Genomic DNA, 72089 nt, shown 5'->3' on the forward strand with positions numbered 1-72089 from the left:
TTTATAATGGAGTGCATTAGGTTGTGGTTTGAAGGGTGGGGGGGGGTTGCCTCTGGCTAACCAGCATTAGTGTGCTCAGTAAAGGCCAGATGTTGACTCCCCGATACAGATCAAGCTTTCTGGCATGACATTGCGGCCTGAAGCTGTTTCTGGGTCCATATCTGTATTTGATAGCAAAATAAACATGGTACAAAGAAAGCAGAGCAAGTTGGCACGTCATAGATCATTAGATTCTGACCTGAGACAGCAAACAAAAGAGCACAGACTGAAGTTTGGCCTTGGGTATCATGTTTTATTTTCATATTTTTTGGAGATTTTGGCCAGTCATATATGCACTTAGGTGGGAATAAAGCCCATTAAGCCCAGTTGGGCTTACTTCTGGGTAGACATGTATAGGATTGCATTGTGCATATGTACCTTTAGCACACATTAAAATGCTCCTTTAATTCTTTTCCTCAATTACAAAACAGTAACAGCGCTACTTCATCACAGGGATGTTGAAAACACACACAAATCGTTTCACTACTTTGGAAGGCTTTAAAATTTACGCTCTGCGGGATTTTAATTTGCCTGGTGACATTCAATATTTTGAACTTGCTTGATACCAGCTTTTATTGTTTTATAATGATACTTTATGCAATTCTTTGTTGCTTTTATATTGGACTTCGATTCTTTTTTTAAAAAAAAGAAATCAACATGGAAATTATTAAAATAAACAAACACCCAGGGAGGAATATGGAAAAGCAGAGCGAAACTCAAGATCTTAATGGCCAGGCTGCTGCATATCTCAGATACTTCTCAGATACAGGTAGGTAGCTGTGTTGGTTTGCCGTAGTCGAAACAAAATTTTAAAAAATCCTTCCAGTAGCACTTTAGAGACCAACTAAGTTTGTTATTGGTATGGGGGGCCACCAGGTGGCGCATTGGAAGATGGCCGACAATAACATCTCTCCTACCCATACGAGGTAATTAAGAGGCTGCTATGGGAAGTATGCAGCCTTCCCACCCCCCCAAAGAGATGGGGGTCTGCCTTGTCAGCGGTGTCCATAACACACCCCCGGATTCAAAAGACGGGGGTGCCGGTCACTTGGTACAAGCCCTCGATGAGGTCGGCGCTTCCTGACGCCGTCTCCAATCAGCGCGTGCTGGTTCGCTTTAGCTCGGAAATATAATTGGAAACATATAATTGGAAAGAAGCTAAAGCACATACATCAAGCAAAGTTTGGGAGATAAGACTGCTGATTAATGGATCTCTGTGACCGGAACAACGGATGGGACAAATAAATCAAGTGATGAACCACCATTAAGAGATTGGTATGTTTGGAGTGAAACAGAAGGGGGGTGGAGGAAAAAACTTTTCTTTTCTTTGCCTTATGTGAATATTAATAACCCTCCACCCCAAGAAAGAAGATCGTTGCATTTTATTAAGTCACAAGCAGGAATTCAAAAACTGTGTGGAGTGGATTATAATTAAAGAGATGACTGGTAAACAACGGAGAACGGAGGAAAATTTTATGACACAGCTTTAAATGGCGTCTCGTTAAGACAGGCTTGTCGAAGAAAGACGGGGGGAGGAGGATCAGGATCATCGGAATGTGAATGATGTTTGGAATGTGATCTTAACCTGACAGAGCCCTCCTGATATACTTGGCAAGCCTGAGAAAATTAAAGGACAGACCGAAGATAATTTTTATGGAAGTGTCGAATGGCTGTCCCTAAGTGATATGATCTTTGGAGAGTGTAAAACCCACACAGAGGATGTCCGTTTCCAATCTGCTTGTGAAGATTATCAGAGATCGCAAAGAAAGGAATATATGATAACAACAAGAAGATGAGGAAAGTAATAAAGAGACTATCTGGATAGGACTGGATAGAACTGTTTAATTAAAGCAGCAATATAAGTGATGTTTGGACCCGTTTGGAGCTTGATGTATGGGTACCCCCAACAAAATTTAAAAATCTGGCTGTATAATTTGGAACTAATGTGATTTGGAAATAATGTGATTTGATTGGCCTGTTAATATTTTTTTTTTAAAAGTTTGTTATTGGTATGAGCTTTTGTGTGCATGCACACTTCTTCAGATACCACGTGTGAATGCACATGAAAGCTCATACCAATAACAAACTTAGTTGGTCTCTAAGGTACTACTGGAAGGAATTTTTTTATTTTGTTTATACTTCTCGGAGCTACACTGCGTTCAAATCTATATTCCTATGGAATATGAATTCATAGAATTGTTTAGTTGGAAGGGAACATAGGGCCATCTAGTCCAACCCCCTGCTATGCAGGAATCTTGTCCAACGTGGGGCTTGAACCCACAACCCTTTCTTGCTCTACCAAATAAGCTAACATAACTCAAGTCACTTAGGAACAACAGCTTTGGAAAGGGGAAAACCATTGATTCTTGAGAGCATAGGCTTGTTAGCAATGCACATTGCATTCTTCAGGTGCAAAATTTCCCCCCTCTGCAAATGCCCATTAAAATGCATGAAGTAGATGGTATCTTATTTTGAGAGTTCTACAGAAAAGGTTAGGTAGAGCTCACTGGGAATTCAAAGAGTGTGTTATGTGGCCCTAAAAAGGTAGCGCATGCAGTGGCAGTGCAGCATTGCATCTGTTTTGCTAAAGTATTTGTTTATCACTAGACAAGAGGAAGAAAAATGGGAGACCTGTGTACAGACCTATGCACTTATTGGTCTTTAATATGGTACTTAAGATTTCCTGGCCCTGAACTGCTTTAGAGCTTTAAAATGGATAAGTAGGACATCACATTTTGTGCCAAAATGAACCAGCAGCCAATGAAGATGATACAAGTGTGGAACGACATGTTCTGTCACTGGGTTTCAGTTAAAACTGCACAATTTATTGCTGCTAGTTTTATTTCGAATAAGATGAACACACAATGATATGGAGAATACTTACACGGTGAAGGAAAACGCACCACTTGTTCTTCTTTCCTAAATTGGTATGTGATTTGCAAGCATCATTGCGTTCAACAGAACTCGCTCAAAGTCCCAAGTATACTGGGATGTTATAATACCTTCCATTCACACATGCAGTAATTTCTAGAAAATTTGATACTTAAATTTTATCACCAGAAAAGTGTTATTACCCAGTCTGTTGTGTCCTTGCCAGAGATGGTAACAAGCTTGAAATACAAACAATGGTTTGATGCTCCCTCTAGTGGCGCTTTTGTAGCATTGCCGCTTGCAGTTTGTAAGCTGACTAATAAGGTACGCTTCCATTGCTTGTGGCATGGCATCGTTTCCCAGAAAAGGAAAAGTCACCATTCATGGATACATCTAACTCACTTCTGGTGCTGAAAGGTAAGAGGCTTAAGCAAGCTATAGTCCACATTGCAAGGACCGATACAGAACCACCACCGTAAATGCATGTCATTGAACAGAGAGAAGAAAGCAAGGTTTTCACAGAGTGGCAAGTCAATCAAACACACTCCAGGGATGGCAGATGCTTTGTAATGACATATGATATATGACACAAGTCGAATATAGCAGGCTGTGTGTGATCGTTCCAAGGCAAAGAAACAGATACTTCCATCTCCACTAGCACAGAGTTGGAATCAAAGGGTAGAATCCAACATGGTGCTAGTATTAGTGTTCTGTCTGTGCAAGCATTGCAGTACACTGTTCTGAACGCCCAGCCAGCCTCTGTGGGCACGTGGAGGCAGGAGGGGTGCAGGAATCCCTTTGCACGGGTGAAAATCATTGCACAGGGCTTCCGCTGACAGGGCATGCTAGGTGAATCCCACCCAAAGTAACACAAAAATCATGTTGGATTGCTCATACTCACACCATTGGGGTGGTGGTGGAAGGAGGCTAAAGGTCATGAAACACACAAGTCACCCACTGTCAGTTTTAGACAAATCACAGGTCAGCTTTTAAAAGCAGTACCTAAGGTGGGGGGGCATCATACATGGAATGCGCCAGGATTCTTCTCCTCTCCCTGTAATTTGAGCACGAGGTTGTTCTTTCTCAGGTTCAGGATTCCTGCTCTCAGCTGATCCCTCTAGATGCAAGACATCCTCCAATGAAATCTGTGCTCTTCAGAAGATCGATTTGCAATGCACAAGTCTAGGGGGATTGTTAGGGGGTGTCCTGGGAGTACACGGCACATAGTTAAACTATGGAATTCACTCCCAAGGAGGCAGCGATGGCCACAAACCTGGATGGCTTTAAAATAGGATTGGAAAAATTCATGGAGAGGGTGACTGATGGCTACTAGCCATGATGGTTATGCTCTGCCTTCACAGCTGGAGGCAGTGCATGCTTCCAAATAGCAGTTGCTGGAAACCACAGGGCTCTTGCGCTCAAGTTCTGCTTACTGGTGTCTCATAGAGCCAGTGTGGTGTAGTGGTTAAGAGCAGTGGACTTGTAATCTGGTGAAATGGGTTCAATTCCCCGCTCCTCCACATGCAGCTGCTGGGTGACCTTGGGCTAGTCACACTTTCCATGGAGGCGCAAGTTACAGCAACAGCCAAGGTGACATTTTTCCACCTTTGCCGCATCAAGCAGTTGGTCCCTTACCTTTCCCGCCCCGACCTGGACACAGTGACCCATGCGACGGTCATCTCCAGGCTTGACTACTGTAATTCGCTCTACGCGGGGCTGCCCTTGAAGCTCTCCCAGAAACTCCAGCGGATGCAGAATGCTGCAGCGAGGCTCCTCACGGGGCCTCTGACATGGGAGCATATTCACCCAGTGCTTTTCAAGCTGCACTGGCTCCCGGTGGAGTACAGGATCAGATTTAAGGTGCTGCTTTTGACCTTTACAGCCCTTCACGGCCTAGGACCCTCGTACCTACGGGACCGCCTCTCCCGGTATGCCCCACGGAGAGCCTCAAGGTCCATAAATAACAACACCCTAGTGGTCCCAGGCCCTAAGGAAGTTAGGTTGGCTTCAACCAGAGCCAGGGCCTTTTCAACACTGCCTCCGGCCTGGTGGAACGCTCTGCCTCATGAGACCAGGGCCCTGCAGGATCTGATTTCTTTCCGCAGGGCCTGTAAGACAGAGTTGTTCCGCCTGGCCTTTGGCTTGGAACCAATTTGATTCCCTCCCTCCCTCTCTTTCTTTTTCTTTTCCTTCTCCTCCTGCGATGAGGCTACATTTTAATATTTTAATGTTCCATTATTTTAATGTTGTATTTTATTTTTGTTTTTAAGTTGTAATCATTCATCTTGTTTTTATTATTGCTTGTAAGCCGCTCTGAGCCCGGCCTTGGCTGGGGAGGGCGGGGTATAAATAAAAAAATATTATTATTATTATTATTATTATTATTATTATTATTATTATTATTACTTCTCTGAAGTCTCTCAGCCTCACTCACCTCACAGAGTGTTTGTTGTGGGGGAAGGGAAAGGAGATTGTTAGCTGCTTTGAGACTCCTTAGGGTAGTGATAAAGCGGGATATCAAATCAAAACTACTCTTTTCTTCTTCTTCTTCTTCTTCTTTCTTCTTTCTTCTTCCTCTTCTTCTTCACAGGCTTCTGGTTGGCCACTGAGAGAACAGGATGCTGGACTAGATGAGCCACTGGCTTGATCCAGTAGGCTATTCTTTTGTTTTGCGGACTGAACAATACCCCTAACTCCAATCTGTTTTCCTGTACATGTAAAGTCCAAGAACAGGCTTCTTCAACCTCGGCCCTCCAGATGTTTCTGGCATACAACTCCCATGATCCCTAGCTAGCAGGACCAGTGGTCAGGGATTATGGGAATTGTAGACTCAAAACATCTGGAGGGCCGAGGTTGAGGAAGCCTGCCCAAGAATATGTGACCTTTGACAGAAAAGAGTCCCCATCCCTCACCTACATCATGGTTCAAAGCAGGGCTTGTTAACCTTTCCGAGTTTATGGTCACATCTACAAACAAGAGAAATTGCAGTGGTTACACACAGTCTGCAACCATGCACATACAACAACCTTTTCTATTGGTCATGAAAGAATTCTTCTTTCAAGTCTAATTTCAATGTGGTGGAGGGAAATAAGACCCTGGAAAGGCCTCTGAGCACATGTGTGCCCATGGGCAACCTGCTAGTAATCCCCAGTGAAGCCAGTGTTGTGTAGTGGTTAGTGCTGGTCTACAACCTGGAACACCAAATTCCCATGCAGCCACGAAAGCTCACTGGGTGATCTGGAGCCAGTCACTGCCTCTCAGCCTAACCTCACAGGATTAAATGAAGAGGGAAGAACCATGCACACCACCTTAATTTGAGCTCCTTCAGGAAAAGGTGGGATATAAATGCAAGAAATAAACAAACAAACACTTGTGCCACTCTCAAAGGTGTATAGATTATGGACCAACAAGTAGCCTAAGCAAAGGGAGGCAAATAAACAGATCTTACCTTACCCGGAAAGGCTAAAGTTAGAATGCAACAGTGTGTCCCAAGAACTTTAGTTAAAGAAGAGTGTTTCTGAAAATGAGTTATTTGCAAGCCAGCTACCATCAAGGAAGAGAGTGATTTTTCTTCCCTTAATATTTTCTGTTCACACAGAATGAAAAGAAAATGAATAGAGACAGACAGCACTGAGACACAATTGGCAAGTGACAGCTTAAAAATAAAAACATGCAAGGCCATGATTATCCCAGCCATGATTGCTTCTCTGTCTCAGGCCAACAGGCTTCATTTGGCAGCTGCAAAACAAATAAACAAGCACATCCAACCAAGAACTCCTTGATATTCTTCTTGGGCCTTTGTTTGTTTATCGGCTGGAGGAGTATTTGACAACTGCTCAATAGTCATGCAGAAAACAAATGCTTATGGGAAGCTTGTGTAAAATGTATGTGCAGGTGACACTGAAGCTTACATGATGACCTCTGTATCACTTGGACATATAGTCTAGAATAGACTACTGACATTCCTGGTTGCTTACATCAACAAGCTCTACTAGGTGTTCCGTAGTTACATGTATATTTTACTGCTTTTGCTTGTGTAATTAAAGTCTGCAAACATATTAGTTTCTCTTGTTATAATTAAATATAGGATGGATCAATTTGAAGACAGGAACTGGGACTGTCTGGGCACAGGTAGTAGTGGCAGAAGTTAAACAGCATTTTTTAAATTGTGCATCAAATACAAACTAGAACTAATTATGAACAATTACATATAATTATATACCTATAACGAACAACCACAGAACAATAACCAGTCTTCAGCAACCACGTTCCTTTTAGAGGTTTTAGACTACAATTCCCATCAGCTCCAGTGAAGCATGACTACACTGACTGGGGATGATGGGAATTGTAGTTCAAAACACCTGGAGGGCACCAAGTTGCCAAATGATTATCTCTAAATCAAGACATGGAACTTACAGCACACTCCAGTGCTTTAAAATTAATGATTATTATTTTTTTAGTAAGAAAAGTGAAAGAACTGTCAAAGTGGGACAATGGGACAGAAGGACTGTTTTTTAATAAGCTTTCCCCAATCAGATGCACTCCAGGTGTTTCAGAGTACAATTCCAAACAGCTTGGGTTATCTGGGGCTGATGTGGGTTGTATTCAAAAACATATGGAGAGCACCAAGTTGGGAAAGCCTAGTCTAGACTGACCCTTAATATAATAATAGGGTTACATCCTAACATGCCTTGCTTCTTATCCAAAAGGATTCTTGCAGCAGCTCATATACTTGCTTAAACCTATCTATTATTTGCTGTCTTGCCTTGCCCTCAAATCCCATGTTATTTAACTCAGTGTTGCCAGTTTCCACAATGTGATCATAAACTACACCTTAAGCAACATTTTTAGCAGGCACAAGAGTAACACAAAGGCTGCCTTGCAAAAACACACTGAGACATGACTGGGACGGAATAGATCCCACAAGGGTAGTTTTCTAAATATGTAGCGATATGGCAGCTCTGTAGATGACAATCTGTATAGGAGAATCACGCACATAGGGAAATGCAAGACAACTGTAACAGAGTTGGGAATCTGGATATGCACATGAACACACACACACACACAAACCATTTCTGGAAATAGCAAATGCGAGATGTGTGTAGTGGGGACATAAGGCAGGACAGAGGAAGGACAAATATCTTCATTGGTCCCTTCCTGCACATAGACACCGACACACACCTGTGTTTTCATAAACACACAGCAGAATCCTCCTATTTTTAACCACAGCATAGCATGCCTCACAGTCACACACAACTTTCCTCCCTGATGTGGGCATACACTCCTCCCTTGCTTGGGCAGGATGGCATATCACTCCCTCACTATCTGCCCTGAGCACACTCAGTCCAAGAGGACAACTGACAGGCAGGTAGTTTAATTCTTTATTGATAAGCAGGAATTTACAGTAGCTCCTGAGGTGCACTCAACATGTACACCTATGCTTCTGGTGGCTAGGTAGCTGGCACCTTTCCCTGGGCATGGTAAAGCCACAGGCTCTTTGCGAGCCCTTCATGGACTTCTCCTGAAGTCCAACTTCAGGACTTCAAAGTGCTAAATCACTTGTGATGTCAGGTTTACTGACTGGTGGGTGGCCTGCACATCAAATGTAGCCTGCAAGGCTAGATCTGAGAAGGATCTGGCCTGTGAAGTCATAAAGGTTCCCACTCCTAGTCTAAAATGTTGTCTATGGAGCACTGAAGAGTTCTGAACTGTTAAAATGAAGGATTTTTTTAGAATAAAAAACTAAATTTAAGTTTTTAAAGAATCCTATTTGGCTCTGCTTTAACAAAACAAAACCCAGAGCTCTTCAGAACTCTGCACATAGCATTCTAGACAGCCTCACATTGTAAGCCCTATTGAAGACCTATATAGCTTACTGGAGGACTCCAGTAATGACCAGAAAGAAAGGCTAGTTTGATCCCTTCAAGTTAATTTTTTTTAATGTAGAGGCAAGAATACACATCACTTGGCCACCTCTGAATTTCTTTAAAGTTAGAAAGATGGGAAAACCCACTCTTCCTGTAAGGGATTATTATTTAGGAAAGTGAATTCTTTTTACTTTCCCATCACCCCCGGACCTATTTGTCTACCATTTGGGAGACTTAATCCACACTATAGGGATTTTTGTGCCAGCAGATTTCATCCAGTTTGGCCCAAAGGGAAGTTATTGTGTTTAGATTCCCTGTTATAGTGCATGAGGAATCAGAGATTGTTTTATACACAATAGCTCATTAGCTGAATTCAGATTGGAAAAAGAACATAGAGTGGCTCAAAAACAGAATTGTGAATCTTGGGGCCCAAATGTTTTCATTTTTAACCAAAGAGACGGCATCCTTTTACATTCTCTTTAAATGAAAGATGAGGGAAAATAAAATATAGATCAAATGTTACATAATAGCACCTTCAGCTCTACAAAACAACACCCACTATTCACAGTGGCCTAATTTCTAATTAGGTAACCTCATGCCTCAGCACAGCACTAATTTATTCAGCTAAATTGGTAGCCGTAGATTGTGGACCCTTTGGTCAAGGACCCTTGTTGCTTGAGGCTGCAAGCCTAACCATATATATTTAGAAGCAAGTACTGTACCATTGGATTCAATGGAGCTTACTCCCAGCTAAGTGGGGTTAGAACTGCAGTCCTGGTCTTATCTTACAGGAAGGTATTCACATGCTGAATAGTACCAATGGGGAGTGTAAACCTATTTTTTCCTGTCCACAAAATTTTCCCCCCTTTCTTATACCCTTGGTTTCTACATTGGCACTTACAGTCATGGGGAAAAGAAAGGGCATCTTCTTTGAATTTTGTGGTTTTGTGAAGACATCAAAACAATCTCCTTTAGCAGGACTCAAAACTGGATAAATACAACCTCAGGTGGACAACAACACATGACGTTTAGGTCGAGTCACCGCCCAGCTACGCTTCTGCTCCTGGTAAAGTCCCCATTTCCTTTCCTTTCCTTCTTTTTTTTGGGGGGGGGGGTTAGGGAGGTGAGGAGGGACAATTTCCCTCTTCAAAAACCGACCCCTCCAGCATTTGGAAGGGGAAACTATATAGACCTCCCTTTCTTAGCCGCGGAGGAAGTTTCCGTGCCGCTCTATCCCCCGAGTCACCGCCTCTCTCTATAGTTCCTCCTCCCCCCCCCCCGCTCCAGGTCCTCCGGCTTGTGCCTTACCCAGCGTGCACCGCGGCGGAAGAGAGTGACGACAATAACAAACAGCGGCGGCGAGGGCTGCGCGTAAAGCGAGCGGGGGGCCCTGCGAAGGAGCGCCCGGAATCCCCGGCTGTGTGGCTTCCCTTCCCCGCGCGCCACCTCCGCGTCTCTCTCCCTCCCTGTTCCTGTCAGGGAGCCCCGCCGCCGCCGCCTCCCCTCCCGCTCTTGTGCTCCGGGCGGCGGCACCTGAGCTTGCCCTGTGGAGCCGCAGCGAAGGGGAGGAGGAGGAGGAGCTTCCGCGGCCGCCGGTCACCGGCGCGGGATGGTGCGCGGGGCCGCCCAGCTGTTGCTGCCGCTGGCGCCGCTGCTGCTTGGCTCTCCTTCGGGTACGTCGGGAAAAGGGCGCGGTGGAGGAGCGAGGCGGCCGCGGCAGTTGCTGCTGTCGCCGGGGCGACCAAGGCCCGCCTTCCTCCTCCCTTCGGTTGGGGAGGGGCGAGGACCCTCTTTTCGCGACGGGGGGGGCGCGCACCCGCTTGCGAGGGCGGAGCCGCTGCCACCCCCTCAGTCGGGGTGGGGTGGGGGGTTATCTCCGTCCATGGGCCAAAGAACCTCGAGGTTTGGGGGCTGAGAGCTGGGGCTCTCCTCGTCTCCCTCTCCGCCTCCGGCCCGCGTAGTTCGGAAGGGGGACCGGCTCGTCCTGAAGTTAACTCCGAGGGGGGATGACTCAGCCCATCTGCGCTTCTCGCAGCCCCGCCCACAGCACCTTGTTGCGAAAAAGGAGGCAGCGTGCTCCGAGTGGGTGGCTGGGGTGGTTTTGTTTTCTTCTTTCCTCACCCAGGACAGCAGGCTTATTACCTAAAGCCTTCATTCGCACGGATGCTAGCGCAGGATTTCTAGCCTTTTTTATCTTGCTCCATCTCCTCCACACCCAACTTTCCCTCCCCCCCTTCCTTTTGCGCTGAAGGCCCTGTGTGAATGCAAAGTCACATTGGGTCGGAATGGTCTTCTAAGTTAGGTGGGCTTGGCCCAAATTGACTGTTTGTGTGGGTGGGTGTCACTGACTGGGTGATATTCACACAAACCAGGCAATTGCCTTTTTGTAGGCTTCGCTTATGTTGTAGGTTTGAGCATGTTGACAAAATACACATAAGCATGCTGTTACAAGATGAAATTGTTTGGGACAATTAAATGGCTGTTTGGTAGATAAACATAATAGAACATTGTATTTCATTGACACCATAATGTATTTCACTGACACCATAATGTATTTCATTGACACTGGGTCAGGTGAAAGTAGATTGGTTTAAGTGATATGTAGGTTATGCTGAACATGTTATGAAAAGTTGGTGTGTAGTGAATCACTGTAATCCTTTTTTTACAATGAATACTACAAAAAGTATTTTTTCTACTGTGAAGTGAAAGCTATTGGAACATCGGTCAGTGTGAGTAGCATTGCAACTGCTTATATTTTTAACTTCGGACACTGGCTTTGCAAAATTTGCTGCTATTTCTTTGTGTCCTTAAGTTTTGAAGCTTTGAGGTGCATTGTAGGTCTTTGCCAAATGTAGAATGTGAAGAATAATAGCCTTCCCAATCAGTGTTAACAGCAAGCAGAGCAACCCAACACCCCCCTCCTCTTTATGCTGGGTGGGGGTTGCATTAGGTGGAGGTGTTCCTCTGCCCACCTCTTAGACCTTCTGCTGAGCGGGTGGCAAGCTGTCTGCTGTTGCTCAGTGGTGTCAGGCCCAGTTGTTGTGTCCCCACTTTCCACTGTGTCCACTGAGAGTGGCAGGGCTTCCATTGTGGCAGTGGCGCCACTGCTTTGCAAAACCCCATTGGCAGGAGATGGGAGTTTGGATTGTATTCTTTAAATTTAGTTTTATGAACCTGTGAAGACTAGTGTGGTGTTCACATGAGTTCCAGTGATTGGTGTTTCTTTTTGTATAACTGTGTTTAGTTGACAAAATAATTAAGTCATTGGCAGTGTAGACTTATTTTTTTTTATTTAGAGAGTAATCATCTTTCCTCCTGTATATAGTATTAATTTAAGTATTATTTATTTAAGTTTAAACCTACAGTAGGACTGGGCAGTACCTGGTTTTGAGCACCATGATACATCCAGCAGTTAAACATAGCAATATATTGATATATCATGATGTCTGAAATAAGGATGGAACTATGTAAAGGCAAATAGTCCTACAATGTATTTGGGAAATCGAGAATTTAATGTGAACTGTCATAAGGAAAGTTCCCTGTCACAGTATTATCTTAATGTAACATAGAACAGTACATAGCAGTTACATAACCAACTACTGCTGTAGTACTAGCAGTTAGTGAATCTTAGGTGTATTAATAGGGCAAGGGCTGCATTCAAGTGTTTCTTGGATTTATTTATTTTTTAGGGGGAGGAACTTGCTTGTACCTGTGTGCTTATAGTTTATTGATCAGACATTTTAGTCTAGCGCTGAAGTAGAAAGTATTTAATATGTTGGTATTAAAGTATTCCCATGATACAGGAACACACCAGACAATGATATAGTCTGCATGAAATTATGGTTTCACAGCTGTGCCATGCTATAGACTACATTGGCCTCATAGTTTACATTAACTGTACTGATAGAGGGGTATAAGTATCATAGTTGTGAAGTATTTCACCTTAATTTGTGATGTACTTGTTTTTGAACAGCTCCAGTATATCATTATGAGAAGCTAATGCTCCATGTAAGGTGTTTTGTCCTATGTTTGATTCTCATTAGGTTTGATTCTCATTAGGAGTCTTCATGGACACCCTATGTGGGTCTCCTTTATGGGGGTCTTATTGAGCAACCCTGTAGATACTTTCCTGAGAGTAAATCCCAGCACAACACTGACTTCTAAGTAGATGTATAGGATTGCTCTACTGGTTTAATTTCAGTATGGATGGAGAGATGTTTTCATCCAACTTGTATCTGTCTTGATCCATAACTGCTTTGGTGATTTTTAAAATAATGGTTATTATCAATGAAATTTCATGATGCTTACATTTTAAAGTTAAAATACGTTTACTGGTTGCAGTAGGAGAATTTGGGATTACATGTAAATGAACTGTTAAAGTTGGCATGGGGGAGGGAAGAAATTGTATCTATAAATCTTAAGAATCCATGCAAATGTGAATTGTTACTTGACAGAATACCTTATTTGTATAGTGTGAGTTTGCCAACTTTTTTTGACCACCAGGTGCGTTTGAATTTTAAGAGTTCTGGGGACACTAGTCACCAAATAGCTGCTAGTAATACAAAATGGCTGCATGGCATAACACTAAATTAGAGAAACAGTGACCCCCAACAACCTTATGTTTACCATGGGAAGTCAGCTATGTCCTGCTGGTCCTGATTGTTGAGATTGTACAATATCAATTTTACACACACACGGATAGTATTGTTTTCTAATAGAAATGGGAGCATTCCTCAGTACCAAGAAAAATATACAAGGTGGCCACACCATACTGGACATTTTGCCTCATAACTTTCTTTCTAGGAGGGCTAGATACTTACTATACTTACTTTCTTTAGTGAATTAGCATTCGAAACTCTCTTCACAACAGTTTTGCATATAGGCTGTTGTGTGCAAAATGCAGGCAAAGATCACAGATGATAATGTTGTGACTTGCTTAAGGTCAGTGAATAAATTCATAGCCTAGTCACAATTTTAAATTTAGTTTCCCAGCTCCAGTCTTATGCATTCACCCACGTCCACCCTGTCTAACAACACTATTTTTATGGAATCTATGCAGTTTTTTGTGTTCCACACAGCAAAGCAATATTTATAGCACATTTCATATTTTACTGTTGGGGGTAATGAAATTCCTGGCCTCCAGCTCTTAAAAATACATTGGCACCTAGGATTTTTCCAGTTTTCTTTGAGTTTTTCTTGCTTCTGTTAAGACACGCCCTTGGTAAAAATGGTACAGACACTGTCCTGGACCACACAAAGCGAAATGATAGCTTACTTACTGAAACTGCCCAAATGTGGGCTCCGAGAGAGGAGTATGCAGCTGCTTTTCTTCTCCTGATCCTTTTTGCTGCTGTCCTGTGTTGAGCTAAGCCACGGTTTGTTATCAAACCAGGATTTGTGAGTTACACTCTCCTTGCTAACCACAAGCTGTAACCAATATTTTGTTTTTTGTTTTTATTTCACTTACGAATCACTCCCATAAGGAATCCTTGGAGGACCTTATTGCTTATTTTCCTTCCTTGTAAAAAAATGTCTCTTCCAGCCATTTTGTCCTTTTACCTGTTTTCAACCTGTAAGAGTACTCCTTGATCTTGCTTCTTGGCTGCTAAGTTTGCTCAGAAGCACTTGAATAGTGTATAAAAAGCTCTGTGGACGTTCCAGGTACATAAAATTTAGCTGATCACCCCAATCTACATACTTGGGACACTCTGAAATAAAAGTGGCAAGTTTGAAGCTCTTTGAAGAAGCCATGCTGACTTGTCTCCAACAAGGCTTATGCTATTAGGTGTTTTAATGTCCTAGCTTTAATCATGCTTTCTTCTAATTACTTAGAACATCACTTAGGCCTACCGGTCTGTAATTTGCTAGATTCCCTTTAAATACTGGCATTAATTACACTGATAGCCTTCTAACCCTCTGATTCTGGTTTTAATAAGTTGCATTCTTTGTGAAATTTTGGCACTTTTCACATCTTGGCTCTGGCATAGACAAACTTGGCCCTCCAGATGTTTTGGGACTACAACTCCCATCATCCCTGACCTCTGGTCCTGTTAGCTAAGGATGATGGGAATTGTAGTCCAAAAACATCTGGAGGGCCAAGTTTGCCTATGCCTGTCTTGGATGAATGCTATCTTGCTCCAGTGATCTGTTAAACTTCTAATATGACATTTAGCTTTATAATGAGATTGCTTAGCACCTTTATTTGGCATGGCTCTTTCTTCCTCGAAAGGAGTGGTTTGACTGTGGAACTCTCATCTGCATTTTTTACAGTGAAAACTAGTGGAAACAACACACTTTGTTTCGCTGCAGTCTCCAATCTTCTTACAGTAGTTCTTTCACCCATTTGCTATCCATGGTTCTTACTGCCTCTTTACTGGTTCCCTGCACTTAATATCTTAACTTAAGTGCTTGTGGGTTTTTTTAAAAAATACCCTTGTTCATCTTTTTTGCTTGCTTCAACTTGTATTTGCCACAGTAAGCAGTCTGGTTAATTTACCTCTTTTGAACAGTGCTTCCATTTTTCTAAAAAAGACTCTTTGCAGTTTACGGTGTTCTTGACATTTAACCACATAGTCTCTTGGATTTGTTACTTTCCTGTCCTTTCTAGTTTATGTACTTTTTTATTGGATTTTTATTAAAGTGGTTTGAATAACCTCCAAGCTTTCTGGGACGATCTGGGCCTTCGTTATATCTCCAAAGCAAGTTACTTTAAACAAATCATTTCCCATTAGGAGGGCTGCCTCTTCTGAAATGAAGTATAACTGTGCTGGACTTGCTAGGCAGTTTTCTGTTCATGTGCATGTTGAATATGATAGAGTTGTGATTGCTCTTCAGAAGAGGTTTGGCAACACATCCTTGATCTGATTCAGGGCACTGCTCAGGATTCAGGCCGCATCTACACTATACATTTAAAACATACTACTTTAAACAGTCCCAAAGAATCCTGGGAAGAGTAGTTTGTTAAGGGTGCTGAGAGTTGCTAGGAGACCCTATTCGTTTTCCAAAGCTACACTTTCAGTGGTTTAACACTGGATGCTTCTTCCCAGGGTACTCTGGGAACCGATGGAAATGAGTTGGGTGGAATGAGATTGAAGGAGAGAGAAACTTGTTTGATTGGATGCAACTCAAAGTCTCCAAGCAACGTTCATAATAAACCTGTGATCTGATTATGTTTAGATGTGTCCTGATTTTTTTGTTCATCTCAGTATCATCATCAGAACTTTGATATGGACCAGGTTAGGGCAAGAATATATAGTATTTGTACTGCATTTCAAACGAAGCCTCTCAAAGTATATTGCACTTGTTTTTCTTCCCACAGTGGTTCTGGATAGGATGACAACTAAGGTCTATGCTTTGTTCAGTTGTAAATAACAAAGCTTGGTCACTGGTGGCAATTTAGTCTTTCCTCTGGGCAACTAGACAGGGAAGCGTCTGTAAATTGCAGAAGAGTTGCTTTTTCTCCTTCTCCTTCTTAGAGTCATAGAACTGTAGAGTTGGACCCCAAGGGCCATCTAGCCCAACCCCTGCATTGCAGAAATCTTTTGTCCAATGTGGAGCTTAAACCCATAGAGCTGAGATTAAGAGTTGCATGCTCTACTGACTGAGCTATCCCACCATACACCAAATTACTATCATAGATATGTGTGAGCTGGTGGTATTCACGAGTCTGAGTTTTCTGTTTCAGCTTAGATGAAATTGTTGTGTTCATGCTGTACAGAAATATTTAAATGAGGTTTTTCAGTATTAATCAGTCTCAATTTCTTTTCTCTACAATCACTTAGTTTTCCCCACCTAATGTTTATTGTAAACCTTCTATGGCAATTTTGTTTTTTGTTCTGTTTAGTACAAAGTATACAATTGGCATGAAAAAAGTGCTTTAATAGTAGTTTTTGAAGTGCAGCATTGTCATGAACATTTGAATAGTCATTGTTAACTTGCTTCCTTTTGCACAAATATTTACTCTTCATTCTCTCTTACCCCCCATTACTTTTTAGGTCTTTGATTCTCTGTGTTTAATAGAAACTTCATTCTCTTGCCAAAGTCAAATGAGGAAAATAGGTGGTTTTGCAACCCAGCTGTTAAAGACTGTGGAACCTCCATGCAGTGCCTGAAGGTAACTGTTTCATCCCGGAGAGCAAATATTTCAAGTTTAAGCTCATAACAAATTATTTGCTTTATTTTTGTTTTTTTGAGAATTTGGTTCTAAGTGACTGGTGTCATCGTAAACAAATTTAAGTTGCTGGGTTTTGCTCTTTTAATTAATATATTATAACGATTCCTCCTGACCATCCAGGCATTGAAGTAATTCTAGCAGTTATGTAAACAATTCCTCTAAAGTCTTAAAAATATAGTCTATCTGGGTACAGAACCTTTGTTGCCAGTGATGGTTGGGGCTAGAGGCGAAAGTGAGTGAAGCAATAAATGTACAGATTACCTTTATACAGCAGGCTAATAAAGCAGCCTGTTTCCTAGTTCCTTTGCAAAAATTCATGAAAAAGTATGTGTGAAAAATTTGGAATTCTCAGGATGTTACGGAATGTCAGTCTCCTAGGGTACCACACACATGGGGTTGTATCCAGTGTTAGTCCTCCTCTAGAGAAGACTCATTGAAATGGGTGGATGAGACCAGCTTGGATATGTTAATTTCAGTGGGTCTACCCTGAAATAATGTCACCTGCATGTCCCAGGAGGACTTACAATTATTGGGATCTGAGTTAGTTCTTGTGTTTAGGATTTTTTTGGGGGGAGGGCATGCATGCAAGAGATGGTTGCAAGAGGCAGAATAGACTACTAATACAGTGATACCCTGTATCATGTTACCATAATACCTTGGTTACTAATAGCCATGGGGTGGTCACTGACACAGTTGGTTCTGACCTCCCCCAAAATGTCGCAAAGCAAATCAGCCCCTGCTAAAGGCTACCACACATACATATGCTGTCATGGAATGATTCTCTTATGTCCTTGAACTGCTGCAGCATCAGTTCATAGCTATATGTTAGGATTTCCTACTATGAATGTGCCTCAAGTGTTGACACTGAAAACCTTTAAATTGAAAATAATTTTTATGTGTTATTAGTAAGCTGATAGTTGGGTTTCTTTTCAGCTTTTAAATAATAATCACAGAGTTGAAGCTATAAACTTCTGGATCCTAAAGAAGTCACCATGAAGTTATATGTATTTCTGGTCAACACTGGAACCACCCTTACCTTTGACACAGAACTTGCCGTACAGAAGTAAGTAAATCCTTCTGGTCTTCTGTGAGGAATCTGTTGCTGGACTGTTCTTAGCAAAGCCACCTCTTGATTCACAGTATATGTTTTGTTTGGGAGTGAGAGTTAAAGCAAAACTACTATTAGAATGAACCTGTAGTGTTACAGCTTTTCTGAGACATTTAGACAATTTAAGAAATACTTTCTGATTTATGTGGTTTTTGTGCCATTACATGAACCTTGCTGGAGCTCACCCCCTTCGTCCTTGTTTGAGATCCTTCCTCCTTTGCCATTCACTCTAAATTAAGAGAGCTTGTGCTGGATATATGTCATGGTCACTGCAGCAGGGCCAACTTACGTTGCCTGTTCTGTCCTTAAACAGTTGGGATGGTTTCTCATATAAAATGCCATTAGTGATGGATTGACAAGGGGCAGTTACTCCTAGCCTCTATCATTGTCTTAGTGTAGGAAGTAACAGTTTAATAACTGAACTTTGGCATTATCTATATTAAGTCTTTAACATTTAGAGTACTCTGTAAATGTATACTTCTTAAGGATCTGTGGAAGATACTGAAACTTTTTTTTGTCATTTTAATCAGTGTGGCAGACCTTAAACAAGCTATCCAAACTAAATACAAGATCGCTATTCAACATCAAGTATTGGTTGTCAATGGAGGAGAGTGTATGGCAGCTGACAGGAAAGTCTGTAGTTATAGTGCTGGAACGGTAAATATTCATTTCTCTTTCCATTATTTCATTTTTTTAAAAAAAGTCTGGAAGGAGAAGAAAGTAATACTTCTTATCTTAACACAGGATACAAACCCAATTTTTCTCTTCAACAAAGAAATGATCTTGTGTGAACGTCCTCCAGCTATTCCAAAAACAACATTTTCAGCAGAAAATGAGATGGAATTAAAAGTGGAAGAATCTCTTATGATGCCTGCAGTTTTTCACACGGTAGCTTCACGGACACAGCTTGCTGTGGTAAGCAATTTCAGACCCTTTAACAATTGGGCTGTGTTAAAGCATTGAGCACTCAGTAAACTCTCTCAAATTGAAGCTAGCTGGACATGTTGCTGCTTTCATGGTACGAAGTTTTACTTTTGGTACTCTTCTGTTTCATTTTGTGGGGATGGAATAGTATCTTTTGGATTTTGACATGCTGGATTAATCCAGGAGTCTGTAAACAAGTTTTGAAATGTCCTCTGTTTGTAGGAGGTTAGAAGTAATGATGAAGAGGGCTGGTATGGTATGGCAGGGTGAACTGGTGTGGAACAAGGAAGGGATTGTGGCATGAAAAGTGTGATTCCATAGACTGTTTTAGAAATTTTAATCTTGGCAAATGCCCAGAAAACATTGCATTTGCACCTACCTTTAGTTAGTACCATTTTCTCTTGAGTATTTTTCAAAATTACATTTTCTTTGAATGGAAGACCACCAACATGTTTGCAATAAAAGTGGTATTTCTGATGCAAATACACTTTATGCTATTTATGGAAGTGCAAATAGATATGTGTGTTGCATGAAAACTGCATGGGTTTTCATAACTTTCTGTAAAATGCTTTGAGACTTTTTTTAAAGTTGGCATATAAATCTTATGGAATAAATATGATTACAATTAGGTATTTTAGATGGTTTGTTAAGAACAGATTTCATTTTGCCTTGATTGGGTGGATAAATCCTTTGATACTGTGGGATCCAGTACATTCCAAAAGTGCATCAAAAAGTGGTCAGCCAGATGTTTCAAAGAAGCTTAACAAGTAGCATGTGATGGACAAGGGTGATTTGATAGCTCAGTTTCTGCAGAAGATTCCAGGTTAAATGTGTGGCATCTTCTGTTAAAAGATCAGCTAGCAGGAGGTTGGGAAACTCTTTCTGAAATCCTGGGCAGCCTCTCCCAGTCAAAGTAACTACTGGGTTAGATGGACAAATATTCTGGTGGAGCTTCCTATGCTCCTTCATAGCCATATCATGTTTCTCCCTAACAGCTAGTAATCAAAGGTATGCTACCTCTGAACAAAGCAATTTGTCCTGCCTGCATTTATTTAACCCTAGCATTCATGATATTCTGTGACAATGAATTTCATAAACTTCATTTACTATAGGAAAATGTACTTCTTCTTGCTAGTTTGTCCTGAGCCTGCTGCTGGTCACCTTTATTCAGTGACCCTGAGCTCTTTGAAAAGAGAATAATTTATCATATTTAATGAAGTTAGTTGGTTTTATTTCCAAAAAATTTATGCCACCGACATTAGGAAAAATATATAGCAATCAACAGCATGAAGTGAATAAAATTTCATTTGTAAAACATATACAAAATATATTACAGGCCAGTATATCTGACTAATACATCAACTTATGAATACATCAACATCGGTGGATCACCCCTCGGACAGAAGTGAATAGATTTTGACAGGTGCCTAAATACCAATGTAATAGGTGCCTATCTGATGTTCGCTGGAAGTGCATTCCAAGGGACAGGTGCTTACCCAGAACTAACATCATAGCAGGAGTCAAACTTCATTTATTGACCCTCATCCAGCTCACTTCAGCACCACCACACCTGATTCACATGCTATGGAAAAGTAGTACTGGGTGTTGTTGATGTACTGATGAGGACCAATCAGAGAGGATCTTGGAGTTTTACACAGTCTGGAAGTAGGTAGGAAGTGCTTATTGGCACCTAGCCAGGACTTGGGAATATCTAAAAAAGCTGGAGGAGATTTTTCTCCTGCTCTTGCATATTAACAAAACATACAGTGCCTATGTGTTGGCTGGCTTTGGAAACTGCACAGCATATCACCTTGTTAGTTAAAAAAGGCAGACAGGTGATCTGCAGGGGGTGAGGCATTTGAGCCTGTGTTGTTCTGAGCCTTCCAGGACAACTACCCTCACTCAGATTCCTTTTGCAGGGCCTTCTACTGCACATCTTATCTTTGCACAAGTGAATCTTTTTCCTCCTAAGGAATATCTAATAAATGCTTTTAGTGTTTCATATATCTTAACTTGAAAATGTCAGATTTTTTTGCATCATGTTTTGCAACAAGTTGATATGTATGTCTAGAGCGCTAACACGTTAATGTTTATGTTGTTTTTGCACAGGAAATGTATGAGATTGCCAAGAAACTTTGTTCCTTCTGTGAAGGCCTAGTCCATGACGAACATCTTCAGCACCAAGGCTGGGCTGCCATAATGGCAAATTTGGAAGATTGCACATATTCTTACCAAAAGCTGCTTTTCAAGTTTGAAAATGCATATTCAAGTTACCTGCAGTCCATAGAAGATATTAAGCTGAAACTTACACAGTAGGTTTGCCATTAGACTCCTCAATAAAAAGCTACATCTGCATAGCCGCTTTACTGAAAACTAAGGTTTTATGGGGTTTTTTTTTACATTTACAGTAAATTAAATTTAATCCAGTTCCAGTGTCTTTGCACTAATTGAAATAATAAACAGTGCTAATGGTATTATTTATAGAGGTTTAATTTTGGAGTTAAGGCTATAAACCCAAACTTAAATCTCACCGAATTCTTACTTTTGAGTAGATATGTACTGGGATTGCACTGTAAAAAAAAAGTAAGTTTTCCTAAACTTTTTTTCTTCAACACTCCAATGCAAGACTGTGACTGGCTCAAGGACACCCAGGGAGCTTCACAGTTAAGGAGGAGTCCAACACTCGAACCATCACACTACACTGGCTCATCTGAAATCGTTTGCTAAATAGTGTTGCACAGGCATACGTAAAAGTTTTAGCTCTAGTAAAAAATAATCCTATTCAGGAATTCAGGAATTGAATCCATGGAGTACCCACAGGGTTGTATGTGCCTTCCCTGCTGCCCTTTCTGAAAGGGGCTTGTAAGCACATTCAGCTGATCCCAGTTACAGAGGGTTCTCAGTCACATGTGAGACTGTACCCACATTCAGCTGGAGGCAGTTACAGTTCCCCGTCAGACGTTCCTTCATAATGTTGGATGGTTGAGTGGAGAGAGCAGGGTCACTGCAAACCCCTCCATGGATACAATTAATGAACATCCGAATAAGGCTCAAGTCACAGTCCAATTCAGAATAGGTTTGAATATTTAAATTTATAAGGAAGCATTTCTTAATTGGAAAAAATTGAAGACTTGAGTATTAAATTGTATTGAGGACACCTTTGAGAGCATATTTTTAAATTATGTTTGCCACTATACCTCAGTTTCTTTGTACTTAATAGATTTGTGTGTGTGTTCTTTTCTCAAGCTTAGGGGCTGCTGTTTCGATAATGGCCAAGATCCCACTCTTGGAAAGCTTAACCAGACACAGTTACCGGGAATGTTTAGAACGACTAGATTCTTCTGCTGAACGTGGTGGGACAGAAAGTGAAGACACTGAGAATGAGAAGTCAGCTGAAGTGGCACTTTCTCCTGAAATGCTTAAAATGAACAAACAATCGCTGTTAGCATCATTTTGCAAATCGGTAGAGCACGCAATCCCAGATGGCACACCCTCCGAAAAAGTGGATGAAAACAGCCAAGCCAGTCAAAACCCTTCTGTTCAGGACAGTGATGCTTCAGTGGAACTTAAGGAGACTGATCTGCCTTCTTTCAACGTCTCACTTTTAGACTGGATAAATGTTCAAGATAGACCTAATGATGTTGAGTCCTTGGTCAGAAAATGTTTTGATTCCATGAGCAGAGTAAGTTAATGCCTCAAATAATGCCATTGGGTTCTCTTCTAATATTTTGCGTTCTGGCTTTCCAGCTTGCTACAAGTTTAAGCATTCTTCATAGGAATACGGTGAGATGTTCTTACCAGGAGTTCTGAATCAGATTTTAATAATAGTTGTACAATCCTCTTTCTTACTCCTACATTGCATGATGATCTTGCTGTGGTTTGTGGTTGTGGTTTGAGCGAGGTACCCACTGTTCATGAACGATATTGTTTTCACATGGTCACTCCCTGTGGGAATTGTGATGAACAAATATCCTTTTCCTTTCTTGTATCAGCAGCCAGTCATCTTCTGAGAGGCTAGGTGTGGCCACTTGCTGCTATTGTCATTGTTAGAAAATGGAAATGAGCCTTGGGTCCACTTCAGAATTGACTAAGTTGCCACAATATGCCCATGATGTTAACTCTGAAATATATTTTAAGACTCTTTTATGGGAAAATAGGCTCTCCCATTGTTAGTATATTTTTTTTTAAAGTAGCATGGGGTCAGAATAGAAACTTGTGGGATACCTTAGGCATTAAGCAAGTGTCCCCAGGACTACCTTCTGAAACCTTCCATCTGGGAAGGACTGGAGCCGCTGCAAAATGGTCCTACTCCATCTAGCAGTCCATAAGCACTTTGTAGGTGATGGTATCTGAAACTTCTAAGAGGTCTTCTAGAACCAACAGGGATGGTACTCTCTCTATTTAGTTCCCAGCGAAGATCATCCACCAAGGTGACCAGAGTAGTCTTCTTCCTGAAACCAGATTGAAATGGAATTGTTTCAGAGGGAGCCCACTTCAACTTGGACAAGTCCCAAATCTCTCATAATCTGCCCAGTTCAGTTCCGATTCATCTGAACCAATCACATACCTGATGGATACATGGTACATGGGCTTGAAAGCTTTAGAGACCTGATTTAAGAAAAAAGACCAAAAGAAGTATATTTTGGAGACTTTTTTTGTTCAAATGAAACAAGCTGCAATCCTCTGCACACTTTTTTAGGAGTAAGCTCCACTGAGCATAGTGAGACTTGCTTCCAAGTAAACATGCATTTGGATTGTGTTGTTAATCAGAAGGTTTAAGGAACTAATTAGAGACAACATTTTCATCTGCAGTTTAAAATCTTTCAAGCTTTTAATTTCTAAAGTTACATATGTGAAATTATCTTTCCATGATCCATTGATAGTAATTTTTCACTAAAAGTGGTTATTCATGCCAACTGCCTTTTTGTTTTTCAGCTCGATCCAAGGATTATTCAGCCCTTTTTGGCAGACTGTCGACAAACAATTGCCAAATTAGATAATCAGAACATGAAAGCCATTAAGGGACTTGAGGACAGACTTTATGCATTGGACCAGATGATAGCTAGCTGTAGCAGACTGGTAAATGAACAAAAAGAACTTGCTCAGGTAATGACTCTTTCAGTTTTTATGTGAGTGGCAGGTGGATGATACTGTTTCCCAAGGCTACTGTATTTCCCCCCCCCCCCCAATAATGTCACTATTTTTAAAGTATCACAATTTTATAATTTAGTATTAAGCCCTAGATTAGTGCAACCCAGGCTAGGAAATGTGCTGTATTTTATCAGAACATGCATTTGGAAGCTAGCCTTCTGATGGAAGACACAGCTGTCTTTTGAAAGGTGATGAAGAGGGTGGAGCAAAGCTGGCTGTGCCTTTAGGCAAACTGAGGTGGCTGCCTCAGGGGGCAGAAGCCCCCAAGACAGAGCCCCATCGCTGCCCTGCCACATCTGTGCTGATGCAGTGGTACCTCTGGATACACACATCTCGGGTTGCATATCCTTCAGGATGTGAACATGACAAACCCGGAAGTATTTTTCCGGGTCTTGCTGCACGTGCATGCACAGAAGCGGTCCCTCCAATTGTGGAAACCTTGGGATCCGACCAGAGCTCTGGAACGGATCCTGTCCGCAACCAGAGGTACCACTGTATTGGCTAAAATAACATGAGATCTTGAGAGTGTGCAAGATCTCACGTGATTCAGTGAGATCTCCACCAAAATATGTGTCAGTGTCAGGACTGGCAGAGAAGCGACGGTGAGAGAAGCTAGGCAGGTAAGGGTGGTACTTCTTGTTTCACCTCAAGCAGCAAAACGGGTCTCGACAGCTCGGGTGGAGGCAGAGCAACTCCAGGCACTCATGAATGAGACAGATTTTGTACGCCAGTTCCAGTCTTTATTCGGGCCTGCTTGGAGACCAAACCAGCTCCAGTCACATGAGAGAGAAACCAGGTGGGGATGGGTTACACTTGATTTTGTTAGATCTCTTGGTGGCCTTTGATACCACTGGATCACCATTGTGGGTTTAGGAGTAGGGAGTGCTGTTTGCAGAAGGTAGCATTGGGTGATGCTTTTCAGTCCCCTGGGAGTTCCATGGTGCTATTCAGTATAAGGGGCCAGTGGGATCAAATGCTATTAGGAAGTATTGAAGCACAGCTCTATTTCTCTGTAACATCTGAATCAAGAGGTGCTGTGGAAGTCCTGAAACAGTTCATGGATTGAGGGACAGCAAACTGAAATGAAACACCAGCAAAGATAGAGGCCCTGTGTGTGAGTGGATACTGGATCTGAAAACTGGTCCTCTTCTGGATGGGGTTGCACTTCCTCTGAATGAACAGGTGCATAACGTGGGGGGTTGATCCGTGATCCAGCGTTGGCAGTGGAAGCACAAGCATCTAGAAATGCCTTTTACCAGTTTCAGCTAATAACGCCAGCTGCAGCCATTTCTGGACAAGGGTAGTTTGGTGACAGTGGTACACACAATGGTACTATTAGATTTATAGTGCACTTTAAATGGGGCTGTCCTTAAATTTCATCTAGAGTTGCTGCTATTACAAAAAGGCTGTTGCATGGTAGCTTTTCGAGGCAACGTATAAAGCTTCTGTTGAAAGTATTGCTCTGGCTGCCGATTTGCTACTGAGTTACATTCAAATTCTTATTACTGGTGTAAAAAGCCTTTACAGTTCTGGACAAGGGTGTATGAGAAGTCACCTCTTATACAGTTATACACCACCTATACAGTTCTGGACAAGGGTATATGAGAAGTCACCTCTTCCTCCTGTTTCCTAGTCACTGAGATTTGTCAATAAAGATCTGTTGCTGGTGCCATGTGCCCCTGCTGTAAAGCATGCTGTGGCGCCAGTTCTCTGCATTTCTCTTTCTTGGAAGTGAAGCAGGCTCCAGCACTGTTGCTATTATTTATTTTTTTATTGCGTGCCCTTCACCCTAAGGTCCCAGGGCAGGTTACAGTATTACAGCACAATTGGGATTCGAGTTTCTCGCTCCCATAACCCTCACCTCTTTTGCTCCTGCAGCAACTGTAATTAATTGCTTGATTTAAGCTACCTGATTTTACTCTTTGAATAAACATTTCTCTGTCACAGTGACCCTGAGCCACATAGGTTTATTGTGAGAGGAGGGTGTGTTGAAGCTGCTGCCTCAAAGCAGAGAGAACGATTGGCTGTGAACTGGATTGGATCCTGTTTGTGGAACTGGGATCCATTAATAATGCTGACAATATTATTTTAATTTTCCACGTAGCTGTGTGAATTGTGCATGACATAGAGTGAAAATAAAAATAAGCTCTTGATTTTATAAATAAATTCATCCATTAGATTTTCATCAATATGGTCAGTAGGTGGCATTGCATAATAAGGCTACTTCCGCTCAACTCCTAAATCAAATGTAAAGCTATAGAGATGTTTGTGCTACTTACTTTCATTTGTGACTTTCATTTGGTTGTTTTTATTTCAATAATGCATATATCACATCTTTTATCCGAAAATGCCTTTCAGGTGGCATACATAAAAATTAAATGCAATATTGAAATAAACCTAAAAGTCATGAAACAAAAATATAGGAAAATTGAGAGGAATAAACTATTCAGCCAGTTAAAAGTACAGCAATTTAAAATCCCTGGGCAAATAAAAAGGTAATAAAAGCAAATAAAAAGGTTGAAGCCTGTCACTAGAAAGAATACAGTGTTGATTGTTTGCTTTTCTTTAAAATCTTCGTATTATGAATATAAAAAGCTATATTTTATTCAAAATCCAGCCATTTCTATATGTAGAATACAATGCCTTTTCCCATATTTATGTAGAGACATCTGAAGTTCTGAAGGATTCAAACGATCAGCTGGTTATGTGCTAGCAATCCTGCCATTGACAGCTGTGTCCACAGCTGACACACTCTGTGTGTAGCTTTCAACAGCCACTATTTGTGTTAATTGAAATCACTATGTGGGACATAATTCTTGAAGACAAATATTCAGCTTCACCTCATAAGTATAAAATGATTTCATATGGAGTTCCACATGTTTACTAGCTGGCAACTCCCAATTGATGGTGCAATGTTTTCCTTAAACATTTCATTACTGCCCGCTTCACTACCTTTTGGCACTAAAAGAAGACAATCATATTTTCCTTAGTTTTTAATGGACAGTCTTATTCTTGTTGCTTTTATTGTTTTGTGGTTTAAAATTTTTATTGTTGGCTACCTTGGAAGCTAACCACGGATTATTATTATTTTTAAAAAAGCTACTGCATGTAAATAAGATGCAGAATTTTTGTAGTTTGCAATTTCATTATAAAGCTGTGTCTACAATCTTGTACATGCTCACCTGGGACTACCATTGAACTCAATGGGGCTTATTTCTGAGTAGGCATAAGATTGCCCTGTAGCAGAAGTAAAAACATAACTGAAACTCTTTTAGTAATAATTCACTAAAATGGAGCAAGGTCCTTGAAACAGTAGGAAAAATATGTTTTAAAATTAGCAGTTTGCGTGACAGAACAGTATGGTTTGTTAGTCTTGTTGACAGATGTTCTATTTTAATGTCATGCAGTTATATAAGTAGGTTTTAACAAATGAGGTTTTTTACTCTAGGCCAGTAATTAAGTTATGGTTTGCAGAAGATGTGCCCATTTTGCATGGAGTACTAAATGATCTGAATAGTGTTCTTGTCCTTGGTTTGTGTATATGAAGCTGGCGCAGAACATTTGACAAGATAATAAATAAATATGTATTAATTTCCATTTTTATACCACCCACCATCATATCAGTGTCACAGCATGGGTTACAAATGAAACATCAGGCTCATAGAAATAGAGAATTGTAGAGTTGGAAGGGATCCCAAGGGTCATCTAGTTCAACCCCCTGCAATGCAGGGATCTCAACAAAAGCAACCATGACTGATGGCCATCCAACCTCTGCTTAAAAGCCTCCAAGGAAAGAGAGTCCACCACTTTCCGAGGGGATCTGTTCCACTGTCGAACAGCTTTTACCAGCAGAAAGTTTAGTCGGAATCTCCTTTCTTGTAACTTGAAGCCATTGGTTCGAGTCCTACCTTGTCTATTGAATTGTGTTTCTTTATAAAACTGCACAATGTCTTGTTTTAAATGTAACAGCTCAAATAACTAACACTGTTTAGCTTGGTTTTGGGATAGGCATGGATCTGGGCTATCAGGGAGCATTAAGATGTATTATAATTAAGTGATTATGTGCTGTGAAGACCAGGCATCATCATCATCATCATCATCATTTATTTTTACCCCGCCCATCTGGCTGGGTTTCCCCAGCCACTTTGGGTGGCTTCCAACAAAATATTAAAATACAATAGTCTATTAAACATTAAAAGCTTCCCTAAACAGGGCTGCCTTCAGGTGTCTTCTAAAAAGGCAGTGTTTTTGTCCTGCTTTTGTTTTCATATCTTGCCACAACAATGAATTTTAAACCTGTTTTCTTATAGGGATTTTTGGCTAATCAGAAGAGAGCAGAGAACTTGAAAGATCCTTCTGTATTACCCGATTTGTGCTTGAGTCATGCAAATCAATTGATGATTATGTTAACTAACCACCGGAAACTTTTAGATATTAAACAGAAATGTACTACTGCCAAACAAGAACTTGCAAATAATCTACAAGTCCGGCTGAAGTAAGTGATGCTGCTGCAGTGCTATATGCTCCTCAACCATGTTTTGTTTTGTTGTCACCAGATTGTCATGCATGCAAAACTATTAAAATTATGTTTTTATGCAGGGATGGGAAACCTCCACTTCATAATTGTCAGTAACTAAATGGCCTGCTATGTCAAGCAGAAAGATCTGTTAGCACCAATCTAAGTACTAGGTGCTAAGATTGGAGATATCTATAAAGTTTGCTCATCTCTTTTTGGGTGGGGTGGGGGCTTGCTTTTAGTCTTGTGCAAGAAAGATATTTAGTTCATATCCGACAGTCAAACCTGAATTTAGATTTAATTTTGTTAATGTGACTTATTGGGACAGTTCTGGGATCTTGAACTTGGTACGCGATGCATAAATCAACTGTATGAGAATCTTGTGTTTTGTTTTTGTATTTTTACCATGCCATTGAAGCTTGACCAATATGCCGTATAAGCAAATATAGATAGATTTGTAGAGCTGGTTTTTGGCATTCTGTATTATATTCTGGTTTTTGGTAGAAAATGAACAGAGAACTTCTCTTTTGTTTTCAAATGAGCAAATTGATACAATTCTGGAAACAAGTTCTGGTAGAAGCATCCAGTGGAGAAATTTTATTGCTGTTAACAATTCAGTATGCTACAGTGAAACTTTGTATTCCATAGGTGGTGCTGCTTTGTAATGCTTCATGCTGACCAGGATGGAGAGAAACTTCAAGCGTTGCTTCGTCTCGTAACAGAGCTGCTAGAAAGAGTGAAGATTGTAGAAAAGCTTAGTAATGTCCCTCAGATGTACTGCTTGGCTGTTGTTGAAGTTGTAAGGAGAAAGATGTTTGTAAAACACTACAGGGAGGTAAGCAACTTGAGTACAAAATCTAGATCTCAGATTGAAGACTTGAGGAGGGAACATGACTGTGTGTGTGTGTGTGTGTATGTTTAATATAAATATGTATTTTTTCTTATAGTGGGCTGCTGCTTTAATAAAAGATGGGAAACATCTTTATGATGCAGAAAAGGCCAAAAGGGAATCTTTTGGAAAGTTATTTAGTAAGTATTTTCTCTCTCTCTCACTCTCATTCTTAAACCTGTAATATTGATATATACACCACTTTTATCTCTGAGTAATAATTAGGTCATACATTGTGGCTACCATGTAAAGGCTATTTTAAATTGCAGCATTTTGTGACTGTTTCCGTATGTTGAACTAGTTGTGTGCAGATAAAAACTAGATCATTGCAGGGGGGGGGGGAGCTTTTGAAAACCACCACCATCCCTTCTCTTTCCTGTCTTCTCTTTTTCTTTATTGCTGTAGGCCAGGTGTGAGGAACCTGTGGTCCTCCATCTGTGGCTGAACTACAGCTTGCATCACTTTTGGTCATGCTTGCTGGGACAGATGGAAATTGTAGTTTAGCAACATCTGGAGGGCCAAAGATTCTTCACAGCTGCCCTTGGACCTTCTCTCCCACCCCTCACCTGAATTATACAATGAAATAACCTTTTATGTAAAAGTTGAAAAAAGGAGATCTATAGGTATACATGGAAAAAATAAAATGAAATTGCCCCTGTTAAATTTGCACAAATAACTTGCAGTGTAGTTCTATATTGTTCCTCTTAATAGAGTCCTGAGAAAGAACTGTTAAGAAATGCACTGGGTTCATCCCCCCCCAAAAAAAATCCTCCCCATTTTTGTTGTTGTTTGTTTTGTTGTGTGTACACACACACATAGAGACATACATATACACATACACACACATATGTGAATAAATTAAGTAATATTTATTTCTCTGAACAGGGAAATCTTTTCTAAGAAATCGTTTGTTCAGGGGACTTGATGCCTGGCCCCCATCCTTTTGTGTGAGTACACCATGCTTTTTATTTTTAATGTAGACTTTTGGCTTTCCCCAAACACTTTGAGCAATTAGTATAATTTGAATTTAGAAGGAAGTGTGTAGCTACTTTTTGTATTAACTAGCTTGTGAAGAAGGGGGTATTTAGATTCTTGGTGGCATAGAATGATTACTCTGCCTCTTGATTTAATACTATACTTGCCCTAGAATAATTGCTCTGGTAGCATAGATTAGTGATCTCCAGTGTAACCATTTATCTGTATATTTTCATTTAAAAGTGTAGACAAATACTTCAGGCTTATAAATAGTCTTCTGTCTGAGGCACAGAAGAAACAACCAGGTTGGGAAGCTTATCAAACATTGAATACTATTTTCTTAGAAATATCTGGTCATTTGTTTAACAAATTTATTTGTGGACAAGCTACTTTTGTAGATTTGTTTACAAGCCTCAGATGTTCCTACTTTCAGCTGCAGCTGTTTTAGTGATCAGGAGACATTCAAGCTCCCTGCACAGTCTTTCAGCTGATAAATGGAAATTAAAATATATCTAAATGGTCTTTATTTATAGGCTTAAAAAAATATCTCAGTTGTTGAATTTATTTTGCTATTTATCATGTTCTCATTGATTTGTTTTACATACAGACCCGAAAACCTCGCAGGTTTGATGGTGAACTTCCTGATATCTCATTATCCGATCTGCAATTTTTGCAGTCCTTTTGTCCTTCAGAAGTCCAACCATTACTCAGGTAAAATGAGTTCCTAAGCATGTGGGCAAGCAGAAAATAGATTGGGATCTACTGCTAGATCTCTGGGCAATTTGTAGTAGATTGGCAGTGGTTCCCATAACAATAAGCTAGTAAAATTGTAGTAAGGTGGCTCAGAGAAAAAAATAATATCTGCCTTAGCTAGCCTTGCTTTATAGTATTCATTTATTTCCTTTGGCCAGGTATTTGTATGGTTTGGTGACCTAGTTTTAGAGGCTGTTAGAATCCCTGATCTTTAGCAATTAGGGTTCAAACTGAACACTTTTGTGGCAGCAGGACTTTTCATGATAGCACAGGATTGCCCTCCTTTGAATAACTGGTAAGACAGAGACAGTTGTGAACTTTTAAACATCTTTAAAATGTCTGCCCATGCTTTTGGGACTCTTGGCTCTTGATTTTTATGTATATTTTTGTTTTGTGCATGGTTTGGTTTTATCTGTGATAATACAGTTGTGTTTTGTCATTTTTAACTTAGAGTTTGTAAATTTTGTTGAATATTGTGTTGTTTTATGTAAATCATAGAATCATAGAACTGTAGAATTGGAAGGGATCACGAGGGTCATCTAGTCCAAACCCCTTGCAATGTTTGCCCAACGTGGGACTCAAACCCACGACCGCTAAACTACTTAAAGATTTTGAATATGCTAAGTGGTATATTTTTATATATAAATATTCTTAAATGCAGTTAACACTTGTAATCTGTTAATATCTGTTTAATGTAATCTGTGTTAATTACTCTGTATTTTTAAGGGTTCCTATACTTTGTGATTTCGAACCTCTCCACCAGCATGTACTTGCTCTACATAATCTGGTCAAAGCAGCACAAAGTTTGGATGAAATGTCACAGACCATTACAGATCTGCTGAATGAACAAAAGGTACCATTGTATTATATGTGTGACTTTATATATGGGTAGATTGTTGAATGCCAATCCTAAACACAATTACATAGAAATTAACTAAGTTGTGAAGTGAATCGGTGAGGAATATTTCTGAGAAACAAGAACAAGAAAAAGTGAACAAGAACAAAAAAAAGTTGCTTCTCACATCCTCGGCCTTTCCTGAGAGTACTCAAACTTTCAGTAGATCTTTCTTGTGGAGTGTCTCTTCTCTCTACAAGAAGGCAAACTGCCTGCAGTTGGCAGCTTATTGTCCATACTTTATATAATATCGCAATCAACTGCCCTAAAATTTTTGATTGAGAAACTAGGAGAGTTCGATCCTTTGAATCTTAGCATTTTGCTAAACAGACCTTTTTAAATGCTTTCCTATTTTTTTGTAAAGTTAACACAACTTATTGGACATACTGGAACAGTCAGCTAAAAGTTGCTTTCCCTAACCTCCAAAGATATTTTGTGGTGCTTAAATGTTGGGTTTCTGAAGTACCTAGGACCTCTTATTCTTAACATTTATTTGAAGTAACATACTTAATCACAAAACGTTTCAGGTTTAAACATAGTTAAGTGTCAGTTATGTATTTCTGAAAGCATCTGTTGCAAATCCGTGAGCTTGTCACCTCATCAGGGGTCCGTCCTTTGATTGTATATTACACCACCCTTCTTAGAAAGGTAACATATGGAGAGACTTAAATCAAGGAGAAAATTTGTAAAATATTTATCTTGGTGTTCTTTTTCAGTGCATTGTTATAGGGGCTGCTTCTGTTCATATTTCTGCTTCTCAGGATATTTTTTTTTCTTGGGAATTTACTATTGATATTAATTGGAAAGCATTTTGCTACAAGCCTAAATTAGGCTTGCATGGCTAATACTGGAAATATTTTTCTTTAAAATACTAATTGAATGGAAAGAAAATGTGATACTGAAGCAGAATCCACTAGTTATAGTGTGCTTTTTCTGAACTCAGTCTTTGCACCTTGTTTTGTCAACACAGCATAAAAGCTGAATAAACAATTAATTTAAGGAGATACAGCTTGAAAGAAACTAAGGTAGAAATTACAGAGAGTGATCATGGCTAGATTTCATTCATATCTTTGTGTTATGTGATTCACTTATTAAATAAAATTGTACTTCCATAAATGCATAAATTACTGGGCAAATCCCAGTAATTCAGAGTAATGTAATTTACCATCTGACAAGTATTTCAGGACCTCTATCATACACTAATTATAACCAGTTTGCTACATAATGTTCTAGCACAGGAGCAGGCAACCTTTGTTGTGGGTTGCATGCTGGTGGTCGATAGAGCCAGAGACAAAAATGTTCTAAATTAACTGATTCAGAATAAAGGCCGCCCTGCCACAAATAGCATTATGGCTACCTCAGATTAGAATTCCTAGTCTTCTACAAGTGTACTCAGAAGTAAACCCCACTGGTTTTGATGTTAGTTCTCAATACATATAAAAACATTTGTTTTTAGTGCAACAAGCATATAGTTTCCAGGCCCTTTTTATAAAGGAAGTAAAAATAATTCCCATTTTACTTCGGCATACTATGCACACACATACACACAGAACTAGAGCATAAGCATACCAATTTATTTTTGGACAGCTTGGAAGGGGGGTTATTTTCTCCAAAGCATGCAAGCAGGAAAAAAGTTGTTTAAAAATTCCTTTATGTTTTATCAGATAAAATACTGTCCGTTTCAAATATTCTGAAATGATATAAAAGTGGAGGGGGCGGGGGGGAGAGAGAAATTAAACTAGGAACAAATGAATGAAACAGAATGAAAGGAACTCTGATGGGATGCAAGAATGAGGCAGCTTCAGAAGGTGCATCAAATGAGATTGGGGTACTGATTTGCTGGTGTGCCCTGGATTAACCATGGTTTTCCTTTCTGCTACCTATAGCTGCCAGTACGATGTCATAAGGTTTTATGAATTCCTCCTTCTCTAATGTGAAATCCTGCCACATGTATGGAGCCCACTCGAGGCCTATCTTAGGAATTGTTTACGTTTATGGAATGATAGTATTTTAACTCTGGCCTGTGTTTTATACTTTTAGGCTTCCAACAGTCAAGCCTCACCACAGTCTGTCACTACACCAAGGATGGAAAGTACAACAATTGCTACCTCTCCTAGAACTCCACCACCGCTCAGTCTTCATGGTCCTTTGTGCCCTCCTGTGTGCCCCCCAGGTCCTTTAGAAGAATTGTCTCCAGACAGTATTGATGCTCATACATTTGACTTTGAAACGATTGCCCATCCAAGCATTGAACAAGCCCTTAAGCAAGGGTCATTAGACTTGGACTCACTGGCAGAAAGTCCAGAATCTGATTTTATGTCAGCTGTTAATGAGTTCATAATAGAAGAAAACCTAACGTCACCGAATGTGATAAGTGATCCTCAAAGTCCAGAAATGATGGTGGAATCTCTCTATTCCTCAGTCATCAATGCAATTGACAGCAGGCGGATGCAAGACACAAATATACGTGCAAAAGCGGAAGCTTTAGAAAATTCTGCTATAAATGTTTATATGGAAAAATGTAGAGATGTTGCCGAGGAATCTCGGTTAAATTTAATAAACATAAAAGAAGACCTTTGTCATTTTAGAACATTTGTAGAAAAAGAACAATGTGACCTTTCCAGTTCTTTAAAATGTACTTCAATAGAAATAAAGAATATTATAGAAAAAGTAAAATTTTCTCTTGAAAAAACGCTAAAAGATAAACACCAGAAAGAGCTGCAGTTGGTAAAAACTGAATATGAAAGCAAAATGAATACTTTAGTTGAAGATGGTGAAGAGAACAAAAAAAAGATCACAAAATTAAAAGGTGATTTAAAAGGTCTTGAAGATGTTTTGCATGATAAAGATAATGAATTTGCAATAGTAAAGAATGAAAAGGAAGCAGTTGTGTTTTTACAAAATGAAAAGGAGCAAAAATTGCTTGAATTGGAAAGTCAAATGAAGAATCAGAGTTGTGAAATTAAAGAACTGAGAGAGTCACGTGAAAGGGTGATGGAGAGTTTGAAAAAACTTCATACTGAAAACGATGAAAAAATGCAGCTTCTGAGAGCAGAACTTCAGACTTTGGAGCAAGATCACTTAAAGGAACTGGAATCCAATCTGCAGGAAAGACATACACAAGAATTTGATGAACTAATGGCTAAACACAATGATTGCTTAGAGGAGTTGAAAAAGGAGAATAAACTCCGACTTGAACAAATGCAAGAAACTCATGCTGCAAATGTCCATGAGAAAGAACAACAGATTGAGGAATTAAAGGTCAAGGTTTCTGAACTGTCTGACTTAAGATGCAAATTAGAGGTTGAACTTGCACTGAAAGAGGCAGAAACAGATGAAATGAAAATACTTTTAGAAGAAAACAAAACCCAACAGCAAGATAATCTAAAAAGTCTTATTGACAAGGAAACTGAAATGTTAAGAAAACAGATTGATAATTTGAACCATGTAATACAAATTAATAATGATGAATATCAGGTGGGTCTAGCAGAGCTAAGAACTTTAATGACAATTGAGAAAGATCAGTGCATTTCAGAATTAATTGATAGGCATGAAGAAGAAACAAATTTGCTTAGAACTGAATTAAGTAAAGTAACTTCTTTGCACCAACAAGCTCTTGAAGCAGAAAAAAGATTGGAAGAACAAATAACAGGGTTGCAAGGTAAGCTAGAATTGGAAGTCAGTGCCCTAGAAAAGCAAAAAGAAGAAAATTTGGTATTGTGTGAACAGCAAAAGAAATATGAAGCCACTATCAGTAAGTTTGCAGAAGAAAAAGAGCTACTATTAACTAATCATGAACAGGACAGGAAACTGCTTGTTCAAAAGCTCAACTGTGAAAAAGAAGATGCAGTCCGAAATGCCCTTAAAGAATTTGAATTGCAAAGGGAAGCTGTTGAAAAAGAACTTTTGGGGAAAATCCAGCAACTAGAGATGCAAGTTAATCAGAGGTACTGTATGAATTAAGTTGCCCTCTAATGCTTGAAATAAAATAAACCAACAGTGCTTAATATAATTTGTAGTCAGTTGAGTAAGTGCAGTCTCAAACTATAGAAGGTTTTCTCTATTCTTGGATTAATGGTTCCTGCTCTTGCTCAGATGCATCTTGTCTCCTTAGATATCTTTATCCTTTCCCCTCGTTCAAACCAGTCCCTAATTCCATCATTACATGACTTATGCTCAGGAGCACGTAGTTCTTTTTCTATTGAACTTCTGTATTCTAGCTAGTAAGTATACATTGTGATTGCAAAAATGCTGAGCTTTTCTGCTTCTTTTTAGATAGTTCAAGCTCCTGAGTTGAGGACTTCATTCAAACCTCCTTTTCACATCTTCCTGTTGGGTGTAGATTTTTTCTTTTTCTTTTTCATCTTCCAATGGATAGGTGGACCTAAATCAATCAAGCACCCCATGAAATTGGTGTCCCTATGTTAAACACAAGCTGTGTGTAAGAAAGAATTTAAAAATTACCTTTCCCCTAGGGTGAAAAGTTGCTGGATAGGAGAAGCACCTTCACACAATCTTGCAGCATTAATCAAGCACAATGTGCATTATTTTAAAACTGTCACATCTAAATTCAAAATTCTTTTTTATTGATAGGGCAGAATCCCTCATTTTTCTAGTAAAGGAATCTCCCCATAGTGAAAGGGAACCTTTAGATCCAGCTCATAATGTTTATTGATCATGAAGGGGAGTTTGCACTGAATGCCAGATGGAAGTGATGCATCTGTCCAAGCTGAGCAGACTGAATTCCTTAAGTGAATGATGGAAGAATATTTCTGTTTTTTAAGATCAGTCATTGACAGCATAAAGTGATATTCATAACAATGTTTCTGGCTGCGCACAAATAGCTTTAAGAGTCACTGAGTTTTACAATTGAGATTCTGGCTTTTTAAAATTTGATTTTAATGGGAAAGCAGCATGGGGGAGTTTTTAAAAATCAGTCTGGCAGTTTATCAGGGACAAAATACTACACAAAGTGCTCTTAAAATATAACTATAGGGCTGCTTAAAAACCGTGGCACTTGTTTTTGTTCCTATTCACAGGACTCATTTATTCCACAGATATCTTTTAGGAATTAGGTTTTTTAAAAAAGATTTTGAAGCTGCCCTATCCAAGAGTGAAATTGAACTTTTGATTGATGGATGGAATTTGAACACTCCACATAGGCCTGGTTCTCCCTCTCCACCCCTCTTGTTACCCATAAAAGGAGACCAAAAACTTCTGGTTTAAATTTAAACAGTATCTTCGGAACTCTTAAGAACTGTAATTTGTTTTAAACTTTGGTTAATGAAAATAAGCGAAGGTTAAACTGTGGCTTCTCAAGCTGTCATTTAAGCAAACTACCTTTATTTGAGTTTGGATGTCACAGGGAACCACTGTTATTTTAAAATGGAAAATTGTAGGGAGAGGAGAGTGTAGAAGCCCAAGCCTCAATACAGTCCATTTTTCAGCAACAAGCTGTGGTTTCTCGTTACTTCTAACAGAGCCATACAGTGAACTGTTCCTGAAGGGTTGCCATGTTAGTCAGATGGCGGACTCTGGTTCATGAAAACGAATACAACAGCAATATTAATAGTCTTTAAAGTGGCACAAAAATACGTTTGTTTACCTAAGCACAGTTCTGAGTACTGAACAGTGTTAAAATTGGAACACAAGATTCTAAGAACGTTCATAGTGTGCATAATTTGCATTCAAGGAACCCAGTAACAGACTTTTCCAGAATTAGATACCTGTTTACCAAAAGTACTTCAGGCTTCATTTCCTACCTTTTGAAGCATATAGTAGCAAAATAATAGTGGTAACCGTTTCAGCTTTTCTATAAGTAAAGTGATTAGTGGAGCAGCTGATATTTTATTTCTGGGAGGCCTGAAGTGACTTTACAAAGATCACTGGACACCACAATGTCACAACCAAAACAAAACCCAGATATTTGAAAAACATAAGATGCTGAAAATCTGGCAAATGTATTCACTTCTACAGTTCAGAAGTAGCCTGAAGTAAAATTATGTTCTAAACAGGTTCTTTGTACATATGACCTATGTTCTTTTCCTCAAATGAAATACCATGGGCCATCTTCAAATGTGATGTGATATCGAGCTAAGTATTTATGCTTGTTATAATTACTAATTTTCAGTAGTGAAGATACGTTGTTAAAAATTATGCAGTCTAATGATGTCCTATATTTATTTTATGGCTGTTACGCCATTTGTGATGGTCAATGTATATAAATTAGACATTTATGCTCATGCATTGAATACATGCAGTGCTCATGCCTGAAGGGGCATTCCTCAGGAAATTTGAAAGCACTATGTACAATTGCTTACTTGCAACTGAAAGAGCTCTTTTGTTGTTCGCTTCATTAGATAGCATATAGAAGAGCAATTACATATATGTCTGTAAGTAGTAATCAGGCTTGTTAAAATTGATTACCTAGGGTGTGGGGATGTTGAGGGTCTAAATCCAGGCATGCTGATCTTCCAACACGTGATCACTAGTAGCATGGTTATTATGTGGGCCGGGGGCGGGGGGTGGCAGCAGTGGAAGAAGGAGAAGAAGAAACAGAAGTGTATGCATAGGTGTGTGTTTTTTCCAGCCAAGTTTCTCTGGACAGAAGAATTTGCTTGCAATGAGTAAAAACATGGGCTACAAATCCAAGAAGCTGTTTTGGCTCATACAAGGGGCTTCTACTAGCTTAGTGGAAAACTCAACTGTTTTTTTCTTTAAACAGATGACCCACACAGCCGAATGCAATACCACCGACTGCATTTCAGTTTTTTATTAATGGGGGAATAGAGAGAAGGGCTTTGGAGGAAAATATTAATGAGTGAACGTGTTCACATGCGATCAGGCTATTCCTCAGACTACAAGCCGTGTGTGGCTTTATAGGTTAAGTCAGCATTGTTGTTGTTTTTTTAATTGAGCTAGGGAAACTAGTTTAAACCAAAGAAATCTATTATTCTCAATGGTCTTGGTGATCTATTTTGGAATAGTTGAGATCCTCCAAGTAGTCTTCAGAGGCAGCCACATGTACAACACCTTGTAGTTTACACACTGGATGATATTAGAGCTTGAATTACCCAGTCTTTGTCCACCAAGGAGTTCTGCCACTCACAACACTAGTGATGTGGGGTGGGTATTTTTCCATGGCAAAAAATGCTTGTTTTGTAAGTTGTTTATTAACAATGAATTGATGCCAATTGAAAATAAATATTAGACAAGCTTGGCAGTTTCATTTTTTAGCTTTGTTTATGAAATACCAAAAAAAGAAACCACACATCCACCAATGCAAAATTAGATCATATACCTAGGGCATACTTTGTTTTTGAAAATGCAGATTACCCTAATTTTCATAGAAAATCTTACAATTCAGTGGTATCTGGACAACCCACAAAACTGTGCAGCAGCCTCAGGTACTTTGTACCACAGATGTCACAGGCTGTTAAGTAAGTGGCAGATCTTACAGCACTCCAAAGCTACAAAATGTGCCGTAAGGAAAAGTGTAACCCAGTCCAGCACAGGTGGACAATGTATTCTACTCCAAAGAAAATCTCACAGGCTTCCATCCACCCCACCCAACTCATATGGACCCTGCACTCACAACCTTGACATTATTAGCCCAACAACTCTGACCTACTCAGCTAGCTAGACTTTGACTTCCTCCATCTCCATTCAAAGTATTTTCTTCCATGAGTCAATAGTTTCTTCAACATGAATAATGAAAAGTGAGTCTAAGATAGCTTTATTAATGATCAACTACTTAGTTGTTTTCAAGGTTCTTTAGCTAATACTTTATATGTACTTTATGTTGGTTTTAGTATGGATTTAAGTTTTTTCTGTTGACAATGTAAGTCTTTTTGACCGTGTAAATTAAAGTATTATGGGTTAATGAAGTAAAGGTTTTTTAAAACCACAGCAGCAGCAACAACAACAAACTAGCAATCCAAGACATTATCTACTCAAAACTTACATGCAGGTCAAGTCAGACATAATGATTTTCTTTAGGCACCCTGCATTTTTCTCTTTGTGTGGAACTTTTCACATAATGCAGTCTGGGCCATGGACTGCCACAGGAACTTTCTTCAGTGATCTTGTTAGTAGTTGAGCCAGCTTTTCCATCTAGGGTGAAATTTTATGCAGTCATCCTCTGTATAGACACAAAGTGGTGGTTGGCGGGGGGGGGGGGGGATATGAAAATGTATTGTTCTCCCTGCACATGGGCAACCCCATGCCTTTTAATCAGCAAAGAGCGAGTTCAGAGTCCAGGGGGATAGGATAGATGCAAGGGAGATTTTATTTTATATAAATCTGTATATATCTGTCTATACTTTCTTTTACTTGGGGGGGGGGGTAACTCTCTGTTCTTTTGCTCCATTCCAAGAGTACACAACTTTAGACCACTTGATGCAGGAGTAATCTGGGGTGCTTGCTAGGGATAAAGGCAATCCAAAGCTTTTGGGGCATGGTTGAGTGGAGCCAGTGCCCCCATGGCAAAGATCCTTGAGTATCTGTCTGCTCACCACTCCTCTTGGCCAGAGGAAAATATTATTTGTCCCTATCCACAAGGATGTGCACCAACAAGATCAGGGACTAACATCACCAGGAAACCCTTGGAATACTTTGCTTAGAAGGTTAAAGCACTGTGCTCTGTAGAGATAGTCCAAGGCTATTGTTGGGGACAAATAGAGGAGGAAGAGAAGAAGCCAGGCTCAGGCAACTGTTCAGGTAAAGACTAACCTATCGGCATACGTATATATAGTTGGGTGCAGGAATGCCTGGAGGAGGGGGGACAGGTGGGAATGCGGTGGGACAATACAGCTTCCAGTTTCTCTCATGTCTGCAACTGGGTGTGCTAAGCACTAGAAGCAAATAGTGGTGAGCCATTGTTTGCTTAGAGGGTCATATTAGGACTGAAAGGAGGCCAGTTCCAAGATCACTGGCAGATATTGAGTCCGTCTGACATACCTCACAGAGTTGTTATGAGGAGGGAAAGGAACTATGCATGCTGGAGGAAGGGCAGGGTTTATTTTTAACCAGGATTCCTCGTTTGAACATAATGCTAGGCTGAGATTCTTTGAAAGTAACCTTGGCAGAAGTCCTGGAATTAGGAGAAAGGGGAGGCACATGGATTTTGTTTCTTATCTGGAAATAAACACAGAGTTGCAGCCTTATTTTGTAGATTATAGAACTTGTTTTTTTAAATCAAGCTTTATTATATTCTCAGGGGATTGTGGAAGGGATTTATTGGTACCAAAGTTTTAAAAGCAAAAGTAGTACATTTTCAGTTGTTGGGGATCAAGCCAGTTTGTGAGGCATGGCCACATCAAGGCATAATGTGCTTAGTGCCAAGTTGTTTCACCATATTTAAAATTCTAAATGTAATTTTCATGAGTTGAGTTTGTTGAATTGCATGGGAATTGTGTAATACCGGACTGAAGTGTTTCCACACTATCATCTCAGTAAGCTGAGAGTTTTTACTGTGTAATTGAAATGACTTGCTTAATATGTTACTTTACAAGTAGAATAATTTAGCTGTCTTAACATATGAGAAATGAATCTTGGAGAATATTCAAGAAAGACAGTATTGGAAGCAGATCCATTTCTTACAGAGTTTTCCCCATCTCTTTATTAAAACAAGAATATACATTGTGCTCCCTATGTGGCATGTCAAGACCATCGTGTAACGTGTCTGTAGCTGGATTATTTTGCATTTGAATAATGCTGGTGGTGTACCTGATTCCCAAAGGCTCCCCTGCCTGCTATTGTCGTAGGATATATTTAGACAGCTATTAATTTCTCTGACTTTAGAGCAGCAAATTGCTTGATAGTGAATTCCATCTTTGCAATCCCATTATACTGTAATATAGGGATTAATGCAATATTAGATCGAAACCAAATTTATTGTTCCTCCTATTACCAAGATTTAGTTTCATTTTTAGGTGTTATTTTTTTACTCTCCTATCTTTCCACAAACACACCAATTATTTGCACAACATCTGAACTTTCTCCTGCAAAGTCAAGCAAAAGAAGGCGAACACACTGTGCGCTAAGAATCTTGCTGCTCTGTTTGTTAAAAAAAATAAGAAAGGCTTTTTCATACATTTATCAGGAATGTTTCCTCTTGACTAGTCAGAATTTTGAATTTCTTAACTAGGGAAACACCAGATGAAGTGATATTGTGGTTTAAGGTTTCCCTTTGTAGTTGGTTCTACCATCCTGGGCTGGTCATTTAAATTTTCAATGTTTTCCTTTTCCTAGTTCGGTTGAATCATCTGCATCAAGCTTAGTTGCAGAACTTCAAGAAAAACTTCAGGAAGAAAAAGTGAAGTTTTTGGAGCAGCTTGAAGAACATGAGAAAAGAAAAAATGAGGAAATGCAAAACATTCGAACATCACTCACTGCAGAACAGCAGGTAGACCAGGCTGTTTCAAGATTTCAGATTAGATACACTTGTGAGGATGCTTTAAAGTAACTGGGAGCTCCTTTGTTTTTCACAGCCTTCTTAGAAATTCTCATTCCTTAAAATTCCAGGACCTTTTGATGGTTTCCTTATGTCTTTAGCTTGCAAAGGGATTATTGCCTAGCATTTCAGGCTAGTACTGGTTTTCTGACGTGTCACATACAGTCACTGCTTGTTTTTATACAATCCCTGTTCATTTGAGTGGAGTTTTCAGTGGAGTCCCAAACAACTTCCATTGCATGTTTGGCAATTGTGCCACTACATCTGAAAGATGCTGGCACAAGGAGACAAATGAGCAGCTTGGAGAACATCAAAATTGGATGCATTCTGGGCTTATGCTTCTAAAAAGTAAAATCAATCAATCAGTCAATCAGTCACTATTAATTGTTATTTCCCAAAAACATTTTTACCCTGCTTAGTCAAAGAAGGCTCAAAAAGCAGCTTACAAATTTTGATGATGATAAGACAGTCCCTGCAGCTCGCAGTTTTAATGAGGTATAGCACAAAAAAGAAAAGGAACGGGGAAGGAGGTGGGGAAAGCAAGCTGGGACTGAAAAATATGAAGCAGAGCCAAAAGTTCCCAGTCTTTCAGTCTTACCTCTCTCCCTCTCCTGTACCTGATGGAATGGCTTCTGATAGATGGCTGCTGAGGGAGGAGGCCAAAGCTGGTACGTTGTAGCCTCTTCAGAGATTGAAAAGTTACAGTACCTATTTATTTTTTTCATGTCATGTATATGTACATTGTATTGCTTAAAATAATGCTGATTCTGTATTTTCAGACGACGTTTAACACTGTTCTAACAAGAGAAAAAATGAAAAAGGAGAACATAATAAATGATCTTAGTGACAAATTAAAAGCAATAATACAGCAGCAAGAAAGGGATAAGGGTAAGCATGTGCTACAAAATGTTTTGTACATGTAGTTTGAAACCAATTAATTGCTCTGAAAAATATTGAATATTACTTGTTGGCTGCCTTTTTCTCAGATCTGATTGAAAGTCTTTCTGAAGACCGAGCCTGTTTACTCGAAGAGAAGAAGAAACTTGAAGAAGAGGTTAATAAGCTGAGAAGTAGCAATTTTGTTCCACCAGCCTGTTTACCGCCTCCTTCAGAACCTCCCGGAGCTTGTGCAGCTGATTTTACAGCAGAAACTGAGCGATTAACTTCAGATACCACAGAAGAAGGAAAAATGGATTCCACACTGGAAACAAGCATGATGGCTGTAAAGTTAGTACACAAGTATCGAAATAGATATGTATCTGAATGTCAGTAGGCATTGTTTGGAATTTTTTTATTCTTATTTGAAATGTTTGAAAATGCCCCCCACTCCGCTGTCATGTGAAGCAACTCAAATCTGAGGTGAATAGGCTGTGGATGCAAGGCTTTCGGACAACCTGGAATTCTTGGGGGAATTTGTATTTATATTTTGATCTGATTTGATACATTTTTACATCTCCTCCAAGTTCTTCATGAATGGGAAAACACTAGGCAGAGAGACAGACAGAGAGAGGAGTATATAGTTTTGTGAATGACATCTTTATTTCTCAGGTTTCTTAGGTTATCAACATTCTCCTTTTACTTCCAGTTACAGTGTTTATTTTGCTGTGAGGGATAAAACACATCCATCTACATCCTGTTTGGCTTTGGCAGCAGGTGACTTTGGTGCAAAGTTGAACAGAAAACAATATTCTTTTTTAAATGCCTCAAATAATTTTCTTTATTCATAACTCTAACCCATGCACCATCCTTCTATAATTTTTGCAGGGGCCTTATATAGTGGCACCTTTTCATTTTTTTTTTGTCATATTCATGGAAGTTGTTTGCAAAAGTACATAGGAAATCATTGGACCTCTTTTTAGAAAGCAAAAACACCTCAAACTTTAAAGGGTCCAAAATCTGAGAGCTTCATTCCCTCAGAAGTGACTACTGTGTCTATAAATATCATACAATTCTGTCTTAAAAAATGAAAATTTAGACTATACTGTAGATGTCATAGGAATTGTTGGTTTTTACCCTATGTCTTGGATCCAGAGTGAAACATCATGTCAGTACAAGCCACTGATCCAAAGCAACCCCCTCTTCAAACCAACCAGGAAGGTCCAGAATATTTATTCTGGACACAGCCCTACTATATTAGCACATGGAAGTGTTTTCCCTGAACTTTGTTATCATGTGAAAAATAAAAAGAACTCACATGTTATAAAGACTCTTCCACCTCAAAAATGGTTGCTGAACTGCCTTTGAAAATCCAAAAGAGCACAATAGAAATACCATGCATGTTTTCCAAGGCATTGTGATTAATTATCTGCTTGGATTCTTCGCTCTTTTTGTCACCTGCTATTTAGGAGCGGGGAATATACAGCATGTCAGATACACTGGAGACACAATGTAGCATGTCAAGATGAATATAATATGGCTTATCTTCATTTTCTTGTGACATATTAATCTACTAAAACCCTCTATTTGACATATTTTCTCATTAATGAAGCTGCGCATCTTGTTAACCGTTTCTTATTTTATTTTTAGTGAAAATGTGCAGATTTTGTCAGAGGAAAAACAGAGGATAATGATGTTAGAAAAGGTGAGTAGTTTTTTGCTCTGGTTACCTATTTATTGCCTTCAAGAGAGATTAGGAACCTCTGTGTTCAGCTTCATGTATTAATGTATTGTCATACATTTGCTGAAATAAGGTGGGCTGGAACCACATGGGAGCTAACAAAAGCAAAAGTCCTAACTTCTTCTCGTCCACTGTGACTGCCTTTTTTCTTATGCATATAGCTACTGGTTATTTAGGGAACTGGTTATTTAGGGAACGTTTGCCTGTGATTTCAGGTTGTTGTAAGAATGTTTGTATGGGCTATCTATATCTAATGCAGTGCTAAGCGACTTGTTCCCTTAGTGCAAGGAACTCTACTCCCCTCCACCCTAAATCTGTTCTGGAAGTTTATCCCAGATTTGGGAAGGGTGTGGGTTGTGCTCAGGCAGAGGAGACAGTTCCATTGCGCAAGCTTATATCCTTGTGTTAATAGAGTGAGTGCATTGGGTGCCACCCTTGAACCCTCTGATTTTAAGATACTTGAAGATGCCTATTTGGAAGAAAGACAGATTCATCCATTGGTCCTATCCAGAGTCGTACACAGCAGCTTTAATGACGCTGAATTCTAATTTGGATGCATGATGAGCCTGAGTTGCTATTTGACATAGCACAAACAGTTCCCAAAGCACTGACAAAAACTGTGTGTGCAGTTCAAAGTGCAAGATGCAGAGATCCAGCCCAGGAACTGCATGTGCAGCACTTGTTTGCACATGTGGATCCTGGTCAGCCAGAGATTTGCTCACAGGAGCCTGTTGTGTTTTTGTTTTTTGCACAAGCCTACCTTGCTACCATGTTTGCTGTTTATCGAGCAAACCTTTTACTGCGTTATGTGTAATCTGTAAGATCTGTAAGTTAATTGTCCTATTAATTTTTAACTAATGTAAATTAATTGTCCCATTCTTAAATCAAGTGAGTTCTAAAGTTTTACTTTGACAAATGTCTCTTTAAGTATTACTGAGTAGTAACACAACTGTTACTGCTGCTATTCTGCAACTGGATGACTGAAAGCATTTCCTCATTTTAGGTGCTTAGAACTATTGGATCAGAGTCAATACTACCCTTTTATATTAGGACATATAAACTGATTCCTGTTAAACTAGAGACATAGGAATTATTGTGGTTGCTTTGGCTTTCCTATTAATACACATTTCATCGTTTACTGAGAAAACTCAGGGATGTAACACATGCTTTGTATCCAGAAAGCCCCAGGTTTAATCCCTAACACCTGTAGTTAAAAAGATGTCAAACAATGACTGGTTATAGATGTGTTGACTGGTTTTTAAACTTGTAATACAGATCTCGCCTACCCAGCCATATGCCAGTAAAAAAAGGAAGATGAATACTTGGATCTCACCCACCTCCAGTCAAAGCTGGTGTGGTGATGGTGGGGGAGCTCATCTATAGAGATGACTGTTTTCAAATTCCTCCCCTGCCCTCAGACTGCAGGTCATAAATTGCGGTTGGGACATGTCTTGGAAGCTCGGACACCATGGGCCAAATTAATTTAACAGCATCAAAGCTTTGAGAATTTCTTCTATCATGCAACTTCTTTGCTAGCCAATGAGAGAAAATTTAATTTTCACGAAATCTAAGCTGAATTTCCAAGTTATGTAACTACTCGGAAGAAAAATGATTCAGCTATGAACACCATTATTTGAGTTCATACTTAATAGATGGCACAGCTGGTATGAATTTCTGTTCCAGTAGGCCAAATCTGATCTGAAACATTCAAACCCACTAAAGTATTTGGCACAATAAATAAGTGTGGGTTATACACTTAGCTGCGCGCGCACACACACACACACACACACACACTTACATCTATAGTGTTTTTTAAAAATTGAGCCTCTAGCAACACAACCCTAAACCTGTTTGCTCAGACTGTAAGTCGTACTGAGATAAATGAGCCATCCTCTCCCACATAAGTATAGAATTGCAGGCTTAAAATATTGAAAACATGCATATGAAGTTATAAAACTAATATATGTAAAACTATATTTAAACAAAATGTTGAAAGGTTTGTGTTATGCTGTTTTATAGACGTTGCAGTTGAAAGAGGAGGAAAATAAGAGGCTTAATCAAAGATTGGTAAGCATATAACAAAATTATGTGTTTAGAAAACAAATGTGGTTAAACAGGTAGGTTTTTGCCACTCTTGGCTTGTGGCAATGAGACTTAACTCAAGAGGGTATGCCTTTATAATACAGCGTTAAGCCAGGCTACATTTGGATGTGATGATCCTTGTAATTGAGAGGCCCAAGAAAACTGTTGAGGAGTAAAAAATAATAATTAAACCAATACTTTCAAAGTGGTGGGGAGAGCAAATATTCCTCTTTTTTGTTTATTTGATTTCTCTCTTTTTAAAAAAATCTAAGATATTTCAGAATTTGAGGATGGGAGTAGTTTTTCAAAGAAACAAGGAAAATTATTCATATGTATGTTCTTTTGTGTGTGTGTGTGTGTGTGTGTGTGTGTATTGCTTGAAAATAAACTTAGCAATATATAGTGAGGAACAACCTTGCCAGAAGCAGTTCCATGGGAGTTGCTAGGAGCTGATCTAGTCTAACATGTATGATCAAGAATTGTGATGCATTAGTCTAGAAGCATGATGTCATAACAGGAGTTCTGGAACTCATAGCACTCATGAAAGCTGCTGGTATTGCAGCACTACGAGTGTTTATTAGATTTATTTATGTTTCTGTTTGTGATTTGTGTAAAGGACTTTGACTAGGTATGTAGTGGTGTTCATTTAGGGATGGTTGGCAGTAGACTTGATTGATTAAATCATTATTGATTAAAGATTATTTCAAGAAGGCTTGTCCCTCATTGCTGAACTTCCGCACAGTGTACAGCCATCAAGGAGTGCTGGGAGTATAGAGAACATGCCTTAGAACGGGTAACCTGCATAGCACCCTCCAGATGTAGTCGGTCAGGGATGATGGGTGTTGTAGTCAGTCAGCCATGTTGCCTGGGACTGATGGAAATGATAGTGCAGCAGAATCAGGAGGAAACCACATTGGCTACCCCTGCTATTGATGCATCCCCAAAGGCTCTGCAAAACAGAGAATATTCAGCAGGCAAGCTGGAGTATTGCCTGGTTTCTTTAATGAGATTTTGTAACCACTTCATAGGAATAGAAGTATTATAGGTTTCTAATTACTTTGAAAATAAGAATCAGTGATATAGTAATAGTTTTGTATAATAATGATGTTGAAGTGCGCTAAAAAGTAGTTTTCACTGGAGGTATTTGTCACTGGCATTCTAAAATACTATTGGTTGGATCCAACTTAGTACTACAGTAATCATCCCAACCGCACAACAGAATGTTCTCTCCTTCTCTTCCCCTTGTATACCCCCTAAATCTGATCTGAGGCTCTCATAACCCTCTGGAGCAGATTTGAGGATGGTGCAGGCCATGGGACAGGGTGAGTCCCATTGTGCTGATGGTAATCCTTGTGTGAGTGCATTTATTGAGTTGACTACCATCCTACATAATCCTATCCACCTTTACTTGAAAAGTACGTCTCACTGATTTTAATAACTTGCTTCTAAATGTTTGTAGCCAAACTTTCATTTAATGGCAAACTTTACTTTTCCCCCTCATGTGAAGTCTAATATATCTTATATTGTGTTCAGCTGAACACTAACAAAGCTACAAGAGAGCATTTGGCAGTTGGATGTATGATTTAAAGACCGTTCTTTGTCAGTAACAGAAGTTTCACAAGGGGAAAACAGTAACTTAATTATTTCACAAGTAAGCACGAATAATCTAAAGCTAGTTTTTGCCAGTCCATGGGTAATTATAGCTGCTACTTGGTTTTGAAGCAACTAATGTAGCAGCCAAGAGCATGACTGCATTTTTTCTTGATACTCCCAAGATTTTATCAGCAAATGCTTCCTTTCATTTACGTCATCATAAAGAAGAGATGTGAAGTACATTCTCTCAGCTCGGATGTACTTTGAGAGCAAGGATTTAAGTTCAGTTTTCCATTGATTGAGTGTTATTTTAGGACCCTCTTAGTATCTACAAGGTGCCGTAAGGAAACAGACCTCTTTCATCTAGAGTCACTGGAACATGTCATTTTTGTGACTGAGACTATGAAAAACCCTGAGTTTAAATGTCATAAAATAAAGGAAAGATTCTAAAAGGTGTGGGGTGACCGGACAAAAGCGTATATATTCAGCTTTTATGTTCCATATGGACAAAAAGTTACACTGTCAACATAGCAAAACACAAATTGGTTGCCTCTTAATAGCATGTAGATCTTTGGATCCAGGCCAGTATGTTGGAGAGAAAGCCTAACAGAGAAAACAGATGATAAAAGTAATTATTTCATATATTGAGACTTAAGACCAGATCTGGTGATGAGGCACACAGTTTTTAACAGCCTTGTTTAAAATTGTGATGAAATAAGAAAGCATGTTAATAAACTTATTGTTGGTGGTTAGACCTGAAAATGCCATGAAAGATTTTTACAAAACAGTGTTACCTCGGGTTAAGTACTTCATTCCGGGGGTCCGTACTTAACTTGAAACTGTTCTTAACCTGAAGCACCACTTTAGCTAATGGGGCCTCCTGCTGCCGCCGTGCCGCCAGAGCACGATTTCTGTTCTCATCCTGAAGCAAAGTTCTTAACCTGAAGCACTATTTCTGGGTTAGAGGAGTCTGTAACCTGAAGCGTATGTAACCCGAGGTACCACTGTATAAAAAAAGTGATTTCCCCCCATTACTTTCTGTTTGTTTCTTTGAAATGGTTGTGCACAGAATGGTCCTTGTAAAAAATATACTTTTCCACACAATATAAAACTTCTCTTAAATGATTTTGATGCGTCACTGAATATGGCTTTCAGTGTTTGATGTAAGTGTCCATGCTCTTTTGGTAGCGATGTGGATGCTGAGCATAATTTGGTCAGCTTTTGAAGGTTTTCTTTCCCTTTTGGTGTGTGGGGAATAGTCCTGTTGCAGTCTTTTCATAGGCATCTGCTGAGAACAGCATACTGAGCTAGTTGGACCTTTGGTTTGATACAGCAGGACTCTTGTTATATTCTTGCCCATTTGACTCAGAGTGAAGTACTCACTCCAAGCCCAAACAATAGGGGTGAGCAACCTTTTTGACCCCAAGGGGCTGTAGGCAGGATTGGTAATAAGTTGAGGACTGCGCGCTTACATTCATGTTTGTGTGTGCACATACATGCCCTACTGCCACACACATCCTCACACAGAAACCTTGTCACAACCTTCCCATCACACACTTTCTTATACAAGTAATAGTAAAAAGGAACTTGCTGCCGCCGCCGCCGCCATCATCCCAGTGCATTCACACATTTTTGTTTCATTACTGAGCCTCTGTCCTCATTGCCTTCCTTTTTAAAATTGAGTTTCACAGTGGCAGGTCAGTACAGTACCAGCTATTCAGTTAATGCCATTCAAAGTTACATTCAGTACAGGTGAATGATCACGATCATCACCATATGCAGACTCCCAGTTGGAACTCCTGAGTGTAGCTGATCCCTGCAAAAAAATCTAGCACCAATGCAAGATGTGCTTTTGGTAGGAATCTTTGTGGCCCCGCTCATCTGTCAAAAATAGCCTGTGGAGAGTGAACCAGTTTTGCATCCAGGCTATTGGTTAAAGAGCTCTCCGGCTATGGTCCTGATAAAGAGCATTCCTTTAAAGCTTTCATTCATACTGGAAGGAAATCCTTCACAGGTGTCTTGTGTGTCCCTAGGCAGTCTAATAAGTGGTAATAGAATTATGTTACAATACTGACCCTATAGCCAGAATATGTTGCACAAACCCTTCAGAAAAGGATAATAATAATGCTTTCTCATTTTTGCAGATGTCTCAAAGCATGTCTTCGGTGTCTCTAAGACATTCTGAGAAAATTGCAATCAGAGAGTAAGTATGGGTGTTGATAATGATAATTGAATTCTTTTTTAAAAAAATCCTCCTCTGGTAAATGCTTTTTAAAGTTCTAATTGAGTGCAGACTGAAAACAGTATATCTGAAAAGCTATTGAGTGAGTCAGTTCTCTGCCTTGGTTTATTTAATTGTTCCTATTGTTTTAGGCAAGCATCTAATTGCCCCAGCCCACCCTGGGTGTCTTTTTGAAAAAATGCATTGTTTGTGTTGGGATAGATAATATCCTAGAATTAAACTGCCAAATACAAAAAACCTGGTTGATGTCATTCAGGAGATACTGGTCTGCATCCTTAAGGGAGTACTCTCCAGTAGAGGTTCCCCACACACAACTGTGCAACTGAAAGTGAGGATTTGAACCTGTCTTCCCACTTCTACTCCGATGCTATCTACTGCACAGCACTGGCTGTATTTTTTTAGAACAACAGCCCACTACATATGTACTTTTGTTTTACAAAGTCATAGAAATGCATAATGGGATGCAGTTTGTTTTATAAAGTTGTCCTGATCCTCTGGCCCAAAGGAGGGCTTGTGGAACTGGTCAGATGCAGGGATACCAAAGAAGGATGTCAAAAACGCCAGAGTGACCAGTTCTGGTGCTTTATTTAAAAAAAGGTGGGGACTTGCAGCCAACCAGCCTGCCAGGTCTCCCAGCCTTTACAACAGTGGGATGGACATCGCAGTAAGGAGGTGGCTTGTCCGCACCCAAGGAGACATGTATACATCCTTTATGCACAAAGCAACATATGTGAGTTTACCCAGAACCTCCCATCACACCTGGCCAATGAGGCCATAGGTGGCAACTGTCCAAAGCTTCTCCCTTCTCTGGGCCTAGAGCCCAGCACCCCAAAGCCCACAGATAAGCACAGCATCAAAGCAAGCCAGTTAGCATATATCAAAGCAAGTGAATATAAACATCTATGAGCTCATTCGTGCAACAACTGTCAATTAGTTTGGGGTTATCTTGACTACCAAGACAGTGTCTGCAGGCTTTCCAGAACATTTCACCTTTGGTTCAACACAGAAGTCCCCGATTCTGGCAACATGTCCATACCTAGCTGGTGAAAGCAAAAACTACATAATGCCTTAAAAGCATATCACGGCACCAAAGTGTGTAAAGGGCATAATAACTCAGGCTGCAATCTTGTGGTCCCTTTCCTAGGAGGAAGCCCGCTGAACTTAGTAGGGTTTTCCTCTGAGTAAACAAAAATACAATAGTACTGCTTTTTTCTGAGGCTTGTATTTTTTTTTTATGCAGTTTTCAGGTTGGCGATTTGGTTCTCATTATTTTGGATGAACGTCATGACAACTATGTATTATTTACTGTTAGCCCAACTTTGTATTTCTTACACTCGGAATCTCTTGCTGCACTGGATCTCAAACCAGGTGAGTGTGGTAAGTGTCATAACTCTGGAGAGAATGTTCTTCTGGAGCATTTAAATATTCAGTCTTGCAATAATCTGCTTAAAATTTATGTTTGAACATGTGAATGCATGTATTACATATACATGTTGGGGCCAGTATATATATAACAGCTGGCTAGTGCATGATTACCATGTCTTATGAATAATGTGAACATGAGGAGGGAATTGTGCACATTTTCCAGTCAATATAGATACTTTCCAGCAGGACTTATTGAATGCTTACAAGTTGATAGTATTTTGTACGTATATTTTCCATGCATTATCTCCAAAGGTATTTGAGTGGGGCACTGTATACAACCTAACTGCATTTTTTACATTTTCTGGGCAATGTGCACATTTGCCAGCCATTATGCATATGTACCAAGAAACATACCCTTTGTTTCTATCTGTAGTACAGAGGTGGGCAATCTGTTGCTGCATACTACATGCAGCCCACTGTTTTAATTTTATGCAGCTTGTGATGTCCTCTCCTGCTGATGAACTGAGCAGTGGGAGAATGAGGGTGTAGCCACAGTCTTTTTTCTCCTGCTACTTAAGTGTTCTGTGCAGATTAGTTGAGCAACATTGAGGGTGGAGGTTTAATGCTTTACTTCTCTAATGAGTAGTAGGGAAGCAATATCTATGGGTGGGTGGATTTTAGGAAGGTGGCATGAAAAAGATGAAGAATCAAAGTATGCCCCACTAATTAATGTCCATGTAGCTTTAAAGTTGTCTATGTTTAAAGTTTCCTATGGTGCTCGGTTGGGCAACTGAAGTGTAGCAGAGATGAAGGTGAGCTGTCTGCCTGCTTTTATCTTCTATTGTTCCTTGGTGAGAGTAGATCCCTCTTACGCACCATACAATAAACCAATTTCTTTTGTCAGTATGTCACAAAAAGATGACAATATGCCACTATACACATTTTTGCCAGTATACACTTTTTCAAATTCAAATGCAAGATTATGAGTTTAGAATATTGTACCAATTTGAGGTAACATTTTGTGTATGGAAGTTTTTTATTCCTTCAGATAGTTAAAATTAAGATTATAATGTGCCTGCTAGATAAATGGCCATGGACAATTTTGTGCCTAGAGTAGTTTGGATATTATCATGCCACAAGTAATAAATATTCTCCTTCCAGCTTCAGGAGCATCTCGAAGACCCTGGGTGTTGGGAAAAGTGATGGAAAAGGAATATTGTCAGGCAAAAAAGGTAAGGATAGATATTCAGTTTCAGCATGGCTCATTGAAAATAGTTGCAAGAGTTCCTTTTAGTTAAGAGGGAACTTTACCCTCATTCTTACTCATAACTGTTTTAAACTCAGTTGTAGGAATAATATTTAAAGTACCATATTTTTCAGTCTGTAAGATGCCCCCTATTTTGGGGAAATCAGATTTGATAAAATGGGGGGAGATGTATCTATGTATAAGACGCCCCCTAATTTTTGACATTATCTTTTAGGGGAAAATCCTAGTCTTATACACGGAAAAATAAAGTAATTGTTAACTTTTTAATCCCTCACATATCATAGCCATCAACACTACTATTTTTTATGAAAGTGCTCTGGATCAACTTCTTAAGTCTAAAAGCTTGGCTAACCATGAAATACTTTTAAGTATCTTGGGGCAAGTACTTCAGTAATTTGCTGAGCTGCTGCCAATAGCTAATCAAGAAGCAAGTGCTTTGAGGTGTCACAAAATTACATTTTTTTACCCATAGCCCACTAGATGGTGAAATAGTAATTTACCTCAAAAGGAGATTCAGTTTCACTTAATGTACATTAAATATCTTATTCTGTTAAATTGGGTAGAGTTAGTTGCATTGCCCATTCACAGAGAATTTCTGCATATTTGACCATTTGCACCTTAAAGATACTGAGCTTGTCAAAGGATGCTTGATTTATATTTAGCTAGTGTTATTGTGCTTGCATGAATTAGTGAACCATTATTGTGAATAAAACAAGCTGTGATTATGGACTGGGGTGTGTGTGGAGAAATGTCATGCAGCTGCCAGCTCAACCACGTCTGCAAAGAAATGAGATGAAAAAGTATTGTTTTCTGACTAGCTCTGGTATATTTCAAATAATTCTTTGCATATGTGTGTTTTTGTTTTTGCTTAGGCACAAAACAGATTTAAAGTTCCTTTGGGTACAAAATTCTACAGAGTAAAAGCAGTGCCATGGAACAAGAAAGTATAACACATGATGGAAACTCCTCATCACCATTTTTTTTCTGGCCTGGCCTTCAGTGCTCATTCACCACTCCCAAGTAGCAGGCCATCATCTTTTTATACTGAGGTCCCATGACAATGCTCCACAATGTAATACTGTCCCCCCCTCCCTTCTTCCTTTTTAATGTGTTACATTTTAGAAACAAGGATTTCATCACAACGTCTGGCCTAACTGTTCCAATTTTTTTACCTGGATAACTTTAGAAGTGTGGACCAAATGAGTTCATTTTCTGAAAGGGCAAATCTTACATATCATGGCTTATTTACTAGCCATGCTAATAGCCTGTTAAATATACATTAGTTCCTATTAGGTGTTAAATGTTAGCTACCATTATTACCAGCATATGACCTTTTGTGAAATCATTATCAAAATACTTGCACTCTTTAACAGATTCTTTATAATATGTATAAATTCATCAGTTATTTAAAGAGGAGTGTTCATTGCATGCAGATAATCATAAGTTTCTTCAACATGAGTTTGCCTCAGTAGATGAAAAGGTAACTGGTGTTACAAAGCCCTTTATTAGAAGAGAGAGAGAAGAAAAATGTTGGACTGATACGAAACAGCAATAGGTAAAGCTTTTTCAAAGGATTGATCACAGAATTTTGAAGGGAAGCAGATGTGCTCTTGTATTTAAAAGAAGTACCTGAACCTTCCCAATCCACAGAGAAGTCTTGTATTAATCTATTTAGAAAAATCATATTGATAAAATTATATTTCATGGCTGAGGTTCAGGAAAAAAAGAATCCATTGTACATTAACTATGAAAAGGTCATTGAAGTAACAAATTATTGTATTGTAAAAGACACGTAGAATTTTCAAACAATAAAGATTTGAACCTGTAAATGTCTAAATGGTCTGCATGCTTTTTAAATGCCCGTGTGGTACGACAGTTTTATCCAAGACTGTTCTTGTAAATTTTAAATTTAAATGTATAAGATAATTTGTATGAATATAAAATGCCTGTATTATTTCAAAAGAAACAGCATTCTGAAACTTTCAGTGTATGGCAAAGCTCATAATTCTAATGAGAGTTCATGTTTGCACAGCAAAACATCTAAGTAAAATGGTTCAAATAAATTGCTTGGGACAAGGCAAAATAGTGTTTGTTCTAACCATTTTTCTTCATGCACAGTATCTTCCTAACTCTTCTTTGTAATTCCATAGAAGAATAATTGTAGAATTCAATCTACATTTAATGTCCAAGAGTTTCAAAACTTCTGGAAATCTTGTGAACTGTATGTAACCCTGAGCTCTTTGCTCTGGATATAGGGGCACTATAAATAGACACTTGATGACAAAGATACACATTACTGCACTTTTTCTTTTCACCACACAGAAGTAAAATAAGCAAAAATAGCAGTGGCCCATTTCAAATGTTATCATTCCAGTCTGATGAACTGTGGGTCCGTGGGCAGGAACAAGCTGTTTCCTTGCATCCCTGGTTTCAGTGAAGATTTTTGTTGTTTCTTAAGCCCCCAGTTTCCGATGACACCCAAACTGAGTGACTGTGACTTGAGAGCTCTTGCCGAGCTATGATATGAAGCCAGGGTCAGATCCTATCTTCATACCTTGGTTTGTGGAGATATTTCCTTTTGCATATTCTGTGTAAGGCAGGCATGTCCAAAGTCTGTTTTGGGGGCCTAATCTGGCCCCCGTGGCAGTATATGTCCTGGGGTAAAATTCTAAGAAAAAAAGCTGAACAATTTTGGGGTAAACATTTTTTTAAAAGCGCAACAACTGTGGTCGGCCCTCACGCATGTTCACTTTGGTCCTCTTTGGAAAAAAGTTTGATCCTCTTTGAAAAAGTTTGGGCACCCCTGGACTGTAAGGTCTCAAAGTGGTGGCTGGGGTGGTATTTTGTGTGGAGAGGGAAACTATAACTAAAGTTGGACTTCCTTCTTGCAAGAAACCCTGTTAATTCAGGGCACTGAAAGTGAGAAGGAAGAAGCAGGTGCCACTTTGTGCATCCACCTATCAGCACTTCTCATAACATTTGAAGCCACTCCTCTTTTACATTACTCAGAACGGAACGTACATTCCTGTAAATGCTCATCCTGGGAAGAAGTTGTTCCTTGCTTACACCAGGCTCTCAGAAGAGCTATAAGAATATTAAGTCATAGATTTAGAATATAAACACCCAGTAATGGCCTTGGCTTTTCAGGAATATTTGTCATCTGTTTCATTTTATAATCTTTATGTGTGTCTAAAATGGAAATTCTGTCAAACAAAACCCTAACATATTCAGTAATGATTCTGAACAGTCAGCTGAAAAATATGCAGTTTACATACTTGTTGGATATCGCAGCCTGACTAGCTTATGGAAGTATGAGTGCTATGCACTGCCACCTTGCTTCATCTAACTCCACAACAACAAACGTCATCTATATCTTCGTAATTTGAATAAACAGCACACGCACAGTGAGGAGGTGGTACTAAATTACTCAGTGGTTCCTTTCCATTTCTCATGTGCCATTTATATACGTTTTTCATTTCCGTTAGCTGCTTGTATCAGTCCCTGATGAGAAAGTGCTAGTATGCACTCGCTTGATCATAGAAAAAAATGTAGCTAATGAACTGTCCTTCATTAATGCTTTTCATTGCAGAACAGCAGTAGCAGAAAATGATTTTATATACTTGGGGTCTTGGCTCAGTGGTAGAGCAAAAGGTCTCTGGTTCAGTCTCTGGCATCTCCAGGAAGAGCTAGGAATATCCCGTCTAAAGTTCTGGAGAACTACTGACTGTCATTGTGCACAATACTGAGCTAGTTGGGCCAATGTCTGTACAGTGGTACCTTGGGTGACAGACTGTTCAGGTTACAGACTCTGCTAACCCAGAAATAGTACCTTGGGTTAAGAACTTTGCTTCAGGATGAGAACAGAAATTGTGCTACAGCGGCAGCAGGAGGCCCAATTAGCTAAAGTGGTATCTCAGGTTAAGAACGGACCTCCAGACGAATTAAATTCTTAACCTGAGGGACCACTGTATAAGACACTGTATATATAAGACATGTGAAAGCAAGCTGTAGTGAGAAACCGTGTTGTTCCTTCGCAGTCTATATAGTACATTTTGGCAGTTTCATGAGCAAGCCTAGTAGCCAAGTCAGGAGTCATATCATTATAGTGTCAAGGTAAAAAAAAGGAGTCGATGAAGTCGAGCGAGGAGCCAGAATGACTGAAGTTAAGATTGCTGCGCACATCACAGCTGCAAGACTAAGGCTGCTTCACATCACATAGCATTTGTCTCTGTGGTAAACTGTTGGCATGTTAGCGGCTCACCACAGAAAATCAAGGCCATTTTGAAAAGGAGACAATCTGTTCTATGTTGTGTCTCAAGCTCCAGGAGAAAGTACACTAGCAGCACCCATGAACAAAATCCAGCCCATGTATCGCATAAAAGCAAATGAAAATCATTAACTTATGTTATTGAACCCGTAGAATTTTGTCACCAACAGAATGCAAAGAACACTGTTAAGTGTCACAAGGAATACATTCCCTTGCATACACTACCTTTAAAGCCTTGGCTCTGAAATGAAAATTCATACCCATGAGGGTACAGTAGCTATTCTCATGTCACACTAATAGCCTCACAGTAAACTACAAACTATTTTAAATGCTTGGGGTAGTAGAAGTGCTGGCCTGCATGTGTGCCATTTCTATAGTGACATATGAAGGGCTATAACTTGCCAGTCATACCATTGCAGAGTTGGAAGGGATCCCAATGGCCATCTAGTCTAACCCCCAGCAATGCTAGAATCTCAACCAGATCATACATGATAGATGGCCATCCAGTCTCTGCTTATAAACCTCCAAGGAAAGAGTCTGCTGCCTCATACCGAGAGTACGTGAACTGGAGCAATGGGGCAGGGGAGGAGAGAATTTGATTGTACTGTTATTCAGATGCTAATCAATGCATGGGGCGCTGGTGGCGCTGTGGTCTAAACCACAGAGCCTAGGGCTTGCCTATCAGAAGGTCGGTGGTTCGAATCCCCATGACTGAGTGAGCTCCCATTGCTCGGTCCATGCTCCTGCCACCTAGCAGTTCGAAAGCATGTCAAAGTGCAAGTAGATAAATAGGTACCACTCTGGCGGGAAAATAAATGGTGTTTCCGTGCACTGCTGGCCACATGACCCAGACGTTGTACACATGACCCGGAAGCTATACCTGGAAGGCTCCCTCAGCCACTAAAGCGAGATGAATGCTGCAACCCCAGAGTCATCCGCGACTGGACCTAACAGTCAGGGGTCCCTTTACCTTTAATCTGCACAACGAAATCAGCTCTAAATTCATCCAGGAGACAGCAGCTTCCTGCAAAGGGTGGGAACTTGAGAGAAATGCTCCGATTGAAGTTGCCATTAGCTTAACCTCATTATTCCACACTCACATGTAGGCACAACCAGTTTGTGCTTACTGATGGCTATTAAATTTGTTACAAGCAGACGAGTTTTAACAAGTGAGTTACATTCCCTTTATTGTCACAGGCAGAAGTCAGGGAGCAGCTCAGACAGAAGTCTGTCTTCAATGCCATCCTTTTGGGAAGTGGTTGATGGCGTAGGACTTGGTGCAGACTGGGTAGCGGTTTTGGTGGATCTTGTAGAAAAGGTGGGCTGACTTGTGGAGGCCTTCCTTTGCAAACAAATAGGCATGCAATTTCTAAGTGCACGGGCATGCACTTTTTTGGCACAGTGCTTCTTTGAACTGAAACACTGACTAAAAAACCCCACAAAAAGTTTGTAACATACAAGACATATTTACAAGGCTGTATATAAAAGAAACTTATAGCTTGACATGGCAGGGTATGTCCAGATTCAGGGAGCCCTATCAGGACCATGGATAGCTCCCAGTGAGTTTTGCTGCCTATAGCCCTTCCTCCCACTCTTCATTGTGGGTAATAAAGGGATGTTGCCATAGCAGAGATGCTGCTTGAAGCCTTGTGAAAGCTGGAAAGACCTGCCCTTCTGTGGGAGCTGCCTGGACAAGGGGCAGGATCCCTTGTTCTGTAATCACAACCTTTTACAAGATGGGAATGTTGGAGATGCTGCTCATCTTCAGATACTGATGGCAAAAGGGCCGTTTCCTCTGGCCAAGAGGGCATAGGAGGAAGTGCTGAAGATTCTGTCCTGTGTCCAAATTGCTGTTGTAATTTGCAAACCCACAAATGGTTGACATGTATTAAAAGGCTTACTTGAGATAATGTGCGCCAGGGTTTGTTAATATGGAACTGTGGTGTAAAATTATTATTTAATTAAAAATTATTAGTAGCAGCAACCGCTTTATTATTACACTTACAGTACTCTATCAACTTTTCATGTTCATTGTTATAGCACTAGTCTTTGCAGATTGGAGAATGGAGGACGTGGTATGATTTGCCTTGGCAAAGCTGGGTCTTATCTGGCTTTAGAATTCATCTCTTTATTTTTGTACCCATTGATTTTCAAACATGAGTAATGTTTTGTGTGCATCATGCTCTATGACTCACAAGAGTAGGTAATCACAAGGCAAATTACTCAGCTGTCATTTCTGGATGGTCACCTCACCATTTCAAAGAGGATCTTGTTTCTTTTGTATTGAACCTAGTGCAGGATGTCACTTATGTCCACATGGAATTCTCATTTATTTCATTCCATGAGTACAATCTGTCTTGGGGCACTAAGTAAGAGGCATTGGCATGAGAGCTCTCTAAAACTCCTCCAGACATTTTGTAAAACGAAGGTTCAAGTAATCCAAATATCGGTTGCTACTCTCCCCCTTCTAATACCCAAGCATCTACCATTCATTCCCTGAAGGCAATCCTTCTTGTAAATTACATTAGGTTTAGTCATAAGAGCTCTTCAGAATTCATCCTCATATCTTCTATTAGGCGTTGCGATCCTTCTCCCTTGTTATATTTTTGTATACAGAACTTAACTTCAGCTGAACAGTAGTCACCTTTACATTCTGTAGCAGGAAAGTATAGCATGACCTGTCTTCCTTACTAAGGCAAGGCACTCAAAACCTGTAAGACGTGTTATAGAATGCATAAAACTAGCACACCACTGCAAATAATGTTAGTGAAACATCTGGTGTGCTCATGATCTCAATCCATTGTGGGACACTTTTGACACTCACTCCAACCACCTTAACATTTAATTCACCCTGCCAAAAATAGTCACCAAGGATAGAAATTAAGGCAAGAACATGTGAGAACTCAAAGCCTATAAAAGTAACCAAGCTAGTGAGCTCTCGTCCCAGGGTAGCTTGGTCATTGCAATCCTACAAAATCCCCCAAAAAAGAATGGTTTACCATAACTTATCCACAAATGTGAGGAAAAAAATGTTGCAGGAGCTCACACCCACTGTATTATGTGTGACAAACATTCCACCGGTTTCACAAACATGACATCAATTCTGATTTATTTATTAGTTATATTATTGTTGATTTCATTCTTCTTGCTGGTGCTTTGCTCTATGCTGCTACTTTCCCCCTTTCGAGCAGGAACATCCCTATTTATGTACCAATCCTCAGCATCTTTGGGTTAAATAACATAGGACAAGAACTCTCAGCAGTCCCAGATTACTCTGGGTTAGGTCAGAGCCATCCAGAGTGATCTAGGTCTGTCAAAAGGGGGGAGAAGGTCTGGCAGCAAGAAACAGTGTGGGGCAGAAGGATGCTCCCAGACAGCCTATAAATGTCTCCTTCTCCGTTCTACCCCTGACCACAAAGTCCTAAAACCTGATTAAATACATGGTCCATAGAGGAGGGAGGGGAGGCATATCTCTCCCATGTCCCCTGATCGCATGGCTATGAAAGGCCCACAAATGGGATCCTCCTTAATGAGGGTCCTGGTTGCGCGCGGGCCCGTAAGACACCCCCACTGGGAGAGTTGTTGCCAGGCATGGCCCAAGCCTTAACCGTTGGGCCCCAGGATTGTGCCGGGCTGTTTGGGCCAATTGGGGCAGTTGGCGCGATTCTTGGGGCCTATAAAAGCAGCAGCACGGCGTAACTGGGGGAACTTGCATCACACTGCCGAACACCCGCCCGCCCTCCCTAATTTTAGGTGCTGCTGCTTTGGCCTTGCTTTGGATTGGGTCGCATGCTTTGGAGCAGGGGCTGGGTAGGAATTTTTCCATTTGGCAGATTGGATGTAGCCACTTGGTTTTCGCCTAGCCCCTTAGCAATCGTCACAACTTTGTAAGGTTTGGCGGTTAGGCACTGGCTTATTGAAGTGTGTGGGAGGGGAGGTGCGGCCATCACCTGCCCCTCCATGAATAAGGGCATTCTGGTAAAGGAATCTGGGGGTCCTGGATCTTGTCCGAAGTCCGCTTGAGGGGCCAGGGCCATGCTAGGACCACAGGAACAGTGTGGTGAGCTTCAGCCAGTTTGCATCAATGTAGCTCCCTCGTTTGGTGTTTACCGTTCCAGACTTCCAGACAGAGAGGCAGGAGTCAGTTATAGTTTATTGCCAATGCCTAAGCCAACACTGCTCACTTTGCTGTAATCAATAAAGTTGTGGCCTAAATTTTGCCCAATAACTTAAACTAAAATTGCGTGTCAGTGTGAAGTTATTTCAGGGGAAGGACTTGGGGGCCTCGGGGCGCAAACCAGTTTGGAGCCTAGATCATCCCAGGCCACTCCAAAAATGCCAGACTGGACCCTGAATCATATTGGGGAACATATGGAAGAGAAGGCTTATGGGCCTGCTTCTGGAACTAGTATGGGAGCAAATGATTGGATTTCATTCCTGCACCATTCCTGTCAACACCAAGAAAGCAGTCAAGCTAAATCAATGTTGTGCATCAAGAGCCTGTGCTGCCCAATCAAGATTTTGTGCAAGAATAATTTCAGACACTGACCAGTGGCAAGAAATGTGTTTGCCAACAAGGAATGGTACTTCCAAGGTGGACATGTAAAAAGGCTAAAATATATTGGCTACAAATGCATACATTGAAACAGCAGATTTTAAAGGTTAATATTCAATTGAAGCTGGAACTCTTTCTTTTAGGGTTAATGGATACAGAACTGGAAAAGAATTATAGAAGATTACGCCAACGTGTGATTACAGCGGCAGGATTATTATATGCACAAATATGAAAAAATACAGCCCTGGCTGATAAAATTATTAAACTAGGCTGAGATGGCAAATAATTGTTGACATTTATTCAGGACTGGAAACTTCTTACTGACTTCTTGCATGAAAGAGAAAATGAACTTGTAGCACAGTGATTTGAAGATTGAAAAAATACTGGTTTACAGAGGATAGAATGGTTGGCTCTTAATGAGTGGATACTATATTTAGCTGCAGGACAATGAATCCGAAGTCTTTGTCTTTATCATTCTTTATTTTTTTTCTTTCGCATTCTCTTCTTTTTCTTTTCTTATTTATGCCTTTGTTCTTTTTTAGATTACCGTATTTTTCGTCCTATAGGCAGGCTGCCGCCCCAAGCCTCGCGCGCTCGGCGGGACCTCCCGTCGGGCGTGCAAGGCTTGCGGACACTTGCCCGAAGCACGGGGAGTCCTCCGGAGGGCTCCCCGTGCTTCGGACGGCAGGCTGCTGCCCGCAAGCCTTGTGAGCCCGTGGGAACTCCCACAGGGCTTGCAAGGCTTGCGGATAGCTTCCTGAAGCCTGGAGAGCAAGAGGGGTCGGTGCGCACCGATGCCTCTCGCTCTTCAGGCTTCAGCGAAAGCCTGCATTCGCCCCATAGGACGCACACACATTTCCCCTTCATTTTTGGAGGGGAAAAAGTGCGTCCTATGGGGCGAAAAATACGGTAAGTAGCTGATTTATTTCAGGGCATTATAAAAGGATACTTGTAATGGGTATGAACTTTTGTATATCTCTGAATGAGTAGCAGTAATAGTGACTTATTTACAGAGTTCCCTACCAATAGCACCAAAAGAAGACTAAAATACAATAAACCATGGACATAATTCAGCTAAAGCAAAGTGCTTCGAAATCAGATTCATTTATGCACGAGAGGGTTAACTTTCCCTTTGAAATCAGGACTTCCGAGGGCTTCACTGTGGCTTGGCTGTGCCCAGTGTAAAAAAGAAAGAAAGACTTAAAACATTTATATATTTCCTACAAGGGGATTATATAGTAATAGAAGGGAACATAATACTGTACAGAAGTGGTTTTCACATTTTCGGTCTACAGAAAACCACTTTTCCAGATTTTTTGATCTGCTGACAAATTCTTACACATCTGCTGCATAACCGCAGAAAAGTCTCGAGGATGGTTTAGGATGTGTTATTGATTCACTGGCTTGGCCTATTGGCTTGTGGAAACTGAATGTTCCAGAACATATCCAACAATCCTCTGCAGCTGTGCACTGCAAGGAGAGATGAATGACAGAAGGAAAGTTGTCCTTCAAGAAAACACAGCTCATTCCACTATCAGAACCTAAAAAGAGCCCTGCTGGAGCCATTCAAAAGGCCCATTTAGTCCAGCATCCTGTTTGCAGTGGCTAACCAGATGCCTGCGGAAAGCCCTTAAGGCAGATTGTCTTCCAGTATTGAGCTTTTAACTGAGGAATCCCAGAGTTCCTCAGAATACTGTACTACGGGGGGGGGGGGATAGGTTGCAATCCTGTGTGCACTTGTTTTCCTGGGGTTAAGCCACATTGTGCACAATGAGGCTTCTATGTGTAGGAGTGCAGTCTCCAAGTGACCCTTGGTTTCTGAGATGGGCCATTGCCAACATCTGTTAATATTGCAGTAGCAGCCAGTGTGATGGGGCAGACCTCCATCCCAAGACTGGTGCTGCTTCACCTTACCTGGATGATACTGGAGTGGGCAGAGCTGCTCCATCCGTTGCTGTAGCAATGCTGATGTCAGGAGGGAGCTCTGGGTATCTCTGACCCACCATGCCAGCTGCTGTTGGATATTTGAATAGCTTCCGTTAGTTAGCTGTACACACTGTTTTTGCAAAACGACTTCTGGGAATTACCTCTTATTTTTGCCAGCACATAGCTAAAAGGAATGTCCCAACTAGATTGTACCAAGGTTCCACTTACATGTCAGGAAAATGCATTTGGTTTGTAACAGCTGTCCGAGCGTTATAATAAAAGAAGCTTTATTTCCACTCCATGCCTGGTTTATTGAGTATTTAATTTTTCATCATCAGCGGCACCTTGTATGCATTCCATGAACACATGCCTGGCATTTAATACAGCCAGAGTCCTGCTCTTTCAATTATTTGTCTTGAGTCCTCACGGATAGGGTCAATTATATATAGCAAAGGAAACAGTCCTTCTCTAATTATGTTGAAATACCAGTTATTTCTTTTAGTTGCTGCTATGTTATTTTCTTTAACCAATCAAAAGTTACCCTCTGACATGTCATTAAAAAGCAACTAAGGACCAATGAGTTTGAATGCAATGCCCAGTAAGAGATGTCTGTCCTTTTTTGATCCTACTGTACCTTACAAGGAAAAAGAGGTCTCTAATGACAACTAACACAACAGAAAATGCATTAAAGCACATAGACACTTCTAGCAACTGTGCTAGCCTAGCTCTTTCTTGACAGATGCCAAATGAAAACCACATGTACATTGTATCTCTCAGAGGACTCTGCTAAAAGCACACAGCCAACCCTTTAACCCTCATTCATTTTATTATCTACCAGTTTGTGTAAGTGAGCTGTCTTACATAACTTTATACTGCACCTATGTTCCTTTAATGTCACAATGCTACTTTCCCCTCTGCCACATTCTTATACACCCAGTCTTTCATAAAGCTAGAAGAACTTGAATATTTTGTATTTAGTCTGGTCTTAACACGTCAACTAAACATCTATCCATCTACACTTTCCTGTAAATCAAGCTTCACTTTTAACCTGAGCACAACTTCAGTAGAAAAAGATATAAATGCAGATAGCAGTGGAAGGAAGAGAAATGGAGGACTGAATCTGACTGAAATAAAAGATGGCACTGATGAGGTAAAAAAAGAGACCAAGTCAGCTGCAATTCACTCTGGCAGAGAACAAGCCTTGAGGAAAGCTTTTCTTTTGAAAACTGGTCTAAACGAGAGATGTTGTATTTGTTGCCACAGAAAAAAGGATGTGATTTGCTTAGGGAAGAAGGGGAGGCTGTCCTCTTCTTCCCCAAGCAGCTCCTCTGGTTTGCTTCTGTGCAATTTGGTCATGAACCGGGTTGGATGCAGAGGGATGGTGGGTGGAACCGGCTAGGGAACTACCGAGGGAAGAAGGCTCAGAGCCAGGGGATTGATTGTAGGCTGATGATAAGCTGTCAGAGGGAGAAGAGGGGGACGACTGCTAGGAGCATCCTCCTGTCGTGTAGGGCCCTGGCATGTCGTGTAGGGCCAACTGGCATGTTCTCTCCTTCCTGGTCGATCGTTCTGGAGCTTCAAAAGCTTTCTTCTGCCTGAACATCACAGCTACTGATGACAACAGACATTGGCACACTTAGGGATACGCAGAGTCTCCACAGTTTGCGTAACAGAACCAATAGCACAGCATTTTGGCTAATCTACATTTATTTACATATAATACACTCAGCGCTTTCTGACTTAGCTCCTCCCTTTCTCATCAGACAGCAAAGAGAGAAAGGAACAAAGGACAATAGTCCCACTTCATGGAACACAGTAACACAAACATCCTGTCTCCGTCACTTCCCACACTGTGGAATGAAAACAATCCCATGACTGCAGACACAGAGAATGAATCTCCAACAATGACTAGGAGAAGGAGGCGTTGGAAGCTGAAGAGGTAGCAGGGTTTAGTAAGCAGGCAGAGGCTGTGGCAGAGAGTACAGTGGTACCTCGGGTTACAGGCGCTTCAGGTTACAGACTCTGCTAACCCAGAAATAGTACCTCAGGTTAAGAACTTTGCTTCAGGATGAGAACAGAAATCATGTGGCGGCAGCTGGAAGCCCCATTAGCTAAAGTGGTACCTCAGGTTAAGAGCAGTTTCAGGTTACGAATGGACCTCCAGAACGAATTAAGTTCTTAGCCCAAGGTACCACTGTAGTCTACAATCAGAGGCAGAACCTGAAGCAGGAGAGTGAGATGAGGAAGGCCAAGAGGCAGAGATGAGCCAGGCTAGGTATCTCTCCCTCCTACTGTGACAGGCTCCCCTCCCCTTGTCTCCCAGAACCAGAAGAGGCATGAAAATATTGGCTTTGTGCAGGCACATTCTCCTATTGCTTGATTGTGTTCTTGCTAATAAAGAGTTAATTCCAACTTGAACAGTGTGATTTACTGCCAACTCACTGTCACTTCTCCCTTGTGTGTGTGCACGCGCATGATGCTCTGATGGTGTTTCCTGCTTGGCAGGGGGTTGGACTCGATGACCCTTGTGGTCTCTTCCAACTCTATGATTCTATGATTCTATGAGTGTGTGCTAGCACTAGGGAGGATAGAAAAAGTGTGTGTCGGGAGAGAAAGACATACAGAGAGAGACAGATTGTGTGATAGGGCCTGCCTCCAACTCACCAGATTGAATGGCCACCCACTGCCAATGGAGGCAACCCATTATGTATATTGGTTTTCAGTAACTCTTGAAATTGATACCTTTTAGTTTAGTCTCATGCTCTAGACATGTTTTTGCATACGGCAATATTGTGCCATATCTAGAGGGCACTCTTGCATGCAGAAAGTTTCTGCGATGAATTGCAAGCTTTCACGGCCAATAACGCTTTCCTGTGGGATGTGTTTAATAATACTAAACATAATGTAAAATATGCCAAAATTCCATTCCAAGGAAAAAAAATATTATTAAATTTCCAAAGGAATGACATAAATCAAATGCTTGTTTATGAGCTTCTATTTCAGTAGCACAGTATCTACAAACATTGTGCAAATCCCACAGGGAATATTTTATGACATCACAAAGGAATCCCTTTGTTTATTTAAAGGAAAGGATGAAATGGGTGTATTAGCATATTCTTTCTGGCATCTAATGGAGTCCTAATGCATTCTTTTAAATTCATTATCTCACTTTCCTCTTATTGTGAAAGTCCAGACTTGAGCATGCAAGTCTGTCCTTAATAATATAAAAACCATGAACAAATTATGTTTTATAGTTATAGTCAAAGCTGATGACAACTTGTCCTTTCAGCATATTGCATTAAAGAGGAAGTATAAATGTTTATTCAACTTAAAATTTTTTAAACATTGCCAACAGAGAGGCAATACTAAATAAAACTGTGCTCTGAAGCTCTTCTCCCCTCTACGTGGTCTCACCGATTGCTTCTGAAATGACAGGTAATTAAGGTAATGCTGTGAATAAGCTTTTTTCTACACTGGGCAGCACAGGCAGGAAGTCTGTCACCATTGCATTGGCTGTTTGCACATCCTGCTTCAAGTGCTAGGTCACAGTAGCGGGTTGTGTGAACTTTTGCCCTTTTCAATGGGTTACTTTAAGGAAGGAGGAATTGGATTGTGAAACTTCCTTGTGACTGACTCAACCTCTCAAGAATAAATGTGCTGGAAAGCCTTTGTGTGAGGTCCACTGAAAGAGCCTTCAAGGAGGCCTTAAATAAATTGCTTCACAGTTGGGGGGGACGGGTGAGCTTGGCTGCACTTGATCATGGTCTTGGTAAATTGAAATGTGCTGACGTATTACTGAGCGACAAAGATTTCCAACCAAAGAATATTCCAGGGAGCAAAATACAACCAGAGAATGAAAACTAGCATTGCTTCCCTTTGGTTAATGTAAATCAAACCTGGACAGTTACTTTCAAAATACAGTGGTATCTCGGGTTAAGTACTTAATTCATTCCGGAGGTCCATTCTTAACCTGAAACTGTTCTTAACCTGAAGCACCACTTTAGCTAATGGGGGCTCCTGCTGCTGCCGCTCTGTAAGAGCACAATTTCTGTTCTCATCCTGAAGCAAAGTTCTTAATCTGAAGCACTATTTCTGGGTTAGCGGAGTCTGTAACCTGAAGTGTATGTAACCTGAGGTATCTCTGTATAGCTGTTACAGACAGCCTCACTGAAGATGGGTGCTGGGTGACACTGTTAATATAATGGGTGCAATAATTAACACCCCCCAACATATTCACACAGCAGAGGTCAATAATTGTTTGTACTACCTTTTATGTTTAACAGTCACAAAGGTATATTTCTGTGAAGACCCACTCCCTACCCAGAGGTTCAAAGTATGAGGAGGCACTACAGGGGGCAACCATTTTGCATGCATCCAATTGGCACATGACCGCTGATGCAGATCCTTTTGGACCAGGAAAAGGGCAAACCAGGGACAGGAGTAATGAGGCAGGCTTATGCACACTCCGCCAATGTGTGCAGGAGCCCAGAATGGAAGCCTGTGCAAAATGGTCACCCCCTGTACTGTACATTTATTTAATTGCACTCTTTGAGGTTTTAACAAAACTTAATTTAAAACACACACTCTTTTCAGAGCAGCTTTTAAGCCGCGCTCGTTTGAAACCAAGTGTCCTGAAACCCTGGCCTACCTTGCAGCAAGTCAATATGCCAAGTCTAAAATCCGAAGTCCAAGGGTCCAGAAACACAGTCCACGGTCAATCCATGTAGAGTTGTAGACCAAGTCTGAAGCAGTCAGGATACAGTTCAGAGTCACACCCAAAGCACAGTACCCTAAGGGCCAGGAACATGGATCGTTGAGCAGACACAGACCCTCAGCTCTGCTTTAGCTTTTATACCTTCCATGCTGATTGCAACATCTGGGCTTGGTGAGACATGTGACCCTCACCTGCTTCAAGCCTACTCCAGCTGAAGAAGAGCTAGCAAGGCCTCCCTGGCCAGCTAGGGAACCGGGCTGTGGGCCTTTGCCTGCCTCAGCCTCCTGGAGTGCCCCGTCTGCTGCTCCCAATGCCTCAGAGTCTGCTGCGTTCGTGGGGACAGGGCCCTCTCTGGTGATGTGTCCTGCTGCCCTGGTTTCTGTGCACTGACCTCCAATCCCTCCCCAACCTCCGTCGCCCTGTGAGTACTTCGTTCCCCATCCTCTGCTTCCCCAGTGTGTTCCAGTCCTGGCTCCAACCTTCTTCCTTCTCCTCATCATCCTGCCAGTTCATGACACCAAGTCTCAGAGGTAGACTTTTCCCACCTAGAATGGCTGTCAGTGTTCTAACCAAGAACTTAAGGACTTAACTTATCCACTGGGAATCCAAACCAGGTTTCCCTGCCTAGTACTAAAGACTTGGTCCCTTTCAAAGGCCAACAAAAAAATCAGGAGTGTGTTGAACTACCCTAATTCCCCATCAGAGGATCTCAATGATCAAGATGGAGCATGGGATCAGATCATCCTTAAGGTACTTTGGGCCCAAGTTGTTTGATCCAGCAGCTTCTGGAAGGATCCAGATTGGGAAAGACTGGTATAGTGGATTCATTTTGTTGTATGAAGACTACGCAATGTGAACAGGCTCTATTGTAAGTAGCCGCTTCCAGGTATGTCATTGGCACATATCTGCTCACATGCCAGCCCAGCATAAGCCCCACTTAATTGTCCCATTCTTCCTAGCTGCCAGCCTATGGCTGCCCATTCCTTTTTCTGCTTCCTTTAGCTATGGTTTCCTTAACAATGACTGACCTTTTTTCATTCTAACTCTATTCAGCAGCATCTCAAAAATGAATTAAGAAGACTAACTTGCTATTTGCTTCCCAGAGGTATTGAGTAATGAAAAGACTTGAACATAAACAGGACAATAGAGAGAATGCAGAGATGCTGTGTCACTGAGCTCTTTCTGAATAGAAGACATATTCCTACTTCATTTTGCAAGGAACTTCTTTGGGAGAGATTTATTTGTAGTGACATTAACCAAATGTAAAAAGCTAGATGTAAGTAGCACAACTGGTAGTGCTACGATCAGATATGGTTAGACCTGTGTTCATATAGTAGCATATATTTCTAAGTAGCAAGGGTTTTCCTCTTGCAATTATTCAATGGCATCAAAATTAGGCTTTGGGGAAACATCGTTTCAAGGTTCTGACCTTTTCAGTCAGTACTCAAGTGTATGTTTTCCATCTAAACCTTGTACAGCTGAGCCACTGACATTTCCAGTTTCTGCAGACCTAGATCTGGAAACAGCAGCCAGCAAAATCACAGAAGATATTGTGTGCCTTAGTTTACATTAATTTGACAGCCTAAATAGGATTGTCGCTTAATATGCCTGTCAAGTGTAGCTAAATAGCCCTGACACTTAAATTACAGAGCTACATATCTTCTGCACAATGAGCCAGGGAGGATTCAGAGATAGAGCATTCATAACATCCCAGGTTCGATCCCAGGTAAAAAACATCAAGTAGAAAATGATGTAAAATATCTTTGCCTATGTCCCCGAAGAGCTGTTTCTAGTCACAGAAGATCATGCTGATCTGGATTGACAAATAGTCTGATATGACGAGTTGCATCTCCCTATGTTCTTAACATGCAATTTCTGAGAATCGGTTACTGTTTTGCAAAATATTTCTACTCTATATGAATGCTGAGGGGGAAAAAATATGTTCAGTGTCCAATTGCAGAGGTGTAGTAGACTAGTTTTCAGTGATGAGATGTGGAGCCTACTCAATGTCTCTGTGCCTCCATTGCTTGGTTGCTAGGCCAAGATATTGAAGGGACTTCTATAACGTCTATAAAGAGTCTGTGGCCATGTACAATTTTCTTTTCAAAGTGCTGAAATTACCAGGGAAGTCACACGTGAGAATTCAGTCTGACTTTCATTTCACAGGAGCCTTTTCAGGGCCTGGACCAGGCAATATTACTCTCCAGTTTCTGGTATCCATGTTTTCATCTTCCGCCTTCTTGCTCTGTCATTGCTTTATATACCCAACTTAACTGTGCACTCTGCAGATGAGCGCCTCCTGCAGATAGCATTTTATTTGGAGGTCCATTTCACACAATGTAGAAATCAGCCCTTAAGTGTTGTGGCATTAATGTGTGGCATGCACTGGGGGGAAAGGAATCTCTTGTATTTAATTTTTCTATTGATAGTTTATGCCAATGATGTCTTCCTGAATAAGCTTTCATGTATGAATGACAAATGCTCCCTCCTGCCCCTTAAGTAAGGCTGAATCTTAAAAACAACAGCAACTCAGATCTAAACAGAAATATACCACCACCTCTATTCAAAATTGTGTAACTGTATTTATAAATGGAGCTGTAAAAAATCCACAGCATAATTGAACAATCACTACGCATAAGTGAGTCCCATTGACTTCATAGTGGTTTGCTGCAGGACTATTGAACCCAGTGGATTTACTTTTGAATTTGCATAGATGTCTAGCCTTTGCGTAATTAGAGAACAGGACAGGTTCTGTCACCATTGTATAGGATGCTGATGACAGAAGAGTTTGTTTTTGTGAACACGTATCATTCCAAGTTTCGTTTAAGGCAGCCAAAGATAATCTTG

The 72089-nt window shown here is 40.4% G+C and overlaps 1 protein-coding gene across 3 annotated transcripts; it reads left to right on the forward strand.

Moving 5' to 3' along the window:
- The first annotated feature begins 10044 nt into the window (after positions 1 to 10044).
- On the forward strand, positions 10045 to 55863 carry RB1CC1 (RB1 inducible coiled-coil 1). Of its 3 annotated transcripts, none has more exons than XM_083450896.1 (24): positions 10045 to 10450; positions 16772 to 16890; positions 17884 to 18013; positions 18589 to 18715; positions 18803 to 18973; positions 21092 to 21294; positions 22229 to 22664; positions 23918 to 24088; positions 28444 to 28628; positions 29298 to 29484; positions 29597 to 29678; positions 30424 to 30485; positions 31121 to 31224; positions 31993 to 32119; positions 34202 to 36108; positions 42413 to 42566; positions 43394 to 43502; positions 43601 to 43841; positions 45141 to 45195; positions 47251 to 47298; positions 51051 to 51109; positions 52389 to 52525; positions 53675 to 53745; positions 54653 to 55863. In XM_083450896.1, exons 3-24 carry the CDS (start codon positions 17943 to 17945, stop codon positions 54728 to 54730), a joined length of 4785 nt encoding a protein of 1594 aa, XP_083307022.1. In that variant the 5' UTR covers positions 10045 to 10450; positions 16772 to 16890; positions 17884 to 17942; the 3' UTR covers positions 54731 to 55863. The 3 variants fall into 3 exon arrangements, with proteins under 3 accessions (XP_083307022.1, XP_083307024.1, XP_083307023.1); XM_083450898.1 differs by having other exon boundaries at positions 52389 to 52516; XM_083450897.1 differs by lacking the exon at positions 10045 to 10450 and adding an exon at positions 10669 to 11506.
- Positions 55864 to 72089: the final 16226 nt, after the last annotated feature.

The sequence above is a fragment of the Podarcis tiliguerta genome (genome assembly GCF_965153285.1).
Source record: "Podarcis tiliguerta genome assembly, chromosome: 7".
NCBI classification, from domain to species: domain Eukaryota; kingdom Metazoa; phylum Chordata; class Lepidosauria; order Squamata; family Lacertidae; genus Podarcis; species Podarcis tiliguerta.

Excerpts from the sequence above, each read along its gene's own strand:
- RB1CC1 (XM_083450896.1), top strand. The coding sequence starts at position 17,943 with ATGAAGTTATATGTATTTCTGGTCAACACTGGAACCACCCTTACCTTT. Across the intron at positions 18,014-18,588 it reads ACAGAACTTGCCGTACAGAA|TGTGGCAGACCTTAAACAAG; the intron begins GTAAGTAAATCC and ends CATTTTAATCAG. Across the intron at positions 22,665-23,917 it reads GTTTTGATTCCATGAGCAGA|CTCGATCCAAGGATTATTCA; the intron begins GTAAGTTAATGC and ends TTTGTTTTTCAG.